Source organism: Serinus canaria, chromosome 3 (assembly GCF_022539315.1).
Source record: "Serinus canaria isolate serCan28SL12 chromosome 3, serCan2020, whole genome shotgun sequence".
NCBI classification, from domain to species: Eukaryota; Metazoa; Chordata; class Aves; order Passeriformes; family Fringillidae; genus Serinus; species Serinus canaria.
In genome coordinates, this window is record NC_066316.1 from 110,167,559 (window position 1) to 110,229,365 (window position 61,807).

The window sequence follows — 61,807 nt, forward strand, 5'->3', positions numbered from 1 at the left end:
TGGATGGATGGATGGATGGATGGATGGATGGATGGATGGATGGAGGTGTTGCTCTTTTCTTGGCAGCTCCTCAGCCAGACAGCATATTAAAAACAGCTCAACAAAATTCCAGGTGGGCCCTGTGCCAGTTAGTGCTTTGCAAGGCCTCTGCCTTCCATGGAGCTGGCAAAATTCATGGAGAAGTGAGAGGAGAGGTGGTGGGGGGAACCAGAAGATTCTTCACAATGTGGTTTAGTGGGAATGATGGGATCCACTCAAAGGTTGGACTTGATGATCTTAGGGGTTTGTTCCCACATTAATGCTGATATTCCATTCTCTGTTTCTGGGATCAGACCTGCTTGGATCAGCAGGATCTGCACCTCACTGACCCCTCCTCTTCCTGCCACTCTCTGTTCTGGCAAATTCAGCTCTGACCCAACTTGGAATTACTTTTGTCTGTTTTTTGTGTCAGCTTCCATCACTACCTTAAGGTGGGGGAAAGACTGCAGGAGGAACTGGGGTTCTCCCCAGTTTCCAAAGTATATTTTCCTCCAGCAAGACCAAGTGGGACATCTCTTCATCCCTGCCTCAACTTTAAAGCTGCTTAAACCACACCTAATCATGGAAAAAACACACAAAAATAAATGAGCAATTTATTGACCTTTCCTCCTTTTACCTTCCCAAAGGCAAGTGCAGCTGGGAAAAGTATGGGAGCACATGTGTGCCACCCAGGATGGGGCTGGACTCAGGCAAAAGGAATATTTTATTTCAATATTAGACACACACACCAATCACAAATCCCCACCAAATCAAGTTTCCCTAGAGCTGGAGCTCAATAAACCACTTATCCCATGAAGCAGAATCCTTGGGGTGGTGTTTCTGTGCAGCCAAACACACTCAGACACTCTGTGATGAGCTCCCTACAAGACACCCTAATAAAAAATGTCATTTTAGCAGTTTATCACAATTTAGGACATGTTGGCAAGCCATATCTGAGCAATTATGAGGTAGTTCCTGTATTTACCAAAGGAATATTGCTGTGGATTTAGTGAAAAACTGATCCCACTAAAGTAAGCATGATAATAAGATGAATAATTATTATAAATAAAATAGTGATAAAATAGTAAAACTCAACTGTCTTAAAAATTAATTACAGATTTTGGAGCTCATATGGTTCATATTCATTTCTAGAAGATAAGTTTTTTTCTTAAAATTACAAGGACTAGAAAGGTAAGGATTTTTCCTAAACCTCCTATGAGTCTCTCAGCATCACAAGGGTCCAGGAAGAAGAGCTTTAAAAATGCACCAAATCTGGGGACTTTTGGGCCATGTTGGGTCAAAGGGCAAGAACTCTGGACTTTACTTTCTCTCCTCTGACTCATCCTTTTTGCAACAGCTCTGCTGGTGAGAAATTTTCAACCTGGAATGGTGGAAAGGCTGGAGAGATGTGTGATCTGTTGCATCACACAGGTGAGGTGACATCACCCTGGCAGCAACGCCCCCACCGTGCCAAAAAATGATTGGTGCCACTGGAGCCAGCTGTGCCCTGCCAAGAACCTCCTCCTCTTTCTGAGGATTGGTCCAAAGCTCATCAGGGAAGTTCCTGAGGATGCATTCCCAGCCCAGTTTTCCATTCAACTTCACATTCATCTGTGGAAGGGTTCACGGAGTTGTGGAATCATGGAATGGTTTGGGTTGAAAGGGAACTTTAAGAGCAGCCAGTTCCACTCCCTGCCAAGGACAGGGAATCTTTCACTATCTCAGGTTGCTCCAAGCCCTATTCAGCCTGGCCTTGGACACTTCCAGGGATCCAGCAGCAGCCACAGCTTCTCTGGACACCTGGCCAGGGCCTCACCACCCTCACAACCAGAAATTCCTTCCCAATATCCCATCTATCTCTGCCCTCTGGCAGTAGGAAGCCATTCCCTCTTGTGCTGTCATTCCATCCCTTGTCCCAAGTCCCTCTCCAGCTCTCCTGGAGTCGTTTCAGGCACAGGAAGGTGCTTTCAGGTCTCTCTGGAGCCTTCTCTTTTCTAAACTGGAATATCAAAGATCTGCTTGAGGTCAGAAAAATTATTATCCTGTGCCCCAGGTCTTTTCTACTCTGGGGTTCCATATGAGATCGGGGGAGAGGGCAAAAGATTGTTTGTATTTTTGGTTAAAAAGTTTAAATCCCCTCAAAAGTGAGCATTAACCTGTGAGCTGCACCTTCTCAGAAGCTCCAGGAGGCTGCACAAAGACTTTAGGGGCAGGAAAACATCCTGAACTGCTCACAGTTGCAGAAACAAGGGCAGGAAACAACTTTCTTTCCTGGCTGAGCAATGCCCAGTCCAGATTTAGCTTCCATAATGGTGCTGCTGAGGCATAAATGTCTTTTGAATTGCATCTCCACAGCTGTGTGTGCCAGCTCAGAGCTGCTCTGTGTCATCCCAGTCACCCTGAAATCCCTGGGTTTGTTCCAGGAGCTGCCCCCTCCCTGCCCCTCAGCCCCAGCATGCCACAGGCACTCAGTCCCACGGGGAATTTAGGATCACATACAGTTACGGTATGAAGCCAGAAATAGCCTGGAGAGCATTTGTCTGGCCTGAGGCTCCAGGAGAAGGGCAAGTGTCAGCTGGTGTTCACTAAAATAGACACAACCTGTCTGCTGGGGGGCAGGAAAGCCACCAGGCCAGGCTGAAACACGGAGTGTGGAGAGGGGGCTGCAAGGTGGGGGTCCCAGCCCCTGGATTTCCCTCTGGATAACCCAGATGCTCTCCTCCCTTCACCTTCCTGGGCTCAACTTCTCTTCCCTGCAGGAATGCAGAGCTCCTGACAAACACTTGAGAGCTTGATTCCAACCTGAGATGTGGCAGGAGAGGTTTTCCAAAAGCACAGGAGTTAATCCCCCACATCCCTCACACCCTTCCACTGAGGGAAGGAGCTTCCTCCTCTTCCTTCACCTGTCTGATGTCTTAAACAGCCAAGAGAAAAAAGCAGCTCCAAGTTTCATCCAACCTGGCCTTGGACACTTCCAGGCATGGGGCAGCCGCAGCTTCTCTGGGCAGCCTGTGCCAGGGCCTCACCACTCTCACACCCAAGAATTTCCTCTGAATATCCCATCTAAACCCACCATCCTTCAATTTAAGGCCATTCCTCCTTGTCCTGTCCCTCCATCTCTTGTCCCAGGTCCCTCTCCAGCCCCCCTGGAGCCCCTTCAGGCACTGCAAGGGCTCTGAGCTCTCCCTGGATCCTTTTCCAGGTGAACACCCCCAGCTCTCCCAGCCTGGCTCCAGCTGCAGCAGCTCTGGAGGCAGCACCATCATCTCTGGCACCTCTAAAAGCCAGGCTGGGCTTGTGTCAAACAGGACTCGACAAGATCCAGACCAAGGATCAAAGGGGAGCAGCTGGGAAGAGCAACACCCTCTGCAGCACCATGGCCACGTTAGTCATTGAACTGTGGTCAGGAGGAATGTTCTCTCCACCAGAGGTTCCCATTAAAGCACGGCCAGGAGGAATGCTCTCTCCAGCAGAGGTTCCCATCGTTGGAAAGCCAAGGTGTGGGAGGAGGGCAAGGCCTCGTTTCGCCTGCAGGGAGGGTTTATCCATGGATTAAGGAGGGCAGGGTGGGGCTGTGGGAGTTATGAGTGTCATCTCCTCACCCATCTCCTCACCCTCACCATCCTGCTGACCCATCACAAGTTGTGCAACACCTGGAGGCAGGACCTGCTCAGACACAGAAACAGGGACCTAACAGGGCCTCAGCACCCTCACAGCCAGGAATTCCTTCCCAATATCCCATCCATTCCTGCCCCCTGGCAGTTTGAAGCTATTCCCTGTGTCCTGTCCCTCCATCTATTGTCCCAAGTCCCTCTCCAGCTCCCCTGGAGCCCCTTTTAGGCTATGGAAGGGGCTCTGAGCTCTCCCTGGATCCTTCTCTTCTCCAGGTGAGCACTCCCAGCTCTCCCAGCCTAGCTCCAGCCCTCAGAGCATCTCCATGACCTCCTCTGGACTCTCCCCAGCTGCTCCATGTGGATTTTCACTTTACAAATCCTCCCTGTGACTTCAGTTACTCCAAGCCTCCATGCCACGTTTAACACCCCAGCTGCTGACTCAGCCTGCAGGTCTGTTCCCTCCTGGCTGTGTCACTTTTCCCACCTGCTCCAACCAAAGATGACAAACTTGGGATCCATCTGCAAAGGATTTTATTAAAGTAGGCATCACCCACAACAAACAATAGTTGAAAAAATATTCTTAACAACCTTTTTTAAATTTTTTTTTTGTCCTGAATAAGTAATTTAACAACCACACTGCTCAAGTGTCATGAGGGAAGTCTCTGCCCAGAAGTCAAACTTCCAACATGTAGAAAAAGGTAGATATTTTGTACCACATCAAGTTGGTTTAATTCAGAAAAAAAATTGTGACATCATAACAAGAAAAGCTAATGTGCAAAACATGGGGGAAAAATATACAGATCATTGGTGAGATTGAAAATGAGAATTTCAAACAGGCTGCAGACCTTGCAGACAGATTTAATTACATTCCCTGATTGTCACCACAGTTCCTCCAGACCACTCTCTATAGGAACATGGTTTATTTCAGATTTTTAAAAAACTAAGCTGCTTAAATGGCTGCTCCTAAATGAGGCCAGTAACATCTTGGCAGGAAAACCAAAACTGTGCTCAGAATGCCACAGGTTTGAATTCCACCTTTGCCATGACACCTGTTCCAAGGCTTTTGTGAAATTCCACCACCAAGTGTTTTAGAAGAAAGAACGTTCCTGCTCCTCACTCTTGCTGACTCCAATGAAACTGGAGCTGGGAGTGAGGCTGAGGGGATGAGACCCCAGTACTCTGAGTGATGTAAGGACATGGAGTGAGACCCATCAACAACTCTTTATTTTACACTTCCCCGAGGTGGAACAGAGGCACTGAAGAGTGGACAAGACACTTCAAGCTCCTTTCCAGCCCTTCATCTGCTGGCTCCAGGTCCCTGGGAGATAATCCAGTCTGGATCCCATCCTTTTGGGCAGAGGACAAAGCCCAGCCAGTCTCTCCTCAGAGGGTGTGAAGGGAGGGCCGACTTCACCGGCCCATTGGGCCAAAAATTACACTTGAGCTACGTGAGAGTTACAAAGTGGCCAAAGTTTAAAAATTTGTCCTTTCAGCAATGTAAACAATATAAAAATGTTTCAGTAACAGCCACAACACTTAAGCTTAAATACATGGGAAATTCCTACTTTGCCCACAGATGAAAGGATAAAATACATACAAAACCAAGAGATACAAGTGTAACAAATGTTTCAAATAACTGGGTTTCACCACAGAATCTTCACAGGAAGGGTACTTCCGTGAGGAAACATATTCCCTGCAGGAGAACTCCTGTACAAAGGGACAAAAGTCTGATCATGGCAGGGTTACAGAGAACACAACAGACTCACAGCCACCAAAGCACCGTCACAGAAAACAGAGCAAACAAGTTGTAGGCAAAAAAAAAAATATATATATATATACTTGAATGTTTTTACCTACACACACTACTGGAGTATACAAGAACAAAAAAAAAAAAAAAAAAAAAAAAAGGAGAGCTTCCTGTAGGGAATTTCCAGTCATTTTGAAAATGAAAGGTATTTTTTCTTTGAAAAAATAAAAGTCCAAAGTTCCCAGAGGCTGCTTCCCAGCTGGAGTAGCTGACAGCTCAGACTCACATCCATGGAAACTGGTATTTTACCTACAATGGCTTTCCTGTCTCTCCAGTTTGTCATTTCCTGAAGTCTCCTAAGTAGCTTTTGAACTGACACCTCTTCCTCTCACACATCTAAAACTCCCTTGTTCATCCCAGAATCTCCTGTGCATGAAACTCAACGAGCAGAACAGCCCTTAGCTGTAAGCTAGAAGATGGTTTCAGCTTCTGGATCCCTCTCTGAAGAATAAAAGGGTATGAGTTACATATAAAGAGCATCTACAAACTCAGTGCACATGGAAAATGGGGTGAACAGGAAAGATTTCAAAGGCTGACCCGACTCTACAGAAAGGCTCCATCCTCAGCCTACCTTTACAACTTGTTCCAGGCAATGTGACACTGTGCAGGGACTCCAAACAACTGGGAGAACCAATAGTACTGCTAAAAACCCCAGCCAAAGGCTTGGCCTCCCTGAAATCCCACCCAGACACACATCCACGGAACAGCTCTTCGGAGTTCAGCTCTCCCTCCAAGGCTGCACTGAAGGCAGCAGCACTTGCAGAGAACAAGACAAAGCTTTGCTTGTAAACCCTGGGGATTTTTAAAGCAGGATGAGAATTCAAGTTCTATTCCACTTCACATTTATAAGCAGCATCATAAGAATGCTAATCTTTTTGCCCTAGGTATAGAAAAGTGTATGCTTAGACAGCACTAAAGAGAGATATAAATAGGAGCTATTAAGCAAAGTTTGATTTCAAACTAGAATTGCAACAACCCCCTGCAATTTGGAAACATGAAACAGCTCGTTTGATGTCTCTTTTGTAAGCAAAGAGTAAAAAGGTTCTTGCTACAACCTAACATCTTCCACCAGGAAAAAGCAAAACCTATGGTTAAGTTTTTGGGATATGCCTGAAAGGCCAGGTTGGACAATGCTATCCCATGTTGTTTGCCAAGGAAGAGGCAGGAATGATTGGAGATCCATCAGCCAGGAGTAAGTGTTATTTTGGTGTTTTTCCCTAAGTGTGAAAGTTAAGAAATCTGTGTTTGTCAGCAGTGCTGTGTTTGGGGACAGCACCCAGTGCTGTTGTTTATCTAAAGGACATTCCGGCTACAGGACATTTCTGCCCAACTCTGTCACTACTTACAAAAATTAGTAACTGGCGTGCTCTAAGACTCAGAAAATTAGAAACTAAAATTCAGCCATTTCTTCCTGGTCCTCTGTGTAAATCTGGAAACATCTGAAAGCATTTCAGTTAGCTTGGGCAATCCTAGAGTCAGACCCAAGGTAGCTAAACATGGTGGTCACCAGCTCAGGGAGGTCATAATCGTGTTTCCAACCCCAGTCCCTGCGGGCGTTGCTGTCATCGAAGTTCATGGGCCAGCTGTCAGCTGCAGGGAAAAAAAAAAACAAAGAACCAAGAAAGGTGAGGCTTAGGGAAAAATCTCTCTGAACTTTGAGATGTTTCATCATTACTAAAGCTGAATTTTGAACCATAAGACTTGAACTGCACAGGAGCAATTTTTCAGTTCCTAAAAAGAAAAGAGACTTCATTCCACCCCGATGATGTTTTTTTCTTACCTGCTGCCAGGGAAAATACTAACCTATGGCTTGCCTGACTTGATCCACATTGTAGGTCATCTGGAGCTCAGGAACATACTTCTGCACCTCCTGGGCCAGCTCCTCAGGAGTGAAGCTCATGGCACTGATGTTGTAGGTCCTCATGGACAGGGCTTCAGCAGGGGCCTCCATGACCTCCAGCGTGGCCTTCAGGCAGTCATCGATGTACATCATGGGCAGCCGGGTGTCCGGCCTCAGGTAGCACTGGAATTTGCCAGTCTTTATGGCATCATGGAAAATCTGGACAGCATAATCTGGGGAAGAGGATAATGGATGTGTATGATCTGTGTTGTGCACTTCATGAGAGTCAACAAACCTCAGACCAACCCCAAAGTCTCCTGTCTCAAATCTGGCAGCAGGACTGTGAGATATTCACCATGAAATCACAAAGTGGTTTGGGTTGGAAGGGATCTTAAAGACCATCCCCTTTCACTCCCTGCCATGGGAAGGGATGCCACTCACTATCCCAGGTTGTTCCAAGCCCCATTGAACCTGGCCTTGAATATTTCCAGGGATGGGGCAGCCACAGCTTCTCTGGGTAACCTTTGCCAGGGCCTCACCACCTTCACAGGGAAGAATTTCTTCCCAATATCCCATCCATCCCTGCCCTCTGGCAGTGGGAAGCCATTCCCCCTTGTCCTGTCATTCCATGCCCCTGTAAAAAGTCCTCCCCAGCCCTCTTATCATGCACCAGTCACTCACCAGTTGTTCCCCCCCCAGGCTGGGAATCTGCAGAGATAATCCCTGGATACCTGAGGCAGCGGAAGTCCAGGCCATAGCGGTAGTGGTAGTACTGGGGAGGGGGCAGAAACACAGAGTTACACACCAAGGGCTGGTCACACACCCACTGGTTTCACAGGAAAAATCTGACACAGGATGAACCTTCAGCTGTCCCAGGACAGGGATGAAAGGAACAGAATTACTGAACAATCCCCATTCCCTGCCTGGCAGCTGATCTCCCTGCTTGCTCTTTTTCAGCTCACATCCACATCGGTACACATGGATCTTTGACATGGATTGTCATGCTACTCAGGTAGGGTCTACAATGTTCAGAAACTGAACAGTCCTAAGTTTGTGAGACTTTCCAGGATAATACAGTCCTCAGACCTGGAAACTGCATAAAAATATCAGCTTTAAAAATGTTGTTTATAAATAACTACAAAGTCAAAAGAGAAGTTGTGCTTGTGCAGACTCCCAAGACTTTGACTTTAAAGTCTTTTTCTGTAGAGGAGGAGCAAAAAGTCATCATTGTGTACCCGCTGTCACAAGGCTTTGTGCACTACCCTTTCTGCAGTGCCATTCACACTGGCACAGAGGCCAAAGCCATAAAAAATAGGCAAAGAAATGACACTGAAAGTCAGCTGTTTGCCAGCTTCCCATGCTTTGAGCTCTTCCCAACAAAACTCAAAAGATATTTGACCTTCAGAGCTGCCTCAGACTATTGCTGAGTAGGAAAGTCTGAATTAAGGAAAAATGGGGGGAAGAATGAGTGAGGAATCTTACAAAAGCAATGAAGTTCCAATCATAGAATCATGGAATGTGTTGGGTTGGAAGAGACCTTAAAGAACATCCCTCCCAAGGACAACTTCCACTATCCCAGGTTGCTCCAAGCCCTGTCCACAGCCTGGCCTTGGATCCAGAGATCCAGGGGCAGCCACAGCTTCTTTGGGAAACCTGTTCCAGTAAAGATCTCCCAGACCTTTTAGGAAATTAATAAAATCAAAAATTCTCACTTCTCCCATGAGCTCAGCGTGGACCTTGGAGACTCCATAGATTGTCCTTGGTCTCTGAATGCAGAGATCAGGAGTTGGATCTCGAGGAGAGGTGGGTCCAAAGGCTCCAATGGTGCTTGGAACAAAGAGCCTCAAATTATGCTCAGCTGCAATATCCAGAACATTGTGTAAACCTGGGGAAAAAAAACCCACAAAACAACAGGATTTATCAGAATATTTCTTCTTTCTCAGGCCCTTGTGAGAATTATAGAATATTCTCAGCTGGAAGGCACCCATCAAGATCATCCAGTCCAACCCCTAGCCCTGCATAGACACGTCAACAATCCCACCCTGTGAGCATTGTCCAAACACTCCTGGAGCTCTGGCAGCCTTGGGAATGTCACCATTTACTGGGGAGTGTTATAGGAGCTTCCTTGAGCTAGGTCTCTCAAGCTCTTGGAGGTCTATAACACACCTAAGATAGCACAGCTACCCTTAGAGGCATAAAAATCAGCAGGATGGTTTCTGTTGCAGTGTTGGAAACAAAAAGGTGTAATAAAAGGCAAAATAACAAACAGAGAAAAACCGACCCAAGTGCAAGAGATTTTTGCTCCTGGTAAAACACCTCACAAAAGCCATTAGTTTCTTTGTTCTCTTCTTTTTCTAGTAAATTGCCCAAGAAGGACTTTATGGCTTCTGTCCAATTAGATATCCTGAAGTTTGAGGTGAAGTCCCTAAGGATGTATGAAGTGCCTTTTTCACCTAATCAAGGAGAAAAACTTCTGGCCTTCTTTCCTTTTTGAGGGGACAAAAGACAATTTTGTCACTTTGTCAACAGGGAGCACATTCCTATAGGGGAACTGTTGCAATGCCCCACACCCTTTGGGGAAGAACATTTCCCTGATCTCCAACCCAAACCTGCCCTGACACAGCTTCAAGCACTCCAAGCCAGCACACACCAGTGATGTTGACAGCCCTGGCCAAGGGCACGTTGGCCTCTCCCACGGCGCTGAGCAGGGCGCTGTAGTGGAACAGCCACGTGATGCGGTTGTTCACCACGATCTCCCGCAGGTTCTTGTAGTCCAAGATATCCGCGAAGATGAAAGGACCTGGAGGAGGTGGAAGCAGGGGGAAATTGGATGTCAGGAATGGATGGAAGGAAGGTTCTGCATGAAGCTCAGGCTGATGTTTCTACCACCTAAATACATCACTAAGCAGTGAGGTTGAGGAAAAATTGTTGCAAGCTTCCAGCGAAAATCAAAGAGTCTTAAATCCTACTCTATATCCACCTCATTACAAAAATTCCTTGAGCATGTAGAAACAAAGCACAAGTTTCATTTCCAAATTCCTCCCTACAAAAAAATAAAAGCAACTCTTTCTACAGCAGGAGAGCACAAGGTGCCTCAAACAGTTATACGAGTCAGGAAAGTGGCAAAGCAGCAGTGAAAAAATGCAAAGAGAAATATTTAGGAAAAGAAAATAAGAGAAGAAACCGACATCTTGGCAAGATTTGAAAGCAGGGAGGCATTATGCAGGTTTGAATAGCAGCTTGTCAGTGTAATCCACTTATCACTTTGATAATTAGTTTATGAACATCAGAGGAAAAGTCAAGTTTTTTTTTTTCCATGTGCTTCCCCAGTCACTTACCACTATAAAAAACATTATCTGCAGGCTTTCTAATGTCAGACAAGATCACATTGTTCTTTCCAAAGCGTTTCCTGTGTAAAAATACCCACAGGGAACAGTGAGTCCACAACTTTTTGAGATAATCCATCAGCTGCTATTTTGTTTTGCAGGAGTGATAGCAGAGGAACAGTATTTTCCACAACAAAATCAGTTACCTCACTAAACAAAAAAACCACCCCAACAATCCTTTAAATATCAACCCAGAATCTTGAAAAATGATAAAATACTTCTAGTAGCAATCAAGGTTTGCATAGGAAAGAGGAATTTTTAAGAAAGTGAAAATAAGTTGGGGAAAGAGACTTTCCTACTCTTTTCTTACTGAGAATTGTACCCAGGGATAATTTACCCCCCTGCAGACAACAAAAAAACAGAGATTGTTGTAGCTGGAGTTACTTTTATTTCAAATAAGCAAATAGAATAGAGAAATTGTCACCTTGTGCTAATCAGCACAAGACTGTTGGAGAGAACAGCTCTGGGGGCATTGGAGCACATTCTGGCCTCCCATTACTTGGATAATTTAAAAATTTATCATAGAAAATGGTAGAAAACGTTCAAACTGCTACAGTGTTGAATGCAGTGAGTCTGCTCACTTTTAATCTTGGTCTAAATTCCCTCCAGCAAAGACTGTGAGCAAATGATAAACTGGAGCTGAGCTGGATGTGGACAAGGACATGGATCAGGGAGAGCTCTTGGAGCATTTCACACTTCTTGAAAAGCTGTCATAGAAAAAGGAGGCAACTGTGCTTGAGGTGGGTTAAAGGAGAAGGAAAAAGAAGGAAAACTCTGAGGGTTCAGACTCTGAATACTCCCATTTAAGTGGAAGCAAACAACTCAGCAGACAGTCCCTCAGACAAAATCCTGCTATTTTGGGAATTGTGACCAATGGACACGCAGAACATACGTCAGGAACCCACAGCAAGCACAGGAGGGACAAATAAAATGAGGGTGAAAATTTAATTATAGAATCATTAAGGAAAAGACCTTTAAGATCATCAAATCCAGCCATTAACGTCATTTACAAAGCCAAGAGGCAAAACCAGCATTTGAAACATAGGATTTCTTTTATAAACAACTTTCCAGACAACTATTGCTCCTATAAGTGATGGCTAAAGCTGGAATTCCTCACTCACAGCAAGCCAGGGAATGGTGACCCACCTCAGCAGCTTTGCAAGTCCCACCCCGAGCTGGCCAAGACCACCTAAGAGACAAAAATCAGAGGAAAAGTGGGAGTCACAAGGCAGAATTCCATTATTATCTGTATCACATCAACAATTAGTATGATTTTCTCTGCAAGTCAGGAAGCTTTTACATTTTTTTCTCAAGAAACTGGTTTTAGAGGAGTTCTGGAATTGAAATAGGAAAGTTCACACAGGACTCCGATCTTACTGCCCGATGGGAAAGAGCATCCCAATTCCCAATTCCAGGATATTTGGGGTATTTTTGCTTCCAGAACTGTGCCCTTTGGAGAGGAAGGGAGGAGACCAGTGGGAAAACTCAGCTGAGAAGCAGGAACCCAGCTGTGCCAGGAATGCTGACCTGTGATTAGCACCCGGGGATGATCTGACTCGGAGAACGTCACCGAGTGGAAGCTGGCGTCGGAGGCCACCTGGCGTGGGGACACCCCGATGGCCCTGACGGGCACGAGGGACACCCCACAGCCACAGCCAGAGCTCTGCAGCAGCTGGCTGGCAGCTCTGCCCAGGTTCCTGATGACTGGCATCTTCCCCTTTGAGGTGTGCTGTGAGGAGAAAGACAAAAGATGAGTCAGGAGTGATTCAACCCCATTAAACGGCTTTTAAAATGTTCCCCCAGAAAAGTCTGCAGGGATCCAGAGGAATTTGATGCCATCCCAGGGCTGGGGGATTGTGCCAAGCAAGGGCTGAAAGCAGCCTGGGATGTAACATGAGCAGAGGTAATGTATTCCCTGGAGTGAGCTCAGGAAAATATCCACACTCCAGAAAAACGGGCAGGGAGAACACTGAAATGCTCAGGTTTAAACTTTTTTAAAAACTTCATTTAGAGCTGTGATTTTAAGGATAAATACAGAATAAAACAAAGCTGCTGTGATGTCACGTTTGGCGTGAAAGTTTTGCAGGTTGCTGTGAATAAGCAAAACTCCTCAGGATTGCATCAGCAAGAGCAGCTGAGCCAAGGAGGCAGCAGGAAATATCTTGAAGAAAAAGGGAGATTTACTCTGATTTAACACTCAGGATGGATGGTACCCAGAAAGCAAACAGAGGAGTGGCAGGGCTTAGCCAGGCCTCAGGAAAATGTTTTAATTATTTCATACAATTATAATTTATTCTGTGCTGCATTCAAGTTTGGGTTCTTCCTCTCCACATCTTTCATACTGCAGAAGGAAATGCAAAGTACCCTAAATAAATGACACCTGCAGCCACAACTGGTCGTTTCTGTGGTGCAAATTTAATTCTCTCTAATAAAATCCTCAAGGCACAACCAGTCATTTTTTCCTTAACCCCTCTGAACAATTTTTAGCTGTTTCCCAAGGATCTAGAATATGTAAATTCCCAGATAAAAGCATATTTCAAACTTGCCTGATGGGGTTACCCTGTCAAATCATTTCTAGGGGCATATATTCTAAAAAGGTGAGTCAGGTAGATGGAAGCTCTCCACAAGAAATTGCAGCAGTTCAATGCTGCAGATGAATTCCAGTTGCAGAAAAGCAAACAAGTGATTAATGTGGGTGTTTCTTTCACTTCTCAGTCACCTGACTGAGAATGTTCTGGTACTTGAGGGAATTCTGCTATTTAAATAAGGATTTGTTAAATATTGTCTAGTAAGACAGCCCCACAAAATGGCATTATTTAAAAAATACATTTAAACTGATCAAAAAGACTTGGTCTGAGATGCCCAGAGAGGTGATGGGAGTGCCCATCCTTAGAAATATCCAAATTCCATCCGGACACAGACCCAGGCACCAGCTCTCATGATAATCCCTTCCTATTTCAGCACTGAAGAATAAAATCTTCCAGCATTGAAAGAGACTCACAGGTCTGTGTGATAAAAAATTTCCACTCCAAGTACCTGAAAAAGCATTTTGAGCTTTGCAAAGTGCAAACAAAAGCTGGCTGTGACTAAAATTGGTTTCCCAGTGACGGGACTGGTTTTTGCAAACAAACCTAGAGCGAAACCACAAAGGCTTAAACTGAGAATTTACTCCCAAGTCTGACTCAGAACTGTAAATGCATTTTATACCAGGAACTGAAACAGCCAGGCAGCAGAGCTGCTGCAAAACCCTCCACTGATGGCATTTGTTTCTATTTCAAATACAGAGGGGGAAAAACCAGGTGTGACTGGCTACTAAAGTTGCCATAAATGCACAGATATATAAAGAAATCAATATTATGCCTTAGAAACACTTCCCCAAATAGCTGAAGTCAGCCCCACACAGTGATTAACTTGCAAAAGCAACTCATACAGGAAAGCCCATTCTGCTAGATCCAAGTTTTCCATCTTAATTAACTTCCAGGAGTTATTAACAGCTCTGAACACATACAAAAAAAAAAAAAAAACAAAACTGATGTAAAATAACTTATATTTTTATAGGCTTCCCTTTTTGTTATCCCAAAGGGGAAGACTTTCTGTTCTGTTGGGAACTGAAGGGGAAAAAATTACTTATATAATATATAGATATAATTTATAGTGGAAGGTGTCCTTGCCCATGAAACAGGATGAGCTCTAAGATCCCTTCCAACCCAAACCATTCCATGATTCCACAATATATTTTCAAATCCCCTCCCACATCCCCTTCTGAACAGTTTTTCAGTCCCTGATCTCATTTATCAACTTAAACTGATATTAGAAAGTGTTAGCTGCTAACACTTTCTAATATCAGTTTAAGTTGATAAATGAGGAAGTTTTAAGTTGATAAATGTTTAAGTTGATAAATGAGGAAATTTTATCCTGAAACATCAAAGTTATTTCCCTCACCCCAGTAATTTAAACCAATAACCAAAGGTAATTTCAAGGATTAGGCAATGGAATTGAAGCTGGAATTTTCCCTCTCCTGTACTCACCTGGGCCTCAGCTGGTGATAAGGCAGAAGCAGAGCAGAGAATGCAATTTATAGGACACTGCCTCTTTGGAAAGCCAATCAAAACCAGGCAGAGAGTAGGAGTTGTCCCACACCTTAATGGAAAAAAAAAACCAAAAAAAATGTGCGTGAGAGAGCAGCAGCAGCCAGGGATTTCACTGTTCTCTCCTGCTTGATTTTGAAATGTCTGGAAGTTTGGGATAGGCAGGGAAAGGGCTCTGAAGGTGCACAAGCAGCTCCTCCAAGTCCCAGAACCAGCCAGCCTCAGGTCATGGCCGAAGGACAGAGTTTAAATTAATTAGTGGCAGCGCAAAAAGATTAGTAGAAAGCAAACACGTGTTCCAATGAACAGTAATCTGCCTGGGATAGCAGGAAATTTCTGGGGTTTGTAAGAAGATCAAAGCACTGGGAGAGGGAGAAGAGGGAATAAAGGAAAAAAAAAAAAAAAAGAAAAGAGACACATTCATAAAATGACATTTAGTGAGTGAACTGCCAGCTGCTGATCCTCTGCGAGGTTTCCAAGGTGTTACATAAGCAGCAACACCTGTTGCTCACATAAAAGTCAAAAATGATTATGGAAACCAGCAGCTCTTGTAAATTAGTTATTAATAGAATGTCACGGTGACAAGAAAGAGAAGAAAGTCATGGGCTTTGTCTGGAAAATCCCACTGCAAGCTTCAAAGAAAATGGGAAAGAGAGGTCAAACCAAACCCCAGAGCTCCCACAGGATCTCGGGGGCTGCACAGCTGCTGGGATGCCACAGGATGCCCCCTCAGGGAGCTAAACCAAAGAATCCAGAACTTTCTTCTTTCAAAGAAAATTAAGGGACTCTGCAGGGCACAGCATCTCCAGATTTCCAGACACATCCTAGGGAACATGGTCCAATGCACTGAGCCCCAAATTCTCAACTCTCAGTTGGTTCCAAACCCCACAGCTTCTACTTCAGACCTGCAGATTTACTTATGCATTGGAAAGCTCCTCTAATATTCCCAACCATATCAAGAGCTTGAGGAGTAAGACAGCACCTTCCTTGGGCATCCAGAAGATGAAGCACAAGCCACTCTGCTCATGGGAAAGCCTCTATGGTGCCCAGGTGCTGCCAAGTGGAAACTCCATCAGATCCCTGCATTTTGGAGCACTCAAGCTGCAACAACTGAGGGATACTCTCAGCTCAATCCCAGCAACTGCTGCCTGGATAGCTGGACCCAAATGCACCTTACATTCCCTGCTGGCAATTCCTCTGCTTCCAAGACCCCCCAGGCTGGGACGCTGCGTCCCTGCCGGTGTCCCCTGGCAGGGGGAATGTGCCAGGGTGTCCTGGCTGGAGCTGTTCCCTCTGGCAGGGAGCTGCTGGCCAAGCTCAGCTGGAATAACCTTGACACACACGCACGGCTGTTGTCCCAGGGGTGACGCACGGCCGGGGATGAGGCCGAGCCCCTCACGGAGCCCGCCAAGAGGAGACGTCAGCCCGAGCCGTGAGGGACCTGCTGGGAACCTGACCTCAGCCACCAAAAATAAACAAAAAAAAAAAAAAGGAGATTACGCAGCTGCTGAACGGTGTGAAACTCCAGAAAGAGATAAGGAGGATTGGTCCACAACATCCAGTGTATCCTGGGCAGAGTGGGCAGCATGGGAGGGGGGGATTCCGCCCCTATGTCCCTCTCAGGTGAGACCCCCACCTGCAGAGCTGCCTCCAGATCTGGGATCCAACAGCAGAAGGACGTGGAGCTGCTGGAGCAAGTCTAGAGGAGGCCACAGAGATGCTCCAAGGGCTGGAGCCCCTCTGCTCTGGAGCCAGGCTGGGAGAGCTGAGGGTGTTCCCCTGGAGAGGAGAAGGATCTAGGGAGAGCTCAGAGCCTCTTACAGTGCCTAAAGGGGCTCTAGGAGAGCTGGAGAGTGACTTGGGACAAGGGATGGAGGGACAGGTCAAGGGACAGCAGCTTTAAACATAAAACAAAAGTAGGTTTAGATGGGTACTGGGAAGGAATTCTTGGCTGTGAGCATGGAGAGGACCTGGCACAGCTTGCTGTGGCTGCCCCTGGACCCCGGAAATTGTCCAAGGCCAGGCTGGACAGGACTTGGAGCAACGTGGGATAGTAGAAGGTGTCCCTGCTCACGGCACGGGTTAGAACGGGAGGATCTTTAAATCCCTTCCACCCAAACCATTCCCCGATTCCCTGGCACTTCACCCGCCACAGCTTCCGCTGATGAAACCAAGGAGCCGGGGCGGGTGATGGGCACGAACAAAACCCGCCCGCCCGCAGCGAGTCCGGTGCTCCTGGTACTTTGGTGTGGCACCAAAGCGCCACGAGCACCGAACCGCCGCCCCGGTCACGAAGTGTCCCCAAAGTGTCCCCAGATGAGAAGGGGGGACCGCACGGTGCCGGGGGAAGCCGCCCCTCCCCCATCCCATTCATTCGGTCGCGCCGGGAGCGGGGCAGCCCCGCGATCCCAAATCCCCCAAAACCAGGCCCGCAAAGCCCCGCAACCCCCAGGCCCGGTCCCGTCCGGTCCATCCCCTCACTCACCCCGCTCCTGCCGCGCTCCCGCCGCCACCGCCCGGTCCCTCAGCCGGGGCCGCTCGTGCCGGGGCCTGACGTCAGCGGCGGCCGCCCAGGGGATTGGGCGGTGACGTCACACGGGCGTGATGTCACGCGCCGTGAGGGGCGGCGGTGCCAGGCGGGGCTGAGGGCGGGCGGTGCCCGGCGACGGGAACGTCGCGACATAGAGAGCCTGGGGGACAGGGACATTACAGCTCATCCCATCCCCTGCCCTGGGCAGGGACACCTCCCTGTATCCCTGGTTGCTCCAAGCCATGCCTATCCTGGCCTTGGGCACTGCAAGGGATGGGGCAGCCACAGCTTCTCTGGGCACCCTGTGCCAGGGCCTCCCCACCCTCACAGGGAACAATTCCTTCCCAATATGCCTCTAACCCTGCCCTCTGGCAGTGGGAAGCCATTCCCCCTCTTCCTGCTGCTCCATGCTTTTGTCCCAAGTCTTCTCCAGCTCTCCTGTTGGTTCAGCACTCGCTGGCCGAGCTGCACAACAATAACACATTGTTAGTCAAAGAATCCCCAAATCCCAGAATCCCTAATTCCCAGAGTCCCAGGACGGGTTAGGCTGGAAAGGAGCACTGGAGGCCATCTGGTGCCACCTCCCCACTCAGGAAGGGTCATGCCACAGCACAGGGTTGTGTCCAGACATTTCTGGAATATCCCCAGTGAGGAGACTCCACTCCCTCTCTGGTCAATCTGTTCAGTGCTCAGTCACTGCACAGGGAAGAAGTTCTGCCTCCTGTCCAGGTGGAATTTGCTGGGATCAGTCCCTGCCTGTTCCCCTGGTGCCATTGCTGGGCCCTGGAGCAGAGCCAGGGCCCTGCTCTGAGCCTTCCCTGCACACAGGGACACCCAGGGATGAGGGCCCCTCTCCAGGCTGGACAGTCCCAGCTCCCTCAGCCTTTCCTCCTCAGGGAGATGCTTCCTTCATCATATTTCCATCACACCGCTGTCACTGTCATATTTTCTGAAAAATCCCTTCGCCAGGATTTCTTCTCCTGGGAAGCTGAGAAGCTTCAGATAAAAAGGAAAAACAATATTATCTCATTTACTTCTCCTGTGTTTTGCTGCTTTAGAATGTGATCTGGAGATTGTTTATCCAACAGGTGGTTGTTTGATTTGTTTCATGTGAGTTGTTTTTATTTATTGACCTATCACCATCCAGCTGTGTCAGGACTCTGAGGAGTCAGTCAAGAGTTTTTAGTATCTTGTTTAGCCTTTTGTAAGTATCCTTTCTCTATTCTTTAGTATAGTTTTAGTATAGCATATATAATATAATGTAACGTAATGCAATGTAATATAATATAATAATATCATATCATATCATATAATCCTTCAAAGAACACGGAGTCAGATTCTCAATTCCTCCTTCATCCTGGGGACCCAGCAGATACCATACACCAGTGCAATTGTCTCTCCTAGGTTGTACCACCAGCTCCTTGACTGCCCAGACATCAGAGAGGGATGTAGTACCCAAATGATCTTTGTGTTGCTAAAAATGACCTCTGCATTTGAAATTTCCTCTGCTGCCTTTTGCATCCTTCCAGTGGCTGTTCTACATGAACAGCTGCTAAAACTCACCCTCCATTGCTTAGACTCTGCTTTTTAGTGTTCCAGCTCTTACTGAGGTCACAGTGGCTGGGCAGGACCTGTTAGGTTTTACACTGCTTCCTAAAAGTTCAATAGAAGAAGATATTTTCCCTTTCCCATCAGTCAGTGCCTCATGTATATGGCCAAGCCCTAAATGCCTTCAGCAGAGCAGAATGAGCCACCTGGTTGATCTTAGGTGCAGAAACCACCATTTGCTCAGCCAAGAAGCACTTTGCTGGGACAGGGACTTTGGGAATCCTCGTGTTTGTGCTCTCTGCACAGCTGAGTGGTGGCACAGTGCCCCAAAACTGGAGATCCACCCTCCTATCAGCACCCACACTCACAGCTGCTCATCGGACTCCTGGGCAGCCTTTATCGTATCACAGGACAGAGCCTGCTGGCTGACTGTGTGCAGGAGATGGGTGTAGCTGCTCTCAGAAGAAAACTCATCCTATCAGTACTTTTTTTAAAGTGGGAGGCCATGAAGAGAATAAAGTTGGTGGGGCTGAATGTCCACAGGGAGGAGCCCACTGGGGTGAGGCTGACACCCAGATTCTGCTGGACTCTGCAAGGGATAACTGAAATAGCCTTAGAAAGGGAAAATTCTCTTGATTACAGGTATATTGAACTGGAATAGGATGGCACTCTCCATTGGATACATTTCTTTTTATGCTGTTTGGGAACTTGACGATTCTCTAGAGGACAAGAGTGTTGGAATGAGCACATTCTTCTTGAATGAAGCTGAGTGTCTGGTGGGTTATGAACCCACATTCAGCGTTTTTGGATCTCAAGCACAGGAATGTGCCCTGTGAAGTGACAAATGCAGTCCTACATTTTACCACGTCCTTCCGAGCTATTTCTGCTTGGGTTTTGGAGCTGTGCTTCTTGCTTTTCATTTTTTCTTTTTGGGGAATTATCCTTCATTTGAAGTCCCTGCAGCTCTCAGTGGCAGCCTGACAGGAAAGCTGTGACTTCCCCATCCCTGGAAGTGTCCAAAGGTGGGCTGAACAGGGCTAGAAGCAACCTGAGGTCGTTGAAGGTGTTCCTGCCCATGGCAGGGGGTTGGAACTCGATGAGCTTTAATATCCCTTCCATCCCAAGACTGTATGGAGGCAGGAAGGACAAAGTTGCAAATTTCCCACCCAAGAATCCTTTTAAAGAGGGGCCTTACTTGGCCCAAACTGCAGAAATCCAGAAACACATCATGGTTTGGTGCAGTCCAGGCACTGCCGGATTTCTTAAACATCCAGTAAGGCTGCATGGAGCAGGAAGTTCTTGAGAGAGTTCTTAATGAGCAGCCAGGAGGGATTAGAGGGCCTGGAGCAGTTTATACAAAGTATTTGGAGTTAAATCTGATCCCACGTCACACTTTCTAAATCTCCAAGCAGAGTCCTGTTGTGATGGGGTTTTGCAGCCTCAGAAGCAGGGCTGGATATGGGAATCCCACTCCTAAATCAAGGATAGAACCATAGAATTTTGGGATAATTAGAGCCGGAAGGCACCTTGAGGGCCATCCAGGTTCTCTTGCTGTTTCTGGCTGAGGGAGTGGGTGACTTCTGACAGCACAGGGGAGGCTTGTGCATTGCTGCCCTTCTCAGGGGAGCCCTGGAGGGTGTGGGGCAGCGGGATGTCCTCTGAACAACAAACTGCTGGCAAGCAGAATTCCATGTTTGATGGACCAGTGTTTTGATCTCTCAATTTGATCCAGCGTCTTTTCAGACAGAAGCTGATCAAATCCTCCTTTCCCTGAGCTGATCCTGACAAGTCTTCTCATTCCCAGCAGCACTTGTACAAAGAGCTTCCAGATCCTTCTCCTCTGGATTCCTTCTGCTGAGCTGTACCTCCAGCAAACAGCATTATTACTTCCCCGCCCCCTTATTCCAAACACATTTATATTTCATAACCACAGACATTAACTCCCTGAGCAATCTTGAAGAACAAAGGCTTTGAGATAAGATTATCTTGCCACAGAGGTGTTTATAAGCCTTGTTTTCCTCCTCATTCCCTCCTGCTTACGAATTCCACCCCTTGGCAGACAGGCTGGGATTGTTATGTAACAGCTTAGCTACATGTAATTAGTGGGCACAAAATTATAGATGGAGCAGGGATATTATGGAGTGTGGATAGCACAAGTTTACCTGAGTTTCTAAAGCACATGGGTGAATTTGTGGAGGAGAAAAACATTAATGATGAGTGACTGTAAATCCCCTGGATGTGCAGTGACAGTGTCTGGTTCAGAAAGTCCTTCAGCTGTAGATCCCTGAGCCTGTGAGAGCACTGTGGGGAAAAAGCTGCTGCTGGAAACAAAGGAGCAGGATTAGGAGGATATTGCCTTGATTTGCTGGGATTGCTTTTATGTTCTGAGTTGGGTTCCCTGAGTGATGAGCAATTCCTGCCTCAGCACAGCAAGGAGCAGAGGAGCTCAGCAAAGCAACCACTCTATAAAAATGCTGTTTTTCAAGGCCATTTATTATAAGCAGGGCATTGAGCCATGAGGGAGCCAAGTGCAGTAATTATATTTGTGAAGCACGGGTCATTTCTGTTTGCTGGAACCATTTGATATTCACACAATGGAGTCATTTTTATGTGGTGTTGAGCTTATCAGCCTCTATTCTCTATTTTAAAGACTACTTGTGCTAGAATCATGTTTGCCCTCCCTCTGAGCAGTACTTTTTATTTGAAGTTGCTGCTGAAGGTAAACCAACCTCCTCCTTTGACGTGGAGCTCGCATTTAAACATATTTTTTGAAATACTGCCTATCTTTTCTGAAGTCTGTTGAATTTCATAGTGTTCTGTAGATAATGGTATTTCCATCTTGCCTAGTTTTTGCCCATAAACAGGTCTTAAACTGTTCACAGTGGGGAAGACAGGAGTTAAAACACCTTCCAGCTTTTGCTTTTTCATCTTCCTCCATATAAAAAGACAAATATCCAATGCTTTATTTATTCCTGAGGGGATATCTTCCCTGTCTCTGTCTACAGGGAGGGCTTAGAGGGAGACCGTACTCTGCTCTTGGGGGACAAAAAGGAATGGGCAGGAACTGATCCCGAGAAAGTTGCACCTGAACATGAGGAAAAACTTTTTCCCTGTGCAGTGACCAAGCCCTGAACAGATTGTCCAGAGAGGGAGTGGAGTTTCCTCACTGGGGATATTCCAGAATGATCTGGACACAATCCTGTGCTCTGCGCTCTGGAATGGCCCTGCTGGAGCAGGGTGGTGGCACCAGATGACCTCCAGATGTCTTTTCCAACCTGACCCAACTTAGGATTCTGAGATGAGCTGCAGTCCTGACCAGGAATGTGGATGCTGCTCAACAGCCCTTGAGCACACGGACTGAACCAGACACGGGAAGCAGAGAGAACTGGAGGTTTCCTGCAGGAATTGCTTCCAGGACACACTGGAAAGGTGGCAGCACATCATTCCTGGTCCAGATCCCCCACTTGGGTGAACCTAGAGAGCCCCACTGAGCTGAGGTCACTTGAGAAGGGCAGGGATCCACCACAGTTCCTAGAATCAAGGAGTGGTTTAGGTGGGAAGGGACATTAAAGCTCATCTTGTTCCACCCCTTCCACAGGCTGGGACACCTTCCACTATTCCAGGTTGTTCCAAGTCCTGCCAACCTGGTCACTTCCAGGGATCCAGGGGCAGCCACAGCTTCTCTGGGCAACCTGTGCCAGGGCCTCACCACCCTCACAGGGAACAATTCTGTTCGTATCTCACCTAAATTCCTCCTCTTTCAGTTTGACTCCATTGCTCCTTGTCTTATCACTACAGTTCCTGAAGAAGATCCCCTTCTCCACCTTCCCCATTGCAAGGGGAGCCTTCAAATCTATAGCAGGTCCTTTTTCCTATGGTTTTTCCACAAGCCTTTGCTGCTGCCCAGAGATAGATCAGTAAGGAAATGGAATTTTGCCTGGATTCTGTGTGTCTCTCTGTCCCTCAGACCCAAGCAAAGTTTCAGTTCCTGGAAGGATCTCCTGCTGTGTCCCACATGTGCCACAGCAGCCACAAAGAGACACCAAAGAGGGACACTGAGCTGGGCCTTGGTGACAGCCCAGCCACACAGGATGTGAAAAGAAGAAACATCTTCTCCCTGTGGTGCTGAACTGCTTTGACCCTGACACTTGTCATGCCCAGCAGATGTGACACGGGCTGTGCCCGGGCACAGGGAGGTGTCACATCGTGTTGGCAGCCCAGGACAACCTCACACTGATCACAGTCAGGGCTCATCTTCCCTCTGTGAGTGAAAGCGTCGCTTTTGCACCCAAACATGTGTCACACTGCAGTGCTGCCTGCTTGGAGAAGGAAAAAAGGAAAGATTTTATTTAGAAGTCATTCTCTTTAATTAAAAAAACACACTTGATGATCTTTGTTTCAATTAAATTAGGCTTGTCTTTTTTTTTTTTTTTTTTTTTAATAAGGGGTGAAAGCACTGTGTGAGCCACAGATGCCTTGTTTTTCAACACATTCCCCTGGCCTCATTCCCCTACCTGTGAGCTCCTGCAAAAGGAAAACACAGGTGTTCCCCCTCCAGGTAGGCTGGGAATGAGGGAAGTCTTTGCTTGTGGCATCTTCCACACTGGGTGTGAGATCCCTGCCTGAAAGGAGCTTCTCAGCAGGGTTAACTCCTACTGGGTGCTCACAGCCTGGGGACAGCAGTGGCTGCAGCCACATTTCCCTGTGCAAAGGGACCTCATGGCATCTTGCACCATAATGGACCACGATCAAACCCTCAGTGCCCCCCAGATATGTCTGTGCTGCTGCTTTCTTAAAATTAACTTTTTTTCTGTGACCACAGGACAGCAATCCTGCAAGGTTCTCCCCTCAGGAGACCCCAATACTGCTCATGCACTTATGGCAGATAAAGGATCTGGTTTCCTTTATGTCCATAATTTTAATTTCCACCCTCATGGTGATTGGTTTTACACTCACAGAATGATTAAGGTTGGAAAAGACCTTCAAGGTCACTGAGTCCAACCTTAGACCAATCCCCACCTTGTCAGTGAGACCAGGGCACATCCAGGTGTTAAAGACAGATGAAACACAATCAAGGACAGCCCACAGCAACAAGAGTTATCCCAAAAAAAGGAAAAAAAATGGAGAAGGGGAAGAAAACAGACCTGTGAAGAGCAGAAGTGGCTGACGGGGACAAGGGGCCAACTTTACAGCACAGAGCACGATCACTACAACAAAAAACCTCCAAATAAATCAATCTTGAAGGCAAGTGCTCCAATAGTAGCCAGGTTAGTCCTTAGGAAAACCTTAGGAAAACCTTTACCTGTAGGAAATCCTGGAAAATATCCCTTGGGGAGGGAAAAGTTTGTGTTGCTGAGAGATTTAAGAGCAGGTTAGGCAGGAACCATCAGCAGAGATGTGTGTTCAGTGGATCCTGTCTGAAGGCAGAGGGGAGAGGCTTACAAACCTCCCCTCTCCAGATTCAGCACCTGAATCTCTCCCCTTTGCTTGCTGCCTCTCCAGTAAAGATGTCAAATAATGAGTGGTGTATCCTGGGAATGTACAAAAAGGTCAGGGGTACAAGTTCTGAGGTTACACAATCCTCAAGAAGCCCCAGCCTGCAGTGCCACCAGCCAGGAGGAATTCCTAGAGCCCAGACAGACATTGTTATTTTGGGGAAGGAAACAGCTCCTTTGTTCCCTGCAGGCTTTCCTGTATTTCTTGTTCATCCACTGCCTTGCAGCCTCCCATGTTAGCAAACAGAAAGGATGAAGGGTGCATCACAAATATACCAGTGATTTGAGGTCAGTGACAGAAAGGAGGGGTTTTTGAGGAATAAAATCAGGCCCTGGGTCTTACCCCTCATGAACATCTGCCTGCAGAGAGGCTCTGATGCTGCTAAAGAAAACACAGCAGTTGTCACTTGCCCTTAAGCAGGAATTTCTTACCTTGGAGTGGATACAGGGAGCTCACAAGGGGCAGTTCTGTAATTTAAAATGACTTTCAATTCTCTTTTGCTGACAAGGCCAGCTTGGATGGGGCTCTGAGCAACCTGGAAGGTGTCCCTGCCCATGGCAGGGGCTGGAACCGGATGAGCTTTAAGATCTTTCCAACCCAAACCAGTCTGTGACAATTTCCCAGTTTTCCAGCATCGCTCCTGGAGCACATGGGCAAAACCACATGGAAGTCTCTGAGCAGAAACAAGCCAAAAAATCTTTCTGCCTTTCAGGACTTGGTCATGAAAAGCCAAAACCATTCACCCTGAAACAAACATGAGTCACCACAGGCAGAAACAAAGCAGAAGGAAGTGTTATAAACCCTCAGCAGCTGCTATTGCAGAGCTGGATTCACTAATGGGGTATGGAGTGTAAACAGAATCCATTTTTCCTCCTTCCTTACTGGCCCCAACAGTGCAAGTTTCCACACAGGGATTCATTCCAGCAGGCAGTGGAAAGAAGATGCATAATTAGTGCAGCTAATGGTGAGGATGAATTACCAGACTAAGTAGGAGCAGCACATCAAACACTCTCAGGCCAGGAGGAGAGAGTCTGCTCGCTGTAAGCCTTCCCTGCCCTGTAAATCCTGGCCTCCTTTCCCAAAGGTCTGTGTGCTTCTGAACAACACAAACCTGTGTGGAAACAAGCTCATTCCAGGCTCTGAGGTGAGCAGATGTTGCAAAATAAGGGTTAAGGAATGTACTTTGTGAAAACCAAGCTGTTTAAAAATCCAGACAAAGCCTCACACCAAATTTATCTCACACCACAAAGAACAGTGGAAGATCACCGCCCTCCTTTGGAATTGGGCTTCAGGGATCCTTGTGGGATATTTTGTGATTCACCTCCATCTGTCCAAAAGATGGAAACCCGTGGAAGACCAGGAATCAGCCTTGAAACACTGAATACTCCTAAAAGAGTTCACTGGAAAATAGAGGTGATGGATCATCAGGGTCATTTTCTGCCCAGAAAAAGGAAGAGAAGGAAAACCCTGTGACCAGTGAAAACACACTTTCCCGATTCTCTTTACTGAGCACATTTGTTAATGAGACTTTGGAGAATAAATAGTTTATGAAGAGGACTCAGGTTTCATCTGATAATGTTACATAAAGCTTCCCTGTCAGGGGCTCAGTCCCTGTGAAATGTGGGAACAGAGACACAACTGCTCAGTGGGAAGTCACAGAATGATTTGGGTTTGGAGAGACCTTAAAATCCATCCAGTTCCACCCCCTGCCATGGGCAGGAACACCTTCCACTATTCCAGCTTGCTCCAAGCTTCATTGAACCTGGCCTTGAATATTTCCAGGGATGGGGGAGACACAGCTTCTCTGAGAAACCCAGGCCAGAGCCTCACAGCCAAGATATTTCCCCCCAATATCTCATTTAAGTCTCCCCTCTTTCATTTTAAGGCCATTCCACCTTGTCCTACCACTCCATGTCCTCGTGAAAATCCCTCTCCAGCCTTCTTGGAACCCCCTTCAGGTACTGAAAGTCTGTAATTCCTAATGGTCCAGGGAACCACTGGATTTCATTGGGCTTGAAGAATGTAATGACACAACCTGAGAAAAGCTTGCTAGAAACATATCCATGAAATCTGCAGTGTCTCACAGACCTAAACCTCTCATCCTGAAGTACTTTTTTCAATTAACCTCAAAAAAACCACTCTAAAATAAAGCATCAAACCTCAGGGGGAGACTTTGGAGCAGAGAAGTTGAGATGCATTTAAAATTAAATCTAAACTGGCCACCTCTGTAAAACAGAGCTGCTACCACAGCTGTGAAGTCATTTATCAAGTGCTGGGAGCATTCTGCCTCCAGGAGCAGGCAGCACCTTTCCCACAGCCTCCCCAGCCTCTCACAGCTGTGCAGGAGCAGAGCAGCCACAGCAGGGCTGAAAAATCAGCTTAAGAATTCCTTGTCTTTGCTGGAGGGAACAAGGCATCGTGTTACAAGCCAGGGAGAGACAAAGGCTTTGGAGAATTCCATTTTCCATCCAGTGTTTTTTAGGTAATCACTGTAATTTAGTGTGATGAGGCTACAGGCTTTGCTCTTGAAGTTTGAGTCCTCTGCTTGAAATAAAGGCAAGTTGTTTCTCCTTCTCACATGACATTTCTCAGGTAGTGGGTGCTGCAGGTCAGCTCTTCTGCATCTTTCTTCATTTCATAGAATCATTAAGGTTGGAAATGGCCTCTGAGACCACTGAGTCCAACCTGTGACCAATCCCCACCTTGTCACCCTCCCAGGGCACTGAGTGCCACCTCCAGTCATCCCTTGGCCATCTCCAGAGATGGGAACTCCACCAGCTCCTTGGGGAGCTCCTTCCAATGCTTAACAACCCTTTCCATGAAAAAATTCTTCCTGAATTTACAGGGAAGTGCCCTGTAGGACAGGTGAGTGAGCTGGAATTATTTTCTATTAAATTTTGCTGTCATATTCCTGCAGACTGAACTACAATTGACATTTTTTCACCCACCCCCCCACTGGCAACATGAGGACTGTTGGAATGGGGAAGGGAAATGCCTCCTGCCTTCAGCTCCCAGTTTATTCACAGTTTTTGTTGGAGCAGGATATAAACATACATCAGCATCTGCTTTAGCTGAAAACCAGAGCTTGCCAACTCACACGGGCTGGGAATTTTCCATCTGCAAAAAAGAGCAAGCTCAGCAAAGAAAAAATTGTCCTTGGGGACAAAAAGGGGGTTTTCTTAAATGATTATGTCTTTCATCAAAATCAGAACTCACTGGAGTCTGGGAAATCCCTGGAATCCTGGAATGGTTTGGCTTGGGAAGGACCTCAAAGCTCACCTTGTTCCACCCCCGTGGGCAGGGACACCTCCCACCAGACCAGGCTGCTCTGGTCACATTCCCTACATTTTTTGCTTTATTATCCACAGATTGTGGATGCTGGAGATCAAGCATGGAGTACTGGTGCCTTTGCTCTGACCTGCCTGGTCCTCCTTACACGCCTGCATGGAGCCAGCTCAGCTCAGTGTCCCCTGGAAGCTCTTGAGAAGGAGCCCAGAGCATGAAAATGTGACATGCAAAGTATCCCAGGTCCCTGTGAGCACACAGCTCAGTGAGCTGGAACCTTTAGCTCAGCAGTCCAAAAAGGAATCTTGAAATATTAAAATGCTTTTGTTAAAGGCACAGGAAACACTCAGAGGAGCTTAACTAAATCAAGAAAAAAAAGTCATTAAAAAAATAGATATATTTAGGTCATCATTTTCATTCAGGACAAAGATGAACATTAAAGCAATTTCCTGAGAGGGGAAAACCTTTCCCAGAGCTCTGCTGAGCAAAACCCAACTCTGCTCTGCACACACAGAGCTATCCCCAGCCCTGAGATCAGAGGCAGAGCCAACCACATCTGACAGAGATTAATCCCATCCCTCCTGCCCGCTGGGCACAAGGAGACCCTACAAAAACCCCTGTGCCCCAAGATGCACCTCCACAGAGGGGAAACACACTCAGGTTTCACCGTTTCAAATGCAGGAATGGTTTCATTGTCAAGCCTAAAAAAAAAAAACCCACCAAAAAAAACCCCACCAAAATAAAACCCACAAAAAACAAAACAAAACAAAACAAAACGAAACAAAACAAAACAAAACAAAAAAACAAACCACCAAAAACCCCACAAAAAAAACCTAAAACAAAAAAACAAACAAAGAAAAACACACAAAAAAGTCCCCAAAAAAGAGAAATCCCTGGTATTTGTTATGGATCTAAGATCTAAGATTGGAGTCAGTTCAGGCTGATTATTTATTTATTTATTTTAATTTTTCTCCCTCTTAAAAACTGCTGGATGAAATTGTTCAAAGAGCAAACAGAGCAGGAATGGCTGTTATTTCCAAACATTCCAGACACGAACAAATGGTCAGTTATTAAAAAAATCTTGGAAAAGCCTGGTCTTATAGGAGCTGCAGAAAGGAAAATGCTTTGCTGGCTGGGGAAGCTGAGCACTCACAGCTCCCTGCTCTCAAGTGCCTAATTGAGTTTGAAAGGCCTGTAAGTACCATTGACCAGAGCAGATGTTTCTCTTGAAAAGAGGGAAGGCTTCAGGAGGACAAGAAACACAAAGAACCCTCTTGTTCCACTGCAGAGCCTGGAAAAAAAACGCATTTAAAGTCCTTGGGGAGGCCAAGATGTGGGAGTGTCAGCAGAATTGATCCACCTGCTACAGACTGGGCAGAAGCTTCCAAAAAAGGGTCAAATTAAAGGGTCATTGAATCCTGTGGGGTATCTCAAATCCACCAGCAGCCAGGCTGGACTACATGGAATCATGGAAGGGTTTGTGTTGGAAGGGAGCTTGAAGATCCTCTCACTCCACCCCCCTGTCATGGGCAGGGACACTTCCCACTATCCCAGATTGCTCCAAGCCCTGTCCAGCCTGGCCTTGGACACTTCCAGGGATCCAGGGGCAGCCACAGCTTCTCTGGGAACCTGTGCCAGGGCCTCCCCACCCTCAGAGGGAACAATTTCTCACAGTGAAATGATTTCTGTGGTCCTTTCACACCTTACCCATGCTGTGATTCCAGGCCAGTGTACCTTAGACCTGAATCATAGCACGACCTCAGCAATCCCTGCTCCAGTCTGAGGAGTCTGCACCAAAGGGAAGGGAAGCCAGAGCCTCCAGCAGGGCTCCATGGCTGCTCTCACAAGGGCACTGAGGACCCAGCCTTGCAGGGAGGGCAAACAGAGCTCCCCTAGAATTCTGCAGAGGGAACAAGAGAGCTCTGCAGTTCCCAGAGCCCATGAGCAGTTGAGCAAAAGGGATTTTTCTGCTCAGGAAGGGCAGTGCATGGAGCACTGGTGCTGTCACTGTATCTGATCACTTGATTCAATGTAAATCACAGAATTATTTAGGCTGGAAAAGACATCCAGGGTCATCGAGTCCAACCTGTGGCCCATTCCCACCTTTCACCAGCCCAGAGCACTGAGTGCCACATCCAGGCATTCCTTGGACACCTCCAGGGATGGGAATTCCAAACCTCTCTGAGCAGCCCATTCTGACCACCCTTTCCATGGAGAAATTCCTCCTGATGTCAAACCTGACCCTCCCGTGGCACAGCTTGAGGCTGTTCCCTCTCATCCTGTCCCTGTTCCCTGGGAGCAGAGCATGACCCCCCCTGGCTGTCCCCTCCTGTCAGGGAGTTGTGGAGGGCCAGAAGGGCCCCCCTGAGCCTCCTTTTCTCCAGGCTGAGCCCCTTTCCCAGCTCCCTCAGCCCCTCTGGTGCTCCAGCTCCTTCCCCAGCTCCATTCCCATCCCAAGACACAAAGTAGAGCTTCTCTCAGATCATTTCAGCATGGCAGAGCCCCCAGACTGACAGGGAAGCAGGAATGATTCCGTAAACCAGTTCCCTCCTCCAGCACACTGAGCCAAGCACCTGCAGCACTAAACTGGCACAAAATCAGCAAAATGGAGTGTCCAGGAAAGCTGGCCCTGAACTGCCTGGTCCTCCAGGTTCAGCTGGAATCCAAGGCCTCCCAGATGGAGCTCAGCTGGAAAACCCTGCTCCCTGAGCCCAGGAGGCTGCCAGCTTGTGAGAAAGAGCACAGAGCCCTGTGAGATAAGGAAGGTAAAACCGAGGTCAGAGGCTGGATTGTCAGGATGTGATAGGCAGCAGCTCAAGGGGACAAGAGGAAAAACATCAATGTGGGAAGGCAGAAAATCCAAAAGGAGAGAAAATTTCACCCCAGTGGGGTGATGGCATCTGAGCAGTGTGGAGGGTCCGTTCCAACAACAGCTGAGGCCAACACTCCCCCATGATGAACCCCGCTGTGGGCAGCAAAGACACCTTGGGTGTCTTTCTCTGTGGGCAGCACAGACTTGCAGCTCACTAGGTCAGGTTGGACAGGGCTTGGAGCAACCTGGGATAGTGGGAGATGTTCCTGTCCATGGCAGGGGGTGGAACCAGGTGAGTTTTATTGTTCCTTCCTGCCCAAGCCATTCTGTGATTCTGTGACAGTCCTCACTTGTGTGTATCCTGAGATTATTTAAATTGGAAAAGCCCTTTAAGATCATCAAGTCCAACCATTCTCCAGCACTGTCAAATCCACCACTAAACCATGTCCCCAAGTGTCACAGCCACACACCTTTGGCATACTTCCAAGGGGAATAATTCCACTGCTTCCATGGGCAGCCTGTTCCAATCCTGCTGACAGAATCTCCATGCATGTCAATCAAAAGTGCCCCCAAAAATGCTCCAAGAAGAGAGGAAGGGTCACAGGCTACTGAGAAGCTTCTATGTTCTATAATTTTCATGTTATCTGGATTTTAAGGTTTTGTGGATTGGTTTGTTGCCTGATTTTGGGTATTTTGCCTGATCTGGGGTATTTTTTAAATATAAACCCATGTCCAAAGGACTGCAAACACAAAAAGCTAGCCTGAGGTTCAGAAACAGGCTAATGGGGGAATATTGGAAACACAAATCAAGGGGAAGAAGGCAGGAGACATTCCAACACCCTTCCTCTCAGAGGCAGCATGGTGCCATCCCTCCAGAGGCCCACAAGAGTTCTTGTCACCCCTTGTCAGTCTCCCCACTCCTTTCTTTCTCCCCCTGGCCATGGATCCACATCCAGAAGTGCTGCTCCTTCAAAGCTTTCTGCAGCAGCCTCTCCCAGAGCCTGGGGCTTGATCTCCCTGCCACCCCCTCCCACACACAGGGATTTTGTGGTCTCTGCTCTGCCCTTTGCCCTGCTGAACCTGCAAACCCTCCCCACCCACGGTGCTTGGAGAGCTCAGGGCAAGGAGCTGAGGACACGTGGAGACACATCAGGGATGTGCTGTCCCTTTGGTCCCCCGCTCTGCAGGGGACAAGGCTCTGTCCACAGCGTGGGGCTGGTGCCTTTAGTCCCTCTGACAATCCCAGAGGTGCTCAGTGCAGGGTTCTGGAATATGGCACTGGGGAAAGGATCAAGGTGTGTCTGCTCTCCTCTTTTAGCTCACAGCTTCTCTGGGCACCCTGTGACAGGGCCTCAGCACCCTCACAGCCAACAATTCCTTCCCAAATTCCCATCTCACCCTGCCCTCTGGCACTGGGAAGCCATTCCCTGTGCCCTGTCCCTCCATCCCTTGTCCCAAGTCCCTCTCCAGCTTTCCTAGAACCCCTTTAGGCCCTGACAGGTGCTCTGAGCTCTCCCTGGGTCCTTCTCTTCTCCAGGTGAGCACCCCCAGCTCTCCCAGTCCTTGGAGCATCTCCATGGCCTCCTCTGGACTCTCCCCAGCTGCTCCATGTGGATTTTTACTTTACAAATCCTCCCTGTGACTTCATTTACTCCAAGCCTCCATGCCACGTTTAACACCCCAGCTGCTGACTCAGCCTGCAGGGCTCTTCCCTCCTGGCTGTGTCAGTTTTCCATGCATTTCTCCAATCCCATGGGCCATGTGGAACCACAAACAGCTGGACCAGCACAAGAGAGGGGGAGGACAGAACAGAATTTTAATTCAGGATTGCCACAGCCTTTCCCATTGTGAAACGACAGCATTGCCAACTGCTGGCAGCACAGCCAGGACACTCCATGTGCTTCAAGTTGCACAAGTGTCCTGTAGGGATCTCTGGAAGGAAATCTTTTTTTCTCAGAAAGGCACAGGTTTGTGGGTTTTTTGTTTTTTTATTCCATGAGGGAAGTATAGAAACCAGAGCCCTGTATTTACCCTACTATAGCACAAATTTCTGCTTTGTCCCCAAAACAACTGATGGATATGTCTGTCCATCCCTGGACAGTTGGATCTCAAAAAATGGAGCACAGTACAAAAAAAGCTAAGCTCTCTGTTACAAATAATAAAAAAAAAAAACAAAAAACAACAAAAAAAATCCCAACCAACCAACCAAAACAAACAAAAAAAAACCAAAAAAACCACAAAAAACCAAAAAACCCAACCAACCTGAACTCTGGAACAACTTTTATTCCTGCCATAAAGGTTTTATTTTGTTCCACCAAGTACCTACAAGCCAAACCCAGAAAATTCCCTGTAGAAATGCTTCATTTGCCTTGCTGGGACACCCCAACAAATGTTTTCCATGTCAGGAAAGAACAGCAGGAAGCAGATTTCCTTTATCTCCTGTACCTCTGAATGAGCCCCTTGCCAACAGAGCCTTTTTCCTTCACACAGTGACCTCAGGCTCCACCTTTCAAACCTGAAACCACCCCCCAGACAGAACCAGTACCAACTGGGATGTGCAAACTGGCCATGTAAATGGTTACAACCAACTGCCCAAGCTATAAAAAACATTATTTTAGCAACTACACTGTGGTTTTTAGTGGTGTGACTACATCTGTGCAATGCCCAGGTTATCTACCAGTGTTTTAAGATCCTGAGGGAGCAGATTTGGAGGTTTAAGACCAAACCCTCCATGAGCTGACCTGCAGCATCAGATAAAGCATCTAAAGCCATCAGCAACACCCTCCCAAGAGAACATCAGAGGATCATCAGCTCAGCTCTGAAAGACAAATGCCAGGGGCTTGTGGTGACATTTCCAGGGGGAAATGTGAGCAGCCCAGGTCAGCCCAGCATCCTGAGCTCCATCCAGTGCAATGGGAATTCCTCTTCATTGTTTCCCCTCTCACTGCCTGGGGAAAAAATGGGCAGCATGGAAGAGACTCCTACAATGGCACTGGGCAAAACCACTTGGGATTTCCAAGAGAAAAATCCAACAGACTCAAGGTTAAAGAAAAGATTCAACACTTGTTCAGATGGATTCCCTGTTCCTGGAAGTGTCCAGGGTCAGGCTGGATAAGATTGGAGCAGCCTGGGACATTGGAAGGTGTCCCTGTCCATGGCAGGGGGTGAAACTGGATGAGCTTTAAGGTCCTTTCCAACCCAAACCATTCAGGGATTCTTTATTTTCTTCCCCCACCCACCAACAATCAAGCTGAACCCAAATCAGACTGCCTGATCACTGCTGAAAGTATTTTAGAACAGACCTACTCTGTTTCAGCTGGGACTATTGGCATAAATAGTGGCTGAATGTCAATCTTTTCACATCAAAACCTTCAGCACCCATCCCTGTGTTACCTCATGGGCTGCACAGGCTGCAGGGCAGCACAAAGACCCCCAGCCTCCATCTGCTCCAACCCCTAAACCCACAGAATCTCATCAAGGGAAACACACAGCCCAGCAGTTCCCAGCCTCCTGACTCACCAGCCAGGAGAGATCCAGGAGTTCCCACAGCTCCCAGGCTCCACTTCCCAGGAGCTCTCAGTCCTTTTTGTGTTTCCCTGCCTTCAAACCAGCAGGAAACTGTGACCCCAGTCCCTGATGGACTTCAGAGTCACAGGATGGGTTGGGTTGGAAGGGACCTTGAAGATCATCCCATTCCACCTTCCCGCCATGGGCAGGGACACCTTCCACTAGCCCAGGCTGCTCCAAGCTGTGTCCAACCTGGCCTTGGACACTTCCAGGGATCTAGGGGCAGCCACAGCTTCTCTGGGTAACCTGTGCCAGGGCCTGACCCAGGAAAGAATTTATCCTTAATATCTCATCTAAATCTTTCCTGGTTTTGTTTAAAACCACTCCCCCTTGTCCATTCACCATCCACCTTCTTGCAAGCCTTTGCTTTACTCCAAACCCCTCTCCCTGTGAGCACCCCTGCCCTTCTTCCTTTGGAGAGATCAATACCAGGATAAAAAGATCAATATCATACTTAGCTAATCAAATTGTTTACCCATCACAAGCAGAGCTTCTGTCCAAGGCCCAAAGCCATTGGAGCAGAGCTCTGCAAGCCCCTCACAGCCTCAGGGTCTCACACCCTTCTCTTTTCATCCCCTTTCTACCACCACAGAGCCTGTTCAGTTGTAAAATAAAATGCAATCTAGTTGAAAAGAGCTAAAATTTCAAGCAAAAGCTTAATCCAAGTCACACCCACCCACATCCCTCCTGTGGGAAGAAAAGGACACAGTAATAAAGAAGATTCAGAAGTGTAATTAAACAACTTTTTAGTCTTCAGGGTTTTAATTTAAACAGACACATCTACTATGCTCTCAACATATCTACAGCAAAGTTTACAGCCACTTTGTATCTGTTTTGTTCCCCCAAATGGCTGAACCTTGAGCCATCATCTTTTTTTTCCTCAGATTTGTTTCTTTGTTGTTGTTGCAGTAAATTCCACACTGCAGCAGCTGGGATTCTGTACACAGACAGCAAATACCTAACACCAGCACACAACTCCCAGCCCTGGCATTTCAAATTGTACAGGAAAAAAGAAAAAAAATTAAAAAATCAAGACTGATGCAGCAGCCAAGTCCAAATAGCAGTTCCAGATGCTGGGCCAGCAGTGCACTCATCACTTGAACAGGCAGTAGTGAACAGACACAGCTCACGGCACACAGTGCAGCTGTGACAAAACACAGGCAGTGCTGGGAGAAACCTCACCCCTCACACAAACCCAGCACTGCCCAAGGCTTTAGCAAAGCACACATGAGACACCAAAAATGCTGTACAGTGCAATTTTAAATTAGATCCTATGCAACAGGGACAATAGTGCACGGCAAAACCAGCGCCACATTCAAGACTTAATCGATACAATCAAAATATTGAAGGTACGTATTTCCTATTTCCCTTATGAAAACTGTGCAAGTTAGTTCCCTTTCCCTTCTTGTTTTTTTTGGTAAATGGCAGAGTGTCCTCCCCAAATTTTGTGGACTGACCCCCAAAATTTGGAGATGGGGCTTTCCATGTCCAGCTTGTTACACAAAGAGTGTGTGCAAAAGAGCAGGAGCGCGGTGGCAGCGAGGGCATAAGGCAGTGGCACAGGGAGGAGCCAGAGCTGGGCACTGCCCCAGCTCAGGAACTCACAGGGAATCTGCAAACTGGATGTTACGGGGCAGGGATTCCCCCTCTGAGGGAGCAAACCCATCCCTGGTACTAAATATGTGATTTGATAAGGGAGGCAAGCAGCAAAGCAGAGAACGGGAGAGAGCTGCTGTGAATCCGGAGCCTGGGAGGCACTGGAATGGAAAAGTTCAAAGGGAATGTGACAGCACAGCTCTGGGAAGTGTCCTGTCCCAGGAGAACCTACACCACCACACATCTTGGCCCCACTGCATCTCCTGCCAGCCCTCCCAGGCCTGTGCCACAGAGCTTGTGCAGGGACAAGGTGGAATAACCTGCAGGAGCTGCTCAGAAGGACACCAGCACTGCCCCAAGGAGTCATTCCCAGGATCCACATTCCCAAGGCACACACAGTTCTCCAACACAAGTGGAGGCTGCAATTGATGCCAGCTCAGAGGGAATGTGCTGCCTTTTGTTGGCTGTCACAGCTGGTTTCCCAATTTCCTCAGAAGCCTGCAGTTTGCAGGAGAGGCTGGAGCAGCCAGGCAATTAGATCCAAAAAAACCCTCTCTGCTTCTCTATTATTTAGCTCAATCTATAATTACTGTGTTAGGGAATTGCATAACCTTTAGGAGTGTTTTATGTATAGTCTATTACAGGGAAAATAGTGCCTTCTGAATTCTTCCCATCTGGCTGGGGATAATGGATTTCAGATGGAGAAATTCTGAATGGGGTCGGGAAACACCACCCAGGCAGGTGCAGATCCCAAAGACATCATTTCAAGGGGTGTACAATCATTTTAAGGGCTTATATGAGCAACATACACAGAGGAATCACCAGGTTTGGAGGAGGGAACAGCCCAATTCTGCCTCCCCTGTGATGCAGAACAGATCCCCAGCCAGCCTGAGCAGCATTCCCTGTGTCAGACTGGATCCAGGGAACAAAGCTCCAAACCAAAAAAGAAATTGGCATTTCAAGCAGGGGGAATCACTCTTCTGCCTAAAATAAGCAGTGTTTTAAAATAGATCTTATTTTTTAAGCCAGAGGACTTCAGTGCTAAGTTGAGCTTAGGCAAGAAGGAAATAATTAAGGAAATAAGGAATGAACAAAAGGCATTAAGGTAGCACTTGACCATTATCACATAATTTTTTATCTTTTCCTTGGTTATAGAATTTTCTTAGACTGTATTTAGTGGCTACATGATTTTTCCTGCCCAGCTACTTCTACAACTACAGATCCTGCATTTTCACACATATCTATGTGAAGTGGCTTTTAAATAAAGGCAGCTTCATTCCATAAACTTGGAAGCTCAGCAGTTTCCAGAGGCATCCCACCACTGACCTACTGCAGCTCTGTTCATTCCAGCAGAACCAGGCTAACAGGAAGCTCTTTCTTGGATAATCCCAGCCACATGTGCTCCTGTTAATTCAACTTTTCCCAGTCCTGTGGAGCTATCCACAGAATCAAGCTGAAAAAATACCTCAGGGAGTATTTCAGACCCACTCCTACCTGTCTTTTTAAAGGAGGGGAAAAAGAATCACAAGAGAGAACTCTGATTTTATAAAAAGCAGATTGAAGCCACAGAAATGGAAAGAGCAGCTACAAAATACAAAGTTAAATGGGAAAGAGCTTATCCCTAAAGTCTTTAAGCAGTTTTAGCAGCTATAAATCATCTAAACTCTTAGTATTTTTTTTTTTTTGTAGTGTGATGGCCCCTTCATCTGCAGCAGATCTGTGAGGTCACCTGAACTTCCAGCTTCTGCTTTTGAGGTTTCACAAGATGGGCATAAGAGCACAAGAAGGAAAAGCACATCAGGTGCAACAGAAGTGTTTTGTTGAGTTGTAAATAAAGTGTTGCTCTTGCACCCTGGCAATGCTGTGAACCTGGCCAGGTGTCCAAACCCAGCCAGGGAGGTTGGAATTTCCAAGAAGGCAGCTTGGCTCTGGTTTAAAGGACAGCTCTGAGCCCTGTTCTGCAAGTGGACACCCCCACCAACCACTAAACCTTTTTGTTTTCCAGGTAGAATAAAAAAAGTTTGTTCCTCCTCAGGAGGTCATTGTCCATGAGGGACAATTCCACCTGAAGGTCATGGCTTAAACATTAGCAGCAGAATCCCTCCTTCAATTCTGTATTGCACTGAAATCTCTTGCTCTGGTTTGGCATTTAACTTCCTGCTCCCAAGCCAATGCTGAACACAAAAACCCAAGTGTGAGATGTGAAGGCTACTGAGAGTATTGTGTAGACTGGCAGAACCTGTAATTTGATTTTAACCATTTCTAGATTTCCTAGGAAATTAAAGAACTAAGCTGCCTTACTTACTCTTGGAGAGAAAAGGTGCTTCCAGACAAAATGCCTTTACCTATCTCTATAGAACTCTGTATTTCAATCCTGTGAGTGTTCAACAAAACAAGAAAAAGTCTAAAATAAAGTGGAGACATCCTGTCTCTTGGCCCATCCTGGTCATCACACAGTTGGAGGTAAAGAGTTCCAGCTTCTGCTGACACTGTACCCAATTCTGAGACAGAACAGCTGCCAAGAGGGGACATTGTGCCCAGCTGTGTCTTCTGTAAACAAAACAAAAACCCCTCCCCAAACAGCAGGGAGGTTCATGGAGTGAGGGGTTCAGCAGTGGGAGGGTCAGCTGCACCCAAGGGCTCAGCAGAACATGCACTTTCCATGTTTCTTGAAAGCAAAGGGCTGAGGCAAAGCCCAGCTCAGGGCTCCTCCTCCTGCACCTCCCCATCCGTCTCCATCTCTGCCAGCTGCCGCCTCAGCACGTTCACCTTGGCCTGCAGCTCCTTGTTGTACTTGATAATGTTGATCCTTTCTTCCTCAGCTTCCTCCAGGAATCTGGAAGGCCTGTTCCAGCGCAGGAAGATACCTGGAAGGCCAGAGACACCCAGGTCACAGGGGGTTCTTGAATCAAGGGGGAATTCATGAAGGTTGTTCACGTTCCAGAAGCTTGCAAGTCAGGTGCACACAGTTCACATTTTCTTCCCTTTCCCTCACCCCCTAAATGGCTTCCCCCCTCCTTTCCAAGCTCACCATCCTATTACACAAAGTTAATAAAAGAAAAATGAAAAATGAGGGGGGTTCATTCCTTTTTCCTCCTACACCCATCAGACACTCCATTTTCAGTCTCCAGCCTGCTATACCAGCCTGCTTGTATCATGAACTCTTCAGCACCCATGGCATGGGGAAAGTTTCTGCAGCAGGGAACCCACTGCACATGGATCCTCCAGAATGGTCAGCAGTGAAGTCAGACTAAAAAAATCACAAAAGAGGTATTGACTGTAACAGGGAAAGCAAACCTGCTCACCTTCCCAGAGCTGCAGGCTCTGTGGGGCCACAGAGGGCCAGATGACAAGGCTGTTGGCCTCATAAAGAGGGTTCTGGAACCTGCTCAGCTCTTCAGGCCTGTTCACCCAGGACCAGAGGGACATGGTCTTCTGAGGCAGCTTCAGTTTAGCCCTAAGAAACCCAGAGGAGCCAGTCAGTTTTATACACTTGGATCTGTAAGGTTCTTGTTAGAACCACACAGACAAGGCCACAAGTTTTTCCATGTGCCACTCCCCCAGATAATTCAAGTTAATCCCTTCACCATCATGGCACAGGGTGTAAACCTAAAGCAATTTACTCAGCATGGCTGATTACAATTAGTTTTGAATAAAAGATGGAGAGACAACACTTGTAAGATGGCTTCCTGCTGTCCAGGTGAAGAATCAGCCATCTCCCCACTGTGGTTTGAGTGCCACGTTTGAAAAGGGATCGGGCTCCTGTGTTAAGGTGGAGCTGCAAGGTGGGGCAGGGCTGCATCAGGGAAGGATGGAAATGGAACTCTGAGCACATAAAAGCAGTTTGTTTCACTGCTAGAATGGGCACGTCTGACAGGTCCCTCTGGTGGCAGGAAGGAACTGAGCATACAGAGCAAGCAGTGCTGTTTTCCTGGGCAATCCCACCTCCAGCAGTTACAGGGATCCCTATGCCTCAGATTCCAGCAAATCTCAATTTCCACTGGCAAATTGCACTGCCAGCCAGGCAGGAGATTCAGCACTCCTGTGAATGCTTCAGACAGCACAAACTTAACATCAGACTTAACCCCTGTCTGTGCTCCCAGGCTGACGTGCTCAGATGTGACAGGCAGGTTATTACACATAACATTCAATACTCCTCCAAATTTCAGCTCATTGCTTTCAAGTCTAACTTGGTTTTGCAGATGACTGGTTCAGCAGCCCTGCAGAAGGCAGCAGAGTCTCTTCTAAGACCAGATTACTTTAAGGACAGAGGGGTTTACAGGAAGCTTCAAATTGCCTTTCTTCTCTGGAGGATCATTTCTGTTTATCCCGTCCTGTCCAGTCCAGCAGGAGACCCTCAGCCAAGACCTTACTGGAGCCAGGAGCTCTGAGGGCAGAAGTGCCAAGCTCCAAACAGGAATTCAAACCTCCCTGGCAGCTGTGGGCAGCTCCAGTCCTTCACCCTGTTTCTACTCCCAGAGGGGTCCCCAGGACCACCAGGCTACAGAGTGACATTCCTCTCTCACAGGTGAGGGACAGAATTGTCAGCTGTGGCCTTTGCCTGCCTCAGCCTCCTCCTCCAGGCCTGCATGGACAAGTCTGCTTCCCACAGCTGTGACTCACACCAAACTCCAGATGGTTATTCTTTCATAGAAGAGCTTCTGGCTGGGAAAGTAAATAAATTGGTGATGGGTGGAGATTTTTTGGCCAGGTTGGATGGGGTTTGGAGCAGCCTGGGATAGTGGAAGCTACGCCAAGTGGGAGCCCATGGCAAGGGGTTGGAACGAGACAATCTTAAAGGTTTTTCCAACCCAAAACATTCCATGATTCTGGGACCTTCTTTTAGTGAAATTCAGCCCAAGATTTAAAGGATTCAAGTCAAGCATCCTTACCAACCTTTCACTTTCATTGTTCCCCAGGAAGGTCCCAAACTGGGAAGCGTAGGCATGCTCAAAGAGCAGGATGAGGAAGTGCTCGTTGAACTCGAAGGAGCAGGGGAACTGTCGATGGATCTGCCACACACATTCCAAAAAGAGCAGGAACACAGGGGCCTCCCACTTCTGTTTGCTGTTGGAATAGGCTGACTGGGCACAGCGCTGCTGGAAAGGGTGGCCAGCCTGCAGGGAATCAGGGACAGCATCACACACCAAGGAATGGGATGTGAGGACATGTGGAAAAAACAGAGCGAGTTCCGTCCATGCAACTGCTCAGGACCAAGCTGTTAGAAACCGTTATCCCTCTGCTGCTGGGGCACCTCAAATCTGGGATTCAGGTTTGGGCTCCTCCTGACAGGAAAGACATTGAGGGGCTGGAGAATGTCCAGAGAAGGGAATGGAGCTGGGGAAGGGGCTGGAGCACCAGGAGGGGCTGAGGGAGCTGGGAAAGGGGCTCAGCCTGGAGAAAAGGAGGATCGGGGGAACCTTGTGGCTCTGCACAACTCCCTGACAGGAGGGGACAGCCATGGGGGTCAGGCTCTGCTCCCAGGGAACAGGGACAGGATGAGAGGATATGGCCTCAAGCTGCACCAGGGGAAGTTTAGATTAGATTGGATATTAGGGAAAATTTCTTCATGGAAAGGGTTGTTCAGCCCTGGCACAGCTGCCCAGGGCAATTCTGGGGTCCCCATCCCTGGAGGGATTAAAAAGCCATGTGGATGTGGCACTTGAGGACATGGATGAGTGGTGGCCTTGGCAGTGCTGGGGGACAGTTGAACTTGAGAATCTTAAAGCTATTTTCCAACCTAAATGGTTCTGTGATTCTATGACTGATTTCCCTGCCTTTCTCAGGTTGTGTTTGACCAGAGAATGTGAACAGGAACAAGCTGGGGTGGGTGCACTGGAGGACCAGACTGCCAAGGTACAAAGAGCACAGCTCAGGTTTGTGGTTTGGTCTGAACAGTCTTCTCTAATGAGCTGGAAGAGGTGCAGCCTGGTCCAGTGGAAGGTGTCCCTGCCCATGGCAGGAGGTTTGAACAAGAGTGCTTTAAGGTCCACTCCAACCCGAACCATCCTTGATAAGAGATGTTCACCCTTAGCACACAGAACAGGCAGTTCTCCAAAATAAAAAACCTGCCATGAGAGGCAGAGGCCCCAGGAGTGCCAGAGGGACAAATGACTCAGGTAATGATGCTGCTCTTTAGGACAAAGGACACTCACACTCAGTAGGGCTGCAACAAGGCCCAGCCTGCTGGGTGCCTCTCAGGCTATTTCCCAACCCCAGTGTCTCTGGAACTGGCTGTTGTTCTGTCCAGGGAACTGTTGTTCTGTTGTTCCTTACCTGCAGCCACTCCCTCACTACAAGAGCCTCGAAGCCACGGATGGTCCTGCACCTTGGATCCAGGATGATCTGTGCCAGGGAAGTGACCTGGAGTGTGGAATCAGTTCCTTCACTGCCATGGACTAACACTGAAGCACCTTCCCTGGGAAAGGAAAAGGTGGGAAGGGATAAGAGTATGAATGAGCAGAACCCATTCCAGTGGATGCCATTACATCCCATGGACACCAGTGTTGAGGATTTGCTGGCTCTTTACCACCACTGCAGCCCCATCCCAAATGGATCTCACCTGGATCCCACATGGATCCTCATTCACAGTGACCTGAGTTCTGCATCACTAAAGGCTCCATGTCTTGCTGAGCAGCCTGGAACTCCAGATCCTTTCCCACACTGACAGCAGGTGCACAGTAAGATCTCCCTTGTGGTTCTCCCTCTTTGGGATTAGCATCCCTCTGAGTTACAGCTTGGAACTACAACTCATCCCATTCCACCCCTGCCATGGGCAGGGACACCTTCCACCTGCCCAGGCTGCTCTAAGCCCCATCCAATCTGGCATTGGACACTTCCAGGGATCAAGGAGCAGCCACAGCTTTTCTGGGCAACCCGTGCCAGGGTCTCACCACTGCAGTAATACAGAGTTTCTCCCTAATATTTAATCTAAACCTTCCTTCCCTACCTTATCTTCACCTATCTCTACACTCATTTTGTAACATTATTTTCCCCTTTTATGTTTCATGCCCTTAAGAGGCTGGAAGATCTGTCCCAGCCATTCCCTCTCCATGGAAAACACAACAGAACTCTCCTAGTCAGCCCAGCTCTGACCTCCAGGCTCTGAGTGAGACAGGTCAGGCACCTGGAACTGACTTGCCATGGCTCCACATGGTAAACATAAAAAGCAAAGCTGAGGTTAAAAATTATGAAATCAGCCACTGTCCCAACAAGCCAGAAGGGTTTCATCACTGATCTTTCCCATTACATGCTTGCAGGAAAGAATTTCAGATAAAACTATTGATCCAGAGCAATCCTTTCCTGGCACAGCCAGTAATGAAACCAGCACTGTCAGAGCTTTTAAAATGCACAGAGCTCCCATTTGAATGCAGCAGAGCTGTTTCACCACTGAGCCTGCATTTCAGCTGCTTGTGTGCCTGCAGAACACATTCCCCAGCTCCTATGAAAAGCCAGGTTTTCCCTAAATTTTGGGATGGGCTTTTCCCACCCAGAGCCACAGATAAAACCAATTTAGATTCCTGAATCTGGCCTTACAAACCCTGTTAGCTGAGAGCAAGCATTGGCTCTGCAGCCAGAGGTGTGAGCATGAGTCAGCTGAGTCAGCAGCATTTGTGAAAGAAATGTCAGGTTAAAAGAGGTCACAAGCACTTAGAAGGGATGAGCAGCATTGTCTGGTAGGGCTGTGGGGATAAAAATAAAGAGGGGAAAAGCACTGGACCAATTCCTGGGGAAAACACGGAGATGACATTGTTTTAACCTCTGGAAATGAGGTGTGGTATTGGAAATTTGCAGCTGAAATGAAAAAAAGACTTCCTAAAAAAGAAAACAACATCTCTGTGCCCCTTTTTCCATGGGGACTCATTTTTCCATGGACCCATTTTAATCCAAACCTTCAATAAAACTCTCTAAATTAGCTTGGCTGCAGCAGACACAGGATTATACCTTAACACATGATCCAGAACCTTTTCTTAGCCCAGATTTCCTCCCTCCTCCTGATTTATTGGAGGAACATTCTCCACCATGAGGAAACAGAATCCTCCATGGGTACAAGTGAGCCAGACCACGGTGGGCAGTTATTGATGCTGCCAGAGATATTCAATGAGCAATCTGTAACCAGTGAATGAGCAACCCAAGACTTTCTGCAGGAGATTTACCTGTCAATGCACTGAGCAGCCAGACAAGCTGCAGTCAGCAGCTCCTTGATGTGAGTGAGCCAGCTGGAAGCTTCCAGTTTACTGAGCCAGCGGTCCATGTTGTGTGACTGGTCATTGCAAGCCTCCACCAGCTTGATGAAGCTCTCCTGTAGGATATGAAACCTTTGGGAAATGGAAAACATTGTTGAAAGCACAAGCAGTAACACAGGAACAAGGACATGGATTATTTAGTGTTTGTATATTGTATTTATTCATTCCCTTCTCTCTCTGATGCTGTAAATAATCGGCAACAAATGTAAGTTCACATAACATCTTTAGAAGCAAAACCAAACACTACAAGTATTTGCCAGGAAATTCCTTATTTGACTGTTCAAGAGCTGACCTACAGCTCCAGTAACATTCTTGCATGACTGTGTAGAAGGATTCCCCAAAATTAAGGCTTTAAGAGAAGTTGAACACCACCAGACTAAAAGTCTGTTTATTTAGAAACTTGTCTCCAAATGACTGAACAATATTAGATGTCCAGAGAAAAGCACTGGATCACAGACTCATGAATAGTTTGGGTTGGATGGGAACTTAAAGCTCATCTCATTCCAATTCCCCACCATGGGCAGGGACACCTTCCACCACCCCAGGTTGCTCCAAGCCCTGTCCAACCTGGCCTTGGACACTTCCAGGAATCCAGGGGCAGCCACAGCTTCTCTGGACAAATCCTCTGGATAGAGAAGTGTGACAGCCACAGAACAAACCCTCTCCTGCAGAAGTTTTCTGGCAAGGTACCTGTTCCTCCCTGTGCAAAGGGGAACACAGGAAAGCTGGAGTGTGGATGAAGATGGCCAGGAAAAGAAACAGCACAGGGAGATGGCTAAAACCTCCATGCACGTATCCTGGTTTTGCCACAGAAGGAACATGACCCTGTTGCCAGGAACCACGGTACACAACTCTTCCTCCTACAGGAGCAAATACTTCGTGGAGGTATCACTGCTCCAACAACTGATGCAGCTGAGCTCAGAGGAAAGCCTGATTTCACCCACTGCTATACTGATACTCTTTGAAAAATCCCTTCGTCGGGATTTCTTCTCCTGGCAAGATGAGAAGCCTCAGCTTCTCCATGTTTTGTTGCTTTGGAATGTGATTTGGAGAACTGTTTACCCAGCACATAAATTGTTTTTAATTAACGGCCAGTCACAGCCAGCTATGTCAGATTCTCTGAGTCTGTCATGGGTTTTTATCATCATTCTTTTCTAGCCTCCTGATGTATATTTTCTCTATTCTTTTAAGTATAGTTTTAGTATAACATTTTAAATAAAATATAATATAAAATAAATATAATATAAATATAAAATTAATATTGTAAAATATATTATAATATAATATACCATGTCATGTCATGGCAAATGTCGTGTCAAATATCACGTCATGTCATGTCAAATATCATGTCAAATATCATGTCAAATATCATGTCAAATATCATGTCAAATATCATGTCATGTCAAATATCATGTCATGTCATGTCAAATATGTCAAATATCATGGCAAATATCATGTCATGGCAAATATCATGGCAAATATCATGTCATGGCAAATATCATGGCAAATATCATGTCATAAAATAATAAATCAGACTTCTGAGAACTTGGGAGTCAATTCTCATCTCTCACCTCGTCCCAAAACCCCTCAACACCACAACAACCCACCTCTCGATGTATTTGTGGATCCTCCTCCACTGGGGGTAGTGGACCTCTTGCTCAAAGCCCCCTCCCTTGGCCCTGGCCTGCTGGGCCACGTTCAGCGGCCGGGTGTCGATGACGAAGCCGCGGCGGCCGGAGCGCAGCGTGGAGTTGATCAGCTTCTCATCCTCCTTGCAGCGCCGCCCGTTGGTGCCTGTCAGGGGCTGGCTGCTCCTCAGCATCGCCTGGGGACACACAAAACCAGGCATGAGGCACTGGAAGTGGAGAGAGTTCTGACTGAAAGGCATCATTGAGCTCCAAGCCTTGCCCTGAATCCTTCTGTTGTTTCAAGTTCGATCCCTCTCAAGGATTTAAAACTGAATTAGAATTTCTTGAATCCAGCAATCATTTGGCTGGATAAGTTTTAAATGCCAGGCATCATCTTAGAGGCTGTATTGCTTCAGTTATGCCTCAAGTACCATCTTTGTGAACTACTGAGCTGCCTCCCTGCTGATGGCTCCTTTACAAACCCTGGCATTTATAAACCCCTGGAAGTGTTCACAGCCAGGGTGGATGGGGCCCTGAGCAGCCTGACCTGGTGAGAGGCATCCCTGCCTATGGCAGGGGGTTTGAACTAGATGGCCCCTAAGGATCCTTCTGACCAAAACCATCCTGGGATTCTATGAAAGTAACTTTTTCAGAATTTTCATTTTCAAGGCTTGTTCCCAACTCTGTTCTTAAAACACTCAATTTGCTCATGTGTTAAAGGTGACATTTTTACTCCATGGATGGACTGATAAACCTCAAGTCCACAGACTGCTGAGCTGAGATTTCTCTTTAGCAAATGCCTTTCAATTCAGAAGCACCACAGCAGCTCCAATCATAACAAAAATGTGAGGGCAGCCTGTCAGCAATGCCAGGTACAGCTGAGAACTCAGAGCCAGGAGGGCAAAGAGAGTGACAACATTATTGTCACAACTGCAACACTCTGAGCCAAATACTGTTGTACTCCTCACACGAAACATACACAATTTTGAGAGATAACTGAGCAGAAATCTTCTTTCAATGGTTTTCAGCTGAGCTGAGAAAAAGCAAAAAGCACAACTGATGTGGAGTAGGTGGCTGGCTGCTTTTAAAGCAAAGAAAATCCCAAGGTACTCCTGAGTCAGACTAGACAGCTTCAAACTGAAGGCTTACAAATCTTGGCCACAGGAGGTGAGAAGGCATTAGAGCATTTGAAGAGACTGTATCAAGTTTAAAAGCTGCAGGTTGGACATCCCAGCACCCTCAGAACTGGTTATATCAGCAAGAGACACAATTACCCAACACTTTCATACAGTGCATTTCTTAACTACAACGTATCAGTCACTCCATCAGATCCTGGCTTGTTAAAGTCTGTGCAAGACCAAGAATTTGCTACTCCTGAACCGAGTTACCCTGGCAAGCTCAGAGAACAGATTGTTCTGATCCTCCTTGCACAGTCACACAGCAGAAGCAGCCTTGGCTCTGCTGTCACACGGCTGTGATGAGGGCCCACCACTCACAGACAGGACAATGTGGCTCCTGCCATCCTTTCCATGAAAACTCTTGGCAGACACAGCCAGCCAGGGTGCCAGCAGTGGCTTTACAAGGCTCATCTTGTTCTTACTGCTGTAAGCAAGCTACTGCCATGCACATTCCCAACCAAGCAGATTAATGGCTATTTCTAGGATGGAGATCACTCATTCCATCACCCAGAACCAGGATCCAGGGGCAGCCACAGCTTCTCTGGGCACCCTGTGCCAGGGCCTCACCACCCTCACAGGGAAGGATTCCAATATCCTATCTGACCCTGTCTTCTCGTTGTGGGAAGCCATTCCCTGTGTCTTGTCCCTCCAGGCCCTGGTCCCAAGTCCCTCTCCAGCTCTCCTGGAGCCCCTTTAGGCACTGGAAGGGGCTCTGAGCTCTCCCTGGACCCTTCTCCAGGTGAGCATCCCCAGCTCTCCCAGCCTGGCTCCAGAGCAGAGGGATCCAGCCCTTGGAGCATCTGCTTGGTCTCCTCTGGACTCTCTCCAGGAGCTCCATGTCCTTATGTTGGGGACCCCAGGTAGGACATGACAAGAGCAAATTGCCCTCCCTTGACCTATTGGTCCCACTTTCATTCTCATGAAAGATTTGTCACATCTGTGTTCTGCTTGTCCCACAAAAAATATTTATGTTTGAATAATTAATTCCAGGGAAGCACCCACCTCCACACAGCCTTTCTGATTCCAAGTGGTCAAAGGAAACAACTTCCACAAAAATATTTTGGTCAAATATGTGCCCTCAGTGGATCTGGACTACAGAAACTGGGGCAGCCCTGGTTTAACCTGAACCCTGAAGGCACCTGTGAGCCCAGATGTTGTATTTTCATTGTCATACCACCAAGAGACCAGGCAAAAAAACCCAACATTGCTGTACATTCCCTGAGGAAGCCAGAAAATAAACCAGCAGCTCTGTTACTTCCAGAGCATGAAACCAACAGATTCCCCCACTTCCTTCAGGCAGAGGCACCCCTCAAGCCCAGCTCACCATCCCATTTTTCTTGTGGTAGTAGCTCAGCACCGGGAAGCGGCCGCCGTAGCGGAACAGGGCGACTCTGCGGAGCGCTTCATCATCGATGGATTTGGGGACAATGACAACTGGAGGGTAGGAGGGACACACAGAGAATTCCTTGTTCACACAGCTCAGACGCCACTCATTGGTCTGAAAAACACCAGAACACAGCTTTGGGTCAGAAAAGGCATTATATGGGAGAGGTAAGAGGGAAGAAAGACTTCCATGCACAGGATAAAGCACACACACAGAGTTGTGTTTGTGATCTGTTCCATTTGCACCACATCTGTTCCATTCTGCACCACAAATTGTCCTTTAAGTAACCATTTACAGGGCTGGTGACCCATTAATTTTTCCAGCACATCTCTTTGCTCCCTGCAATCACCTCCTTGCAGCAGCTCCCAGAAGCTCATTCCCTAGAGTGCAGATAAAACTTGGAAGCAATGGAAGAATGAACAAGTACCTCTGGGTCTTGAGCAACAGTTCCCCCTTTGGTTTATCCACATCCTCAAACATCACAAAATAAGCCCATGTGGGCAGATATGGGTGATTGTGGCTTTAAATTGTCTCACAGGCACAGCAGACAGCAAGGGGAGACCCCACAGAGAAATGTAGGGGAAAAAAGTTCATTTAGATACAGACAATATGGGCCCAACCCTCCATCTGTACCAAAAGAAGAGCTTACAAGACAAAGGTGGCCAAGAAAGACAAAGAACTTCCACCCATTCCAGATGCTGAAGCTGCTTTGAGGTTAAAATTTCAATTTAAACATCTCCAGCTTGGTTCTTTTCTGTAGGCTCAGCTACAGTTTTTTCTCCTAAAGCACCTTCTGGAAGGGGCCCAGCAGCCAAGCACTGAGGGCCCATCAGAAGCTCTGTGATGTAACTGCTCCAGCTCCCAGCAGCCAAACCCTGGGAAAGAAGTGCTGAGTGTGGCACCTCACAGGCACTTGGCATGAGAATTCCAGCTACCTGATACCCAGGGTCACACACAGGCTTGGCTCCAGCTCGGGGAAAAAAGGTCACTGAGGAGCTTCTGCAGCAGGGAGAGACCTCAGAGATCCATCAAACCTCTGCTCATCTGAGTTCAAGGAAAGTTTGAGGCAGACAAAAAGGCAGAGGGATAAAGGCAGCAGGACAAAGTGAGAGAAGAGCACAACAGCTAAATTAGGCTGTGAATAAACACACAAAATCCACATCAGTTCAGGACTGCTGACTTAACATGAAGTAACTGGACATCTCTGATCAGAATTCCTTTCTTCCTGATCCTTACTACCCCTTGCCACACAGCTTCTGATTGCTACCTGCTTATAAAAATGCACCTGACTGGCTCACTGGTCCAGTGGAAAACTGGGATCAATTCAGGAATGTCTTCTTACAATGAAGCCTTTCCATCAGCTGAACAAGCTGATCTGTCTCACAACACTATTTCAGCAGAAGCAGCTCCAAGGCATGGATGCATGGCTTAGGAGACAGGAAAATTGTCCTTTTTGGTGTCAGCCTAAAGATGCTGGGAAAAAAATAAATATCAGCATCAAGAGCAGTAATTGCTGCCTGTTTGCAGCAGCCCAGCTGGACAGGTTTGCACCATCCATGCTATAACCTTATTTCATTATTCATTAGCCTCAAAACAGCTCCTCTGAACAGCTCCATTTTATAAAAAGCAGAGCTTCTCCCAGATGCAAAGTCAAATTGCCTCCGGCCATCGTGTTATGAGCAGAGATGAAAACTTCTGGGACACAAAAGGATGTGGCAGGTCACAGCTCCTGCTTTTAATGCACCAGCAATGGGATTTTTAACGGGGTTTTTGGGGTGTCTGTTGGGTATGCAGCTTGATTACCACGAAAAAGATATGCATGGATCTAGAATATCAAACCTCACCATGACACAGGATGTGGAGAAGGCAAAACCAGAACTCTGGGGAATGTGTGGGAGAGAGGCTGTCCCTGGCACCACCAGTATGGAAAGGAATGGAGGAGCAGCACCTTATTTCTCCCCCACTCTGGTAATTTAACCCTGCTCTCCCCCTATTTACAGCAGAGACAGAGATCCTGTTATGTCATCCCGGTGTAATTTCCATGACAAGGAGGAGGAGCCTGGCAGCACTTGGCACCATTTGTCTTGCCTGCAACAGCTCCTGCTGCAGAGATCCCATTAACCTCTGCACTGCCAGCTCCAGACTGCCCAAATCAACTCCTTCAGCTTTGGCCTGGCTGGAATTTGGAAGGAAAAAGGGCCATCAGTAACTGGAAGAGTGAGGCAGCAGCAGCAGAGGAAGCAGAAGGACTGCAGGGAAAGGGATGAAGAGAGACCTCACTTTCAGCCAGGTAATTGTGCTGTGTGTAACTCAGGGAGTGCAAAGTGAACCCTTAATTCTCCCTGAAAGACATCTGAGCTTTTAGGAATCAAGAAAAGTTAAGGATAAAAGCAGCAAAGGGATGAGGGCTGAGCAGAAAGGAGGGAGAATTCCAGAGAAAAAAAAGAAAGCAGCGATTTTTAAACCCAGTACAGGATCAACTCTTGGATTTCTACTTCTCTTGTCCTAATACTTGTTCATAGGGACATTGATTCCCAAATGTCCAAGCTACCATTCCTCCTAAAACTGAAAATTGCCAGGAGAGGTCGTTTTCCACAAAACATTGGGAAATAAGTCAAGATCTACCAAAAGGCCTTAAAGAAAAAAGTCCAGAACCCAGCACAGATCTTGGGAGATCCTGCAAAGCAGCAAAGCCAGAGGCCATTCCCAAGGAACAAGCCCTGCTGGGATCAGATTGTGCATGGACAAGGAGCAGAACAGATGAAAGGACTGATGCTTGTCTGAAAAGAGCAAAATATGGTTCGCAGTTACCATCTGACCTGAGCCCAAACCCAGATAAAAGGAGCTCTGACATGAAGATGAAGCACAACTGAGTTGTTCAGAACCCTGAGATCTTTCCTGCTAAAAAGGGAAAGAAAAGAGAAAAAAGGGAAGTGAAAAGGAAAGAAAAGAGAGCAAAAGATAGGGAAAGAAAGAGAAAAAGGGGGGAAAGTAAAAAATGGATAAAAAGAGGGAAAGTAAAAATAGAGAAAAAGGGGGGAACGTAAAAAATAGAGGAAAAGGGGGAAAAGTAAAAAATAGAGAAAAAGGAAGAAAAGGGGGAAAGAAAAAGGAAGAAAAGCGGCAAAAAAAAGGAGAATGAAATAAGTGATTTTCTTGGCAATAGAATACCTTTATGTTAATTATACTGGCAGTGTACAAACTTCTCAGGCCTGTTCATTTCAGGAAACTAAATTTGGAAGCAAAATTTTTGAATTTCCAGAGTTACTTGGCAGCATCCTGCAGTTCTGGAATGTAGCAGAAGAGAAACCTTCTGGCTCTCCTCTGACTGCTCAGAAAAAATATGCACATACTCTGCACATACTCTGGATTCCATTCACCCCTCACTGTGCAGTGAAGAACACAAATCACATGCTATACTATCTAAATATTTAATATTTACCTAACTTAAAAAAAAAGTATTAACTTTTACATTGCACTTTGCTATTAGAGAGTATTGGAAACAACTCTCCTGTAGCAGATAAATGTGGAATTAATAAATTACTGGAGCTAGGGTAGGTGAAATAGTTTTTGACTTGTTATCCTACTGGGGAAGGTACAGATCCAGATGGATGATTTAACAGAGGCAGGAACCTTTGGAATTCTACTCATCTGACTTCTGGGAGAAAGATTTAAATCAGCCATTTCCTTGTTCCAGCCTGTCACATAAAGCAGTGTCTTTCCAGAACAAGAATTATTTGGTCAGCAAGACATTTATCTGCTGTTCAGGAGATGTAAATCATTGGAAGGTGGCCTTTGACACCATTCTGTTCAAAATGTGAAGTTTTGGATTAAAAGCCAAGAATTAATTAATCAACAGCTGTCAGACATGGAGATTTTAAAGGAATGAATGATTGCCCTGGAAATGTGGTGCTAAAAAGTAATGAGGTTTTAAAATGTAATTCTTACACAGACAATATATTTAGAAAGGGAAGAGTTTGACAAATGAATATTTAAATCCCTGAAAAAATAAGGAAAAAAAGCACATCAATAGATCCATGTGCTGGATATGATAACAGCTGGTCTGTCTTTGGAAGGCAGAGAAGATAAGACACATGAGAGTGCTTTAATTATGAGACAAAAATAGCAAGGCCTCTGAACCCCTTTAATGTTCTTTAATTTTCTGGTGATCTCATCAACTGAATTTGGTCAAGCTGATCACATTATTCAGTTGTTAGTCATAGCCAGGAAGTGATACAGGCTGCAGAGAGAAAAAAAACATTAAAAAAAAAATCAATGTTCTTGGATGCTGCACTAATGGATGTGGGCTGAGAAACCTGAGCTGCTGGAGCAAGAGCACAGACTGGATGTGAAACAAAGACCTGGAACACAGAGATGCAAATCCAAGGAATTATTAAAACAGGTTCCTGCACCCAAGATAGTTCCCACTCTACCAAATTCAGCATCCTAAAAGGAAATTTGAGTAAGAGAAACAGCAAGCAATGCCACAAGAACAATTCCTACCCAAAACAAAATCAATGTGCTCAGCAGCACCTGGAAAAAGAGAACTGGAAGTTTCCTGCTTTTTGAACTTCCTGAATATTTCCCCAGCATCAATTAAAGGAAAAACTGTTTCAAACTGGGCATCTTCACTGTCATCCTCCTCAAGAGCAATTTTTTTAAACCAGTGTCATTGAAAAACCAGTGAAGGGTTTGACAAAGATTCATCTCATTCTACCTCACATCAAAATTAAGAACAACAATGCCAGGACAAAGGATTTCAATTTGTTCTTCCAATTAGAGAGCCATTCCCAAAGGCCAAAAACATTTCCTGCCTTTGTGATTTCCTGAAAAAGGCTTCAAACCTCCACTGGTACAAGGTGAAGGAGCAAACAAATGTCTGATGTCACAGAGGCAATATTTCAACAACACTCACTTCTCACCCAGGCACCACATGGATTTTTAACATTCTGGGATTTCCAGTCCAGCCACTACTGGGTGGAACAGTTCACAGAACATTCAAGTGCCTGGGAAATCCCCCAAATCCCACTCACCACTGAGCTGAGGTGCTCAAACTCCTGTTCCAGCAGAAAGGAGGACCATCCATCCTCCAGGACCTCGAACATGGGCCGGTAGAAGAAGGGATACATGAGGGTGACTGAATCCAGGGTGGAAAGTGCCTGTGTGGACAAGAGAAATCATGGAATCACAGGTGGGGGCTGGAAGGAACCTTAAAGCTCATCCTATTCCACCCCTGCCATGGGTAGGGATATCTTTCACTACCCCCGGCTGCTCCAAGCCCCATCCAGCCTGGCCTTGGACACTTCCAGGGATGGGGAGTCCAAAACCTCTGAGAAATACCCAACAACCCCATGTGAAATATTCCAGATTCTACTTTGCCTTTCAAAACATGAATACCTAACTACTGGAAAGAAAAAGCTCTTAAGGCTGAGGTGAGCTCAAGGCCTGCAGGTTTTCTGGCTGATGGTAGCTGCTCACCTCGATGGAGCTGGCAATGTTCAGACACTCCTCCATCCCTGGGATGTCCAGCTGGATAATCCTCAGGTCTTTGCATTTTATGACAATGGAGCCCAAGGAGCCCACGAACCTACAGCAAGACAGGAAAAAAGAGTCCCATAAAAAACAGGATCCTCTCAGGCAGGAGAAGTGGCACAGCTCTTCCCACGAGGCAGATCTCCATGAGTGGCAATTTGTCTGCAGGGGAACATTTCAAGAAAACAAAGAAACAAACACAACTCATTATTTGCTATTTGCAAGGTTGGTTTTATTTTTACTTATTCCATCCTTTTGCTCTGGCAGGGAGTGGAGGTGTTACATGACAATAAGCACACTGCTGGGAGGGTGGGGAGGCCCTGGCACAGGCTGCCCAGAGAGGCTGTGGCTGCCCCTGGATCCCTGGAAGTGCCCAAGGTCAGGTGGAGGACTGAACATGGGAAGAAATTCCCTGAGTTTTCCACCCCTCTACTCCTTTCCTCTCTCAGAAACACACAGGGAAATCAGGAGCAAACTTAATCAGCAACAAGCTTTATCAGCACCCAGCAACTCCCCCATCCCAGGCTCTGTGCTTTTTTTAATCACTGCTGCCTGATTTCTCCAGTCTTGCTGGCAGAAAGGAACTCTGCTCTATCAGACTTCCTTAAAAGCCTTTACAAACAGGGGAAGGATTTTGTAATTAATATAAAAATGAAGTACTATCATCAAGCTGGAGAAAGGACCAGGTGAAGGAGCAGAAGAAAATGTCCAGGTGAGATGGAGCAGACACTCAATGAAGGGCAATGGTGCAAGTAAAGAAGAAATGAGGGGGGAAAAGAGAAATCTCTGAATTCTCTGTAGCTAAAAGAGCATGGGCAAGAAAAAATTGGAGCTCTGCAGCTCCAGCTGAGCTGTAGCACAAAAAGGACATTGCTAAAGGGTTATTGATTCCCATGAGCAGCTGGAAAAGTGAGGCATGATGCTGTTGAGCAGCAGGAGAAGATTTGGGTTTGAGCAAGTCCAGAGCCCAATCCTGCCACCAGTTTTGGAGGGTGACACAAGGCAAAGCCCTCCAGCAATGCTCTGACATCCCTCTCTGTGCACAGTGCATCTTTACAAAGTGCTTCAAGGGTGGATGAATCCACTGAGGAACAAACACAGAGCAAAAAGGGTTAAACACAAAAATTCTGACTCTCTACAGGACCAAAAAAACCATCCTTGAGATGCAACATCAAACATGAGTCTCCAACTAGAATGGGAACCCTGCCCTGGGCCCTGAGAGGATCACTGAGGCTGGAGAAGCATCACTGAGTCTTTGGGGATTTTTGGAAGGAATTTTGAATGAGTTAGAGATGGGACCTCTGGGTTGGTTTTGATGATGTGATTTATGGTTTTTATCTTCTATGAAGGGTGAGCTCAGCTCACATCTTTACTGCATGGTTCAGAACAAGACCCTTAGTTACAAGACCTTTTAAGGATTTATTGACCAATAAAACACTGCCAACAAGAGTATTTAAGTTTTGGACCCAATCCTTAAATATTTCATCTTATGGACTCATGCTGCAGTGGAAGCTTTCTTAGCCAATCATGTTCTGACACACAAACCTACAGTGCTGCACCCTGAACTCCTTGTTTACCTCTGTAGCTACTTTTATTTTTCTATATCTTAAACTCTAAAACTCTAAACGTTTTTCTTTTTAGCTTAACGTGTCTGTGCTTTAAACTGTAAATCCACATTCTTGCTTCCAGCACCTCAGTTTGGGAGCCTTTCCCAAGGTCTCAGATCAAATCCTGGGTTTAATTCTAAGCTTTGGCTTACAGGCCCAAAGTTCTGAGAATTCCCTGCATTTTGGATTCCAACAGTCCAACCTTGTCACCAGCCCAGAGCACTGAGTGCCACATCCAGCCCTTCCTGGGACACCTCCAGGGATGGGGACTCCAACCCTCCCTGGGTATTCCAAGGGTTTAAATCTCCCTTTCTGTGGAGAAACTCCTCGTGATGCCCAACCTGAACCTCCCCTGGCACAGCCTGAGGCAATGTCTGTGCCCAGAGCATCCTTCCTGCTCTCCACCCCGGGATTTGGGTGAGGTGCCAGCCAGCCTTTCCCAACCATGAGAAGGGATATCACCAGCTGGGTGCTGTGTACAAACCACAAACAGGATGGGACTGTTAGGAACGTGCCTTGAGCTGCTTTATTTTCCAGCATCAGCCTCATTCCATGGTTATGACAATGGGAAGATGCCATCAGCTCACATGCCAGGCAGCAGACCAAAAACTGAATGTTACAACTCAGTTTTTAAGTTTTATTTACAATTACACAAAGCAAAAGCACACTGACAGTGTTTCTATCCAGCCACTGTCAGCACAGGTACCTTTGGTTAAAACAATTAAACAATTATTTGGCTTATTTGGAATCCAATTCCTGCTTGTGAGCCTTCAAACACAATGCACAGAGCTCCTTTATTAAGCTTAAAACTTCCTAAATCTCACCAGATAAACTCTCCTGCAGCTTAGGGAGTTATTCTAGACAAGCCTTAATACACAGACCCTTGTTCTATTTGTCCTTACTTTTCTCCTTCTTACATAATTTGTCTGCTGACCAATCTCATGGCCACTGCTCAGCTCTGATCACAGCTCTGCTGTCTCTGGGGCCTTTTGCAGCTTTCCCAAACCCCTCTGATTTTATGGATTCCCACACTTGGAGCTGCTTTATTTCCCACCATCAGTCTCATCACATGGTTATGACAATGGGAAGATGCCATCAGCTCACATCCCAGGCAGCAGACCAAAAACTTAATGTTACAGCTCACTTTGTAAGTTTTTTTTACAATCACACAAAGCAAAAGCACACTGACAGTAGTTCTATCCATTGTTTTACCTTTGGTTAAGCAATGCTTGCTTATTTGGAATCCAATACTCACTTGTAAGCCTTAAAACACAATGCACAGAGCTCCATTATTAAGCTTAAACCTTCCTAATATCTTGCAGCTTAGGGAGTTATTCTAGACAAGTGTTAATACACAGATTATTGTTCTACTTGTCCTTACTTTTCTACTTCTTACATAATTTTTCTGCTGACCAATCTCATGGCCGCCCCTTAGCTCTGATCACAGTTCTGCTGTCTCTGAGGCTTGTCTCTTGCAGAATCCCCAAAACCATCTGATTTAAGGATTCCCACAAGGGAAGCCTGACCTTTTCTCGATGGAGTCGATGTTGGAGTGCAGCAGCCACAGCTCCTCGGCGTTGTCGTGCCGCCGCGACGAGAAGATCAGGTGGTGGCCGGTCAGGCACAGCGTGCCCTCCACGGCCGGGTGGAACGGGCGGTGCAGCACCACGTTATCCGCCCGGGGCGTCTTGATCAGCTCGGCGAACTCCATGCTGGACGGGAAGGCGGGGGAAACACCGGGAAAATAATTCACCGGGAAAATTCACCGGGAAAACAGGGGGAGCCTCGGCAACACCAGCAGGAGGCCGGGAGAGGCGGGGAGGGCGTGTGCGGTGCCACCCGGGCAGGCGGGGGCATCACCCGCGGTGGCGGCGGCGGCTCCCCGGGCACCGAGAGCGATGAGGGACCCGCACAAGGCCCCCCGTTCTCCCGCAGGGCCGAACCGGGCTGCCGGGAGGGCGGTACGGAGGGAAGCGGCACGGGCAGAGCCTCGGTGCCGGCTCGGGGAGGGTCAGGGCGCCGGGGCAGCGGCGGGAGCCGCGGGACCCCCGAGATCCCCGGGATTCCCGGGAGCCGCCGGCGAAGCTGGATGGGCCGGAAGCGCTGCCCGGGAGCCTCCCGGGTCACGTGACGCACAGCCGGACCAATCCGCGCTCGGGATCCTCACGGAGACGGCGAGGCGCGGAAAGGGTCCGGCGCGCGGCACGGCCCCGCCACAAGCGTTCCGCGGGAATTAATGGGGATGGGCGGGACGGGGGCGGGGTCAGGGGAGGGACCAATGGGGTGGGCGGGGCCGTGGGCGGAGCTTGGGGACAGCGGGCGGGAAGGGAGCGGGAAGGGAGCTGGAATGGGAACGGGAACAGGAACAGGCAGGGATTGGGAATGGAGCAGGAATGGGAACAGGAACAGGCAGAGATTGGGAATGGAGCAGGAATGGGAACGGGAACAGGCAGAGATTGGGAATGGAGCAGGAATGGGAACGGGAATGGGGATTAGGAATGGAGCAGGAATGGGAACGGGAATGGGGATTGGGAATGGAGCAGAAAGGGAACAGGCAAGGATTGGGAATGGAGCCGGAAAAGGGAACGGGAACAAGAAGGGATTGAGAATAGAGCGGGAATGGGAGCGGACAGGGATGGGGAATGGACAGCAAATGGGAACAGAGAGGGATTGGAGCGGGCAGAAAGAGGGAATGGAATTAGGGAGGGAATGGATGGGGCAGGGAATGGGAATAGAGAGGAAATGGAGCCGGCAGAGAGAGAGAGAATGGAGCGGGCAAGGGTTGGGAAGGGAACGGGCAGGGATTGGGAATGGAGGGGGAATGGAGAAGGCAGGGACCGGGAATGGAGCAGGAGCAGGAGGATGCCGGAGCCGCAGCCCCGAGCGGGGCAGGGCCGGGCTCGGACCCCACGGGGCCATCGGCAGCCGCAGTTTGGGGACAAATTCCCGCGGGGATTGGGCACACACAGCCAGGTCCCTGCTGACCCCGATCCAGTGCTGTCCTGCTCCTGCAAAAAAGGCCAAAAATTCAGCCTGGCCACACCAGATGTGGTGTTTTCTGAAATCCCCCTCAGGTTCTTCTCCAAAGCTCCCCAGCTGTGGCAGCAGAGCCCCCCCTACACTGGGTTTGTGTTTCCATCATGGAATCTTGGAATGGTTTGGGTGGGAAGGGACCTTAAAGCTCATCCCATTCCCACCCCCTGCCATGGACAGGGACACCTTCCACTATTCCAGGTTGTTCCAAACCCTGTCCAATCTGGCCTTGGACACTTTCAGGGATCCAGGGGCAGCCACAGCTTCTCTGGGCACCCTGTGCCAGGGCCTCCCCACCCTGCCAGGGAACAATTCCTCCTCAATATCCCATCTCTCCCTGCTCTCTGGCACTGGGAAGCCATTCCCTGTGTCCTGTCCCTCCATCCCTTGTCCCCAGACCCTCTCCAGCTCTCCTGGAGCCCCTTTAGGCACTGGAAGCTGTGACACTGCCAACATCCCACAGCCAGTGGTGAGGTTGCAGGGTCAGGGGTGCATAAGCTCGAGTGCTTTTCCATGGTTTATTCCAGTAAATTCCAGCCCTGTCAGGAAGAGCTTGGGCACAGCTAAAACCCAAACCTTAGCACTAAATTTATTAGCAGAGGTGTGAGCAGGAATGTGGATCCCTGGAAGTGTCCAAGGCTGGGCTGGAAGGGGCTTGGAGCAACCTGGGATAGTGCAAAGTGTCCCTGCCCATGGCAGGGGGTGGAATGGGATGAGCTTTAAGTCCCTTCCAACCCAAATGATCCCCTGATTCCAAACCAAATTCAGGGCTGGTGATGCTGAAATCCAGCATTTACCCCGAGAGTACCTGTGAGAGTGAGAAGGGCTGGCCACAAACCAGGAAAAGTGAAGTTCTAGGGAGTGGGAAAAAGATGAAGGACACCAGATTTTCAGGAAAAAAAAAAAAAAAGAATTCCAGCTTTTTCCTGAAGAGGGGCTCTGCTGTCTGCACTGGCCTCTGGGGTTGCTGGAAGGGAGGGGGGATCCAGGATGTGATCCAGAGCTGTAGATCCCACAGATCCCTCAGATCCCACTCACACAGAGAGGCTCCATCTCCTCAACCTCCACCTGCTTTGTCTCAGGCGAAGAGCGAAGCCAAAGCGAGGAAATCGAGTCCTCAGCCGCTGCTGGGGCTCCCTCTGGAGGGGATGGATGGCTCCAAGGCTGCTCAGCCCCTGCCCGATGGGATCAGCCTGGCTGGATGCCAGTGGGTGACAGCCTGTTCTGGGCAGTTGTCCCTGAGAAGGATTGCAGGGGTGTTTGGATTTGGTGACCTGGATTTTTTATCTCGGCCCCTGGTGCCGAGTTCAGCCTGAGTTTGTCAGGTTCGCTGCCCCTGTGTCTCAATGCTGGCAGTTCTGGTGATTCCAGTGTCTGGGAATGATCTGAAAGTTTAATCAATGGCATTTTAATCTCATAGATAGATGAAAAAATTCATCATAAGGACGATTGATTCTCCTCTTATGGGGGTTTGCATTGATCCACATCATCAGAGAAAAGAGGGGTCTCTGAGTGTATCCTGATAGTTTGAGTTGGAAGAGGCCCTAAAACTCATCCAGTTCCACCCCTGCCATGGCAGGAACACCTTCCACTGTCCCAGGCTGCCCCAAGCCCCATCCAACCTGGCCTTGGACGCTTCCAAGGATGGGGAAGCCACACCTGGAGTGGCTGCAAAGGAAAACAAAGGATTTCAGCCCCATGGGTAGTGGGGAAACAGCACTGCTGCCTCTGTGAAGGAGAGGAAAGGCAAATTTGGGCAGTGGAGGGACTGATTGTTACGCCAGGGTTGGTCCTGACAGCTCTGCAATCCCCAGGGGATGTGTGGGAAGGGATCATTGCCCAGCTCAGAGAAAAACCCATCACAAACAGCCCTCAAGTCAGGGATATATCAGATATTACACAGAGAAACAGGAGTTAGAGGTGCAGTAGGAATGTGCCTACAAAGAGGAGTGGCTGGTGCTGAGATGGAATTCACTGCCTGCCTTTTTCTGTCTTGCCCTGTGCTGTAAGGAAAATAAAGTTTGTGCTCATTTGTACATGTAAATGTGTTGCAGTAAGGTAAAAAAATCATAAAGAAAGGCCTCATAAAAATCAGGCCTGCTCTGTTATTTCTTCTAAGGGAAGCTAGCACTTTGCAAATTCATCTTGGTGTGAGCAGTTTGTTACCATAACCATCTATTCCTGGCTGAAAAACAGCTAGCATCTGTATAAACTGTTTTTACATTGTTAGATAGAAAAATGAAAACTATCTCTCACAAACAACTTGTCCTCCATGTACACACCAGGGGTTTGAGTGAGTAATCAATGCAGAATACCAACTTGTTACTAACCAGTAAAGTAACTGGCAAGAAAGCTCCTGACCAACTGGAGTCACACATGAGGTCTGTAAAACTGTATAAAAGGGAGTTATGTGAATAAAGAATGGGCTTTTTCCACCATGAAGAAAATGGAGCTTTGTGTGGTTTATTCCAATATCTGGGTGTGGGTTCTGGGCTCAGAGAAGCTTTCTTAATAATATAAAAAACAGGGAACTGTGGAGACCCTGGGGGGCCATTCCCTGGTCTAGGGAGACACAAGAAGCTTCCCTCAAAAATCTGTTAGACCCCACTGGCCCCTTCCCCCGTTCCTGTGTCTGTTCCCATGTCCCTGAGCCACTCCTCCCTATTCCCTGACTGGCCCTCACCTTTGTACTGCCCCGAGACCAGGGTCACCCCAGGCCCCTTGGCACCCCCAAACTCTGGGTGTGGGTGCTGGGGCCTGAACATCTCACCAGGCAGCTGAATAAAACGTCTGTGGATGTTTTATTTAAAGGTCCTTTTTGCTTCCTTACCCTGTACCAGCAGCAATTCAGCCTGCTGCAGCGATGTATGTGTACTCATCTTGTACTCAAGAATTTGAGTTTGGACATCACCTCTCCCAGAGGAGCCCCTGAACACTGCAGGGAGACCCATCCTGCCTTGTTTTCAGTCCTGTAAAATCAACATTTGGAGTTGTGACCCTGCCCAGCACGGCTCAGCACTGACATCAGTCAGCAAACATTGTCCTGATCTCGGGAACAATGGGGACGTACGGGACACCAGGGAGGGAACAGCACAGCCCCTGGGGAGGGAACAGCACGGCCCTTGTGCAATAAACCACTGGCCAGCCTTATCTCTGGGTGCTGCACGTGTCATCCTGCCCTGCATTCCCTCTGGATGGGAGAGGTCCCAACCTATGGAGGGGTTTGACAGCTGGCCTGCAAACAAAACTGAGAAAACAAAAGAAATAACTGATGATTTCCAAGGGTATCCCTAGCAAGGAAGAAGACAAGGCTGTCAGCATGGAAACAGATTAGAAAAGACACATGAAAATTTTTGTCAGCTGGGCTACGTGCTCAAATAGATGTGCTAAACGTGCCTTGTTCAATTTCTGTAAAACTTTTGCCAATTATATTGAGGCTAATTGCTCTGCACCAATGAATATAATGAGTTATTGGGATGCAGTTAATGACTTAAGATCACGCTTTGGTAAGAGTAAATAAGCTGGAGAACATGCAGAATTAAAAAAACCTTTTTTCTTGGACCCTGATCACGTGTGTGTGTGTGTCACATCTGACCTAATGGTGACACCAAC

The 61,807-nt window shown here is 47.5% G+C and overlaps 2 protein-coding genes across 2 annotated transcripts; both read right to left on the bottom strand.

Annotated features, from left to right (window-relative positions):
• Positions 1-4,146: 4,146 nt before the first annotated feature.
• On the bottom strand, positions 4,147-17,354 carry LOC103821319 (L-threonine 3-dehydrogenase, mitochondrial-like). The gene is made up of 10 exons (XM_009096166.4): positions 17,239-17,354; positions 14,694-14,805; positions 12,193-12,394; positions 11,812-11,854; positions 10,618-10,688; positions 9,930-10,079; positions 8,992-9,164; positions 7,961-8,051; positions 7,243-7,512; positions 4,147-7,029 (listed from the first exon to the last, which is right to left on the bottom strand). Exons 3-10 carry the CDS (start codon positions 12,374-12,376, stop codon positions 6,890-6,892), a joined length of 1,122 nt encoding a protein of 373 aa, XP_009094414.3. The 5' UTR covers positions 12,377-12,394; positions 14,694-14,805; positions 17,239-17,354; the 3' UTR covers positions 4,147-6,889.
• A 17,349-nt stretch (positions 17,355-34,703) lies between these two features.
• Positions 34,704-57,188, bottom strand: MTMR9 (myotubularin related protein 9). Its single transcript, XM_030236089.2, has 10 exons — positions 56,689-57,188; positions 53,502-53,610; positions 53,057-53,182; positions 47,964-48,137; positions 45,441-45,658; positions 43,744-43,905; positions 41,864-42,005; positions 40,484-40,704; positions 38,893-39,044; positions 34,704-38,454 (listed from the first exon to the last, which is right to left on the bottom strand). Exons 1-10 carry the CDS (start codon positions 56,871-56,873, stop codon positions 38,288-38,290), a joined length of 1,656 nt encoding a protein of 551 aa, XP_030091949.2. The 5' UTR covers positions 56,874-57,188; the 3' UTR covers positions 34,704-38,287.
• Between the last annotated feature and the right edge of the window lie 4,619 nt (positions 57,189-61,807).

Bases quoted from the DNA above. Each gene is read 5' to 3' on its own strand.
- LOC103821319 (XM_009096166.4), bottom strand. From the start codon at position 12,376: ATGCCAGTCATCAGGAACCTGGGCAGAGCTGCCAGCCAGCTGCTGCAG. The intron at 10,689-11,811 runs GTGGGTCACCAT...ATTTTTACACAG, and splicing joins GGACTTGCAAAGCTGCTGAG to GAAACGCTTTGGAAAGAACA. The intron at 7,030-7,242 runs GTTAGTATTTTC...TTTTCCCTGCAG, and splicing joins TCAAGTCAGGCAAGCCATAG to CTGACAGCTGGCCCATGAAC.
- MTMR9 (XM_030236089.2), bottom strand. From the start codon at position 56,873: ATGGAGTTCGCCGAGCTGATCAAGACGCCCCGGGCGGATAACGTGGTG. The intron at 45,659-47,963 runs GTGAGCTGGGCT...GTGTGTCCCCAG, and splicing joins ACCACAAGAAAAATGGGATG to GCGATGCTGAGGAGCAGCCA. The intron at 43,906-45,440 runs GTGGGTTGTTGT...CATTTCCCAAAG, and splicing joins ATCCACAAATACATCGAGAG to GTTTCATATCCTACAGGAGA.